The sequence below is a fragment of the Notamacropus eugenii genome, chromosome 5 (genome assembly GCF_028372415.1).
Source record: "Notamacropus eugenii isolate mMacEug1 chromosome 5, mMacEug1.pri_v2, whole genome shotgun sequence".
In the NCBI taxonomy this organism is placed as follows: Eukaryota; Metazoa; Chordata; class Mammalia; order Diprotodontia; family Macropodidae; genus Notamacropus; species Notamacropus eugenii.
This window is the reverse complement of record NC_092876.1, coordinates 77,959,432-78,011,477: the sequence shown is the minus strand read 5'-3', so window position 1 is coordinate 78,011,477 and position 52,046 is coordinate 77,959,432. Positions and strand designations below refer to the sequence as shown.

Here is a 52,046-nt window from a genome sequence, read left to right as displayed (position 1 = left end):
ACAGGCTCCAGGAGCCCAGGGTCACCTCTGTGCCACAAAGAGGCATCGAAGGAGTACTTCAGTGGAGGTCCCAGAGTGCTAGTGATATGTAAATTAGCATGCAAATCAGCACGACTTTAACAGCTGATCAAATCACAGGCTGTCCAAGCCAAGAAGAGACCTCCGAGTGGATTCGGTTCTATCTCCTTATGGGAGAGATGAGGGAGGAGAGGTCTGGGGAGGGATTTGCCCAAGGTCAGCTGGCTGGGGAGAAGCAAAGTCCAGATTAGGAACTGGTAGCCTAGGACACTTTGGTTTATCCTTAACACAGGGGTGTGTGAACTTGATTGTTATTAGATAAATATTTTTAGAATTGACTGTATTTCAGTACAATTGGTTTCCTTTGGAATACCATGTATTACATTTTATGTATTTGAAAATGTGCCTCTGAGAAAGCGTCCTTAGGCAACACAGTCACAAGATGGGACAAGAACTCTTGTTCTGTTAGGAAAGTGAAGCAAGAGAATAAAAGCGGAGAAAAAGCAGATTCCCAACAGTGAACATTCCCAATTTAGACTCCACTCTACACTGGCTCATCCTCGTCAATCTCTCTTAGCACTGCTCGGCAACAAGGCTGCCTGAGGTCTAGGCTTGGAATCAAGAACACCTGGGCTGAAGTCTAGCCTCAGATGGGTGATCCTAGGCAAATTACTTTAATATGTCTGGACCTCAGTTCCTTTATTTGTAAAAACAAGGGGATTAGACTTGATGACCCATTTGATTGTTCCAGCCCCATGCTCGCTCCTCAATATTTCTTTTGCATCTTTTTGTATTTCTGGCCTGCCTTAGTCCTATCTCACTCTTCACGACCCCATTTGGGGATTTCTTGGCCAAGATACTGAAATAGTTTGCCATTTCCTTCTCCAGTTCATTTGACAGATGAGGAAACTGAGATAAATAGAATGACATGACTTGCCCAGGGTCACACTGTTAGTAAGTGTCTGAGACTGGGTTTGAACTCATGAAGATGAATCTTCCTGACTCCAGGCCAGGCAGTTCTATCCACTGCATCGCCTAGCTGCCCACCTGACACAAAGAAGACTCTTCTTAATTATTTATGGACTAGTATCCTTTCCAGCTTTCAGTCTAGGTTCCTCTACCTGGAAGCTTCGGAGAAGTACGGCTTTAATCATGCAGCAGCTTTCTTGGGAGACATGCCTGAGCATCAGAACTTAGTGGGAGAAGATCCCAAGAGCTGGTAGGATGCCTGTCCTGGAGTGGAGGGTCTGAGCAGGAGTTTGCAGAGCCCAGGCCTCTCCCCTTTCAGACCATGGACCTTTGGTTGCCTAACCCCCAGCAGCAGCATCACCCCACCCACCCCTCTCACAGACCAGCCCTGCTGTGACAGTCAATTAGCCCTCATTAGCCAGATCCTCCTCAAGCTAACAAGCTGAGCAAATATTTTCCCTAGGAGCTGCAGGGCCCAAGCAGCTGCAGTTAAGAAGTTGCTTCAGTAACTCGGCCCAGAGTCCTGATCTGGAGCCTAGAGATCTTCAGGTTCTGTTCCTTTCACTGGTCTTTGGGCAGTCAGTCTAAACATATATTAAGCACCTACTGTGTACCAGGCACTGGGATACAAAAAAAGGCGAAAGATAGCCTCTGACCTAGAGGGGCCTAGAATCCAGCTGTCCAGCTGAACAGACTAGGGGTCTGGCAAGGCCAAGGGAGGAGGCTGTGGTCCCAAGGGACACTAGAGGTTGGGGGTAGTCAGGAAGGAGGGGAATCAGTGTGGATTTTTATGTGTAGTAATAATGACAACTGTTGTTCTGTCATTTCAGTCCTGTCTGACTCTTCATGACGCCACATTTGGAGTGTTCTGGGCAGAGATACTGGAGTAGTTTGCTATTTCTTCTCCAGTTCATTTGATAGACGAGGAAACTGAGGCCAAAAGGGTGAAGTGACTTGCCTAGGGTCACCCAGCTCATAAGGGTTTCAGGTTGGATTTGAACTCAGGAAAATGAGTCTTCCTGCCCAGGGCGCTCTCTCCGCTAGGCCACCTAGCTGCCAGTAATAATGATAGCTAGCATTTATACAGCACTTCAAGGTTCGCAAAGTTGTTGTCATATTATCTGACTTGATCTTAACAACATGCTAGTGAGGTAGGTGCTATTATTACTCTATTTTACAGAAGAAGAAATGGAGGCAGAAGAGAGATTTAAATGGCTAAAACATTAAAATTGCTAGCAAGTATGTCTAAAGCAAAATTTGAACTCGGATCTTCCCGATTGTTGAGTTAGTCAGGTGTGGCTTAGGTGGGGTCTTTGGATGATGGTTCATGTTAGCATTTGTGAGGTCATATGGAGTTCCCAGAGACCAACCAGGTCTTAGCAAGGAAGGCTGTGAACCTATCTTATCAAATACTATGTGTGAAGTGCTCAGTTTAGCCTGGACACACAGTAGGTGCTTAATAAATGCTTGTTCCTTCTCCCCCATCTTCTTCAGAATCAATGAGACAAACAGCACCACGTTTGGGATTCCTTGAAAATCTGAGTTTGAATTCTGACTCTGTTTACTTCCTTTTGGATCTTGATTTTCTTCTCTTGTAAAATGATAGGGCAGGAGTAGGATCCAGATGGTGGGGGGAAAGAAAGCATTTTACACCAGCCCACCTACTCAACAAAGCTCTAGAATACAGCACTGGGCTGAATTCCTGTCAGGATAACCAAGAAAAAGTCACAGCGAGTCATTTTTCTAGCCCAGAATGTGTTAGGGAGACACACAGAGAGGTCTGCAATCAGATGCCAGGAAGGAAGATGGCCAGGAGCACAGGGCAAGGCAGCATGGGAAGCACTCCTGCATGCTAGAGAAGAGAAAAGGAGCTAAGATGGGGCACCAGGGCAGACAGAGATCCCAGGGGATCCCTGAGCAAGTGCTAGGGGCAGAAATGGGTGCCATCTGGAACCTCTGTTGTCCACCACCCAGTTCTAGTCACCATTGGGAGATCTCTTGCTATATCCTGAGCAAGGACACTATAGCTCTCACCCCAGGAGCAGATTTAAGGGTCCCAGACCAAAGGGGAGTAGGTAGTTAAGTTGCTTGGAACCTGCAGAACCCTTCAGTAGTCTAATAGTGAGTCCACCAATAGCCTTCAGAACTCTCAATCGAGGATGAGCCAACAGACCCTACCCTGGGTCAGGAACTTGCAGAGTTCAAACCAAGAGGTTGATGAACAGACTTGCCCCTGGATCACACCCCTTTGGGAGCACTGAAAGCTTGTAGGCCCCCCCTGAACTGGGTGTGAAAGCCCCAGAAGGACAGAAGCCCAAGTCATATACCCATACACCCACACCCAATCTCCCAGCCCTCACATGAAGTCTAAAGTCAAGGAGCCAGAGGGAAGAATGAGCAAACAAAACCAGATTTCCATCATAATGAGCTACTATGGTGACAGGGAAGCTCAGACCACAAACTCAGAATTAGACAATTACTCAAAAAAACATCTACAAGCAGAATCTCAAAGAACAATGCAGATTGGACACAAGCCCTGCAAGAACTCCCAGAAGAATTAAAGCAAGAGACCAAAATGGCGGGAGAGGGGATGCAAAAAAATTATTTCAGAAACCAGTAGAGAATAATACAGGAAAATTAAAAGCTAGAAAAGAAATATATAAAAAGGTAATTAATAGCTTGGAAAAAGAGGCATGAGAGCTTGTTGAAGAAAACAACTCCTTAAAAATTAGAACTGGCCAATTAGAAACTAATGACTCCATAAGACCTCCGGAAATGGTCAAATGCATGAGTTGGACTGGAGTATGAGTTCCCTTGGAGTGGGGTCTTCGTACTGAGGTTTCCAGCTAGCCCAACACCTGGTACGTAGTACTTTCTTAATAAATGCGTGATCAATTGAACTTAATGATCCATAAGCTCTGAGTCTATCACTGCCATGGAGGAAAATAGAGGATATTTAACAATAGCATACATTTCTATAGTCTTTGTACAACTCTATGAGGTATGCAATGCTAAAATTATCACTATTATCCCTATTCTGCAGATGAGGAAACTGAGACTTGGAGAGAGAGGCCTGCCCAAGGTCACATAGCTAATAAGTATCAGAGTTCCTGACAGGCTCTCCTGAGATGGTCAACACTGCCCTAATCCAGGTCACATCAGTGGAGCCAAAGTCCTGAAGGAATGTGCCAAGAAGTGGCCTGAGGGGACCCCAGCAGCTCTGGAATGATGGAGCCTATCCACGTGTCCCTCTATCCCTCACCTTCTACATCCAGTCAACTTCTATTGTGATTGGCCATGGCTGGCTCATAGGGCCTGCCTAGGTAGAGGACAGTAACAAGAAGCAGACTCTGAGAGCTAGGGTCAGCTCTTTGGGATCAGTTTGGTCCCAGTAGGGTTCTCGGGGTCCTCACCACCTTCAGGCATCGATGCCAGTCAGTTGCCTCTATGTTCAGGTCTCAATAGCAGTCAGACGTCCCAGGACACTGATGATGATCATGGCCCTGTCAGGGAGGCCTCAGGGACATCTGTTCAACCTTCCAAAAGCCCCCAATGAGCAGGCCCCATCATCCGCCTTGGCACACCCCACCCCACAACTTTCCAGTATACACATGAGCGCCCAGAAGTGTAAGGAGCAAAGGGTTCAGAGGCACAAAAGCTGGGTTCAAAGTTCGGCTCTGCCCACTTAATTAGCTATGTGACCTTGAGCAAGTCAATTTCCTTCTCTGGGCCTGTGTTTTCCTCTTCAGTGAAATGAAGGGGCTAGATTGGATGATAATAACCAGTATTTATAGAGTGCTGGCGCTGCCTGGTCATTATCTCCCAGGGTTCTGTCCGCTACACCATCTGCCTCTGGCTGCCTTCAGGTCTCTCTGGTCTGGGCTCCGGGTTCCCTGGACTTGTTTCTCCTCCAAACTCACAAACTCTTCTGCCTGCACACCCCCTCTCCTTTCAGCTTGAGGGCAAGGACCATTCTTTATTTTTGCTTATGTTTCTGCTGAAGCTCTTAGTACACAGTGTTTAATCAAGCTGGCTGCCTTGACTGACAGTGGTTGGAGCTAGGGCCACTCTCCCCCACATGGCAGGGAGCACCCTGGGATAAGATGACCTCCTGGGGCCAGCACCCACTTCAGAGACAGACATATAGGGATCCTCCATGAATGGCAGGGATAGTCATGGAAGTGCCATCAAGTCAGAAGATAGCAGTTTCTGAACTTCAAGGGACCTCCAAGGTCATTGAGTCCAGCCCTATTTTACAGATGAGGAAACTGAGGCCCAGAGAAGTGACCTGCTCAAGGTGGAACACAGCTGTGGCAGGATTTGAACCCAGGGCTTCCCACTCTCATGGACTTGCCCCCTCATAGTCTCATCAATCCCCCATGGCAGAGCCATGTATTTCTCTCACCCACATACATCAATGGTGGGGTGTGGGAGGATGCTGGCTCAAGTATTGACATCCCTTTGTGCTTGGCTCAAACGTGTCACTTACATATGCCCCACGGTGTCCATTCCCCCCTATCCCCGGGCCAGGATGCAGGGCCAGGCTGATGTCACCCCTCCCATCCCTATCACGCACGCACACCCGCACGCGCGCACGCACACACACACACACACACACACACACACACACACACAAGGAATGCTCTGGCTTCAGGCTAGGGGTGTCCATACCCAGGCTGAGGGCGCCCCCTGCTGCCAGCTACAGGACAGGAGCAGCTGCCCATCCTCCGACCAGCCCCCCAAAACTCCCCTCAGTTGCCTGGACACCAAGGTGTCTCCCTGCCTCGCCCTTCCCAGTCTGGGTGCTGCTCCTCCCCCACACCCAAAGCGGAGACTGCCTGGGCACAGCCCCAGACTGGGAAGAGGGAAGGGATGAGTGTCTGTGGGCACCCCTGGCCACCTGCTACCCCCAAGCTACCAGCCACCTTTCCACCCACACCCTGGGCCCGGACACTTCTCTGGATCAGCTCCTCAACCTGGGTCCCTTCCCAGAAGCCCCAGGCTTCCTTCACATGCCACCTGGACTCTCCATCTCCCCAGGGCACCCCCCAGCCTCCCCAGCCCATGCCAGAAAGCTCCTGTCTTACCTCTGCTCCTGGAATCCTCCTCTCTCAAGACTCTGCTCCAGGGCCACCCCTACCCCTGCCCCAGTGCCTGACACAGCATTCATCAACCACATGTGCCCCATAGGCCCATCTGGGTGTGGAGGCAGGGTTCCCAGGCCACCCCACCCTAACCTGTGCACAGAGACCCCAGCCATGGGATAGGAAACACTGAAAGGTTTGTGGATACTTTTTATTGAACCCTGAACAAAAACAAGCAGAACAGGAAATGCCAACATGTAGGTGCTGGTGCCTACCCCCTGGGCACCCTGGCCTAGAAAGTGGCTCAAGCCTCACTTGGAGGATGGGGAAGGCACAGCCCCCTCCCAGCTCCAGATGCCACTAGGGCCTGACTGTATCCCTTAGCGGACCCTGAAGGGTCTGAGCCCATCATACCTAGGAGGAGGACAATGGGGGCCTTAAACCCCATTGGCACAAGAGGCTCCCTGGGGGAGTGTTCAATAGCCAGGAGGTGGCTGGTCAGATTCACAAAAGGGAGCCAGGAAGAGGGGAGGTGGTGGACCTGCATGGTTCTCTGTCTCACCACCTGGGTGCTCCAGCTGCATGGGCCCTGGGGCCCCTGCAGCCCCAGGTCCAGGAAGGGAGGGGTCTGGCGCAGACATCTGCAAGGAGGCCTGCAGCTGGCTATTCATCTTCACCAGGGCCTCGAGGTGCTGAATGAGGGATAGGGCTTCCCCGGCAGGAAGGAGGGGTGTGGGAGTGGGAGGGCACACGGCACCACCAGTGCTGTGGGGACAGGTGGTAGCAGCGTGGTCAGGATAGGCATGGTAACAGTCGGCAGCTGAGGGGTGGGAGAGCAGGTTGGGGGCTGGCGCCGGGGCCACTGCTGGGGGGCTGCCAAAGTGGAACAAGCCGGCCAGCTGGAGGAGGCCGAGGGCACCTAGCTCCGGAGTCAGGCCTCCGCACTCGGGCTGTAAGGGTGCACTGAGAGGCAGCAGCCCTGGGCCTGTACCATCTGCCAATGGCTGGGCTCGCTGACCCTGAAACCTTCCCCTGGAGTTGAGCTGATCCCAACTGGGTAGGGGATCTGGGGGGGCCAGGCTGCCCAGGGGGCAGGAACCATCAGGTCCTGGGCCCTCAGTTTTCTGTTGGCAGCAGAAGGGGAGGTCATAGGGTCCCCTCCCTCTGTCCAGCTGCTCCTGCTCCACATGCCCAGACACCTCTTCCAAGAGATCAGCTGAAACACTTTCCCAGGATGGGGGACCCTGCAGGCTGGGCCTTGGGGCCCAGGAAGGCCCAGGTTTGGAAAGCTGATCTAGTCTTCTGAACCCTGGTGAGTAGCACTTTGTCTCCACCGTCTCCTTAAAGGTCACTGTCTTGCGTTTCTTCTCCTGCAGGGGGCTGGCCCCATTTAGCCGGGAGTCACCTGGCGGTGCCTTGGGCAGGATCAAACCCAGCACTAGGCTGCAATGAGTGACTTCCAGGCCTGAGGGGACACAAAGGGTGAGGGAGGGAGGAGACCCTGAAATGATGGTCCCCAGGATCACCCCTTGAAAACTCCAGCAGAAAACAGTGACCAAAGAGCAACTGGAAATTCTTGTTAACCAGGTAGTAAGCTCTGTTGTTTCTATATTTTGGGACTGAGTGCTTTTGGACATTTCCAAGTTCAGCACCCTCTGGCAGAGCCCCAGGTGCCTCACCATAGCTATGGCCCTGCCCTGAGGTCAAATATTCAAAAACAGTGATATTGTTCCCAGGATCACAAAATGTCAAGAGATGGAAGGGAGCTATGGAACAGGACTCCCATGGAACAGGACTCCCCTGTACTAGGACATTGCCAAGAGTCATCCAACCTGCTCTAAGCCATCCTCCCCGCAACTGCCAAAAGTGTAGGGTTGACCATGTGGCCTGAAGGGCTTCAGAGACTGCCCATAGATGGCCATAGATGGGATCATACAGCTGGTAGTGGCCTTAGGAGAGCATTGAATCCAACTCCCCCATTTTACAGATAAGGAAATGAGGCACCCAGATGTCAGGTGACTTGCCCAGGGTCACACAGCTAACATGAGACAAGACTGCCTCTGAGGTCAAGCTCAATTCAAATCCAGAGCCTTAGCCATTGGCACAGTCTGGCTGCAGCCTACCTTTCTAAGATGATTACACCTTACCCCTCCTTCCTCCTCCAACTGCCCACCACCCTGCCACCTCCACAACACTGTCTACACTCAAACCAAAACTACCCACTGGTCAATGATCCAGACATCTCCCTCCCTAGTACCTTTGCAGTCTGCCTCCTATGCCTGGCAGACTGCCTCGCTCACCCTCTTAGAAGCCCATTCCCTTCAGAGATCAGCTCCAGGACTGATGCATCCCTTCCCAAACCATTGTGGATTTACTTTGGATCTGGTATGTGAAAGGCAGCCTGACCTGGGGCCTCAGCACCACACAGAGCCCCTCTGACAAGAGCTGACTCTGCCAGCTGCCCCACCCCTATCCCCTTAACCTGGCCTGCCTTGTGCCTTTCTGAGTATTCCCACTGCTTAGCACGTAGTAGGCACTTAATAAATGCTGACTGACCAATTGACCCCAGGTGACTCCCTGTGGTTTTGACTTCCCTTTGCCTCAGAAATCAGAGATCTGCCCTGTGTCTACATCCTGTGAACCCATGGTACCCAAGAGAACATGGGCTCCCCAAGGCAGGGACTTTGTGTCACTGTGACATCTGTTCTCCCCTTGCCTAGCACAGGGTCAGGCCCATAACTGCAGACACAGTCCATGCTCCAGAGTACTGGCTTTCCAGTCAGAGGACCTGGCTTCAAACCGTCTCTACCACACACATGCCATGATATCTGCCTGTGTGACCTTGGACAGCTCCACTTCTCCATTTGTAAAATGAAGAGTTGGGCCTAGGTGGCCTTGGAGGCCCCACCCCCCCAGGTCTGTATCTATGATGGATCCAGTCATAGAGAGAGGCCCTCCAGGAGGAGGGGAACCTGTGTCCTCCAAGGAAATCCTTCACCTCCAAACAGTTCTGTGTACTGCCTCTCTCAAACATCTACCCACTGGTCCCAGGGGCCAAGCAGAACAAAGCTAATCCAGCCCTGTGGACACTCCAAGACAGTTTCTATGCCCTCCCCCATAAATTGTTCCTCTTCTAGAGACTAATCACTCCCAGTTCCTGCAACTCTTCTTTGTAAATCAGGCCCAGCTTGGGGCCCCCTGCCCATCTTCCTCACTCTCCTCTGCCTCCCCCAGCTGCTCACTGTTGTCCATCCTGGAATGTGATGCTAAAAACGGAGCCCAACAGACCAGGGGAAAATATAGGGAGATCATCAATGGCCTCATTCTGACCAGGACACCATTATTAATGCCACTGAAGGCTGAGCTGGCATTTGGGGTGGTCAAACCATACTAATGACTTCTACTGAGCTGGCCAGCTAAGACCCCCAGCTCTTTCTCCCTGGAGCTGTTCTGTCAGGCCTCCCCCACCCTGCCCTTGAGCAGGCACCTTGTTTGACCACACGTTCCATTCAGACCTCTTCACTGGCAGACCATACCTGGGCCTCCCAGAGGGCGCAGCTTGGGGGGCACAGGCTGGAAAGCTGGCAGGGGCACCAGGAACATGTCCAGGTGCTCACTGGCCACCATGCCATAGCGTTGCTTGTTGTTGAGGTACGAGTAGAGCATGTTGTAATTCTGGGCATCCCGGGCCCCACGAGGGCACAGGCGGAGCACGCTGATGTCCTAAGGGAGACAGCAGGAAGCATGAGGAGTAGGAGGAGCAGGGGAAGAAAGGAAGGAGCCTCCCAGCTCATCTCCCCCCTCCTGTCTCTCTCTTCTCCAATTCATCTTTTCACGGGCTGCTTGAGTAATCCTCTTAATGAATAGCACTGAGCCTGTCACCATGCAATTCTAAAACCTTCCATTGTCTACCCAAAAAAGGAGAAACTCCGGATCTTGGCATTCAAGGCCCACCACAATCTGGCTCCAACTCACTTTCCCAGCTTTATCTCACACCGCTGACCTCTGTGTCCCAGCCAAGCTCAAGCGCTCTTCATCCCACGCTCTCACCCTGCCCTCTCTCCCATCTGGGCCCTTCCTGAAGCCAACTCCCATGGCTGGAATGGCCTCGGATCCAAATCTGTGGGCTCAAGTCCTTCCCTCTCTTACTGCTCCAGTCCAGGGACCCCTTATCCCCGAAGCCTGTCCCATCCCCACCGGTGATAAGGAATCTTCCCTGCCCCCTGCCCCCCCCCCCCCCCCCCCCCCCCGGATCTCAGCAGGCTAGGCGACCAGGACTGTTCCTTCCCTCTTATTTCACTGTCCCTTGTATCCCAGGGCCTTCTGTCTTTTCTGCCAGGCCTAGGCACATGGCTAGAATGGGTGTGGAACAGGCTAAGAGGTTAGGCTCAACCAGCCTGCTCTAGGCCAAAGATGCCTGCAGGTGAGGCCAGGGCAGCCTTGGGAACACTCACACACAGACTAGGGTGATGGGCCAGCCTTAGCTTCGCAGTACCTTGGCTTCTGATGGCCAGATGCTGTCCAAGTAATCCCAGACAACTTCAGGGACAACACACCCTGAGGAGCGAATCACCTTGGGCAAAGCCTGCAAGGGGTGGGAGGGTAAATGGATTAGTTAGCTTGGGTGCTGGTGACTACCAGTTTCAGGGGAGTACTGCTGAGAAAAGGCAAGCAAAGAGAATCCTCACGGTTGGGTCCCCAGGCTGCTCATGGAGACCAGGGGGGTACACCCAGACTTCCCCAGGGAGAAGGGAAAAACAATGAGGAAGCAGGGGAGGTGGAAGAAAGAAGTTAGGAAAAAGACAGGGAGGAAATAGGGGGAGAAAAGAAGGGGGAGGGAGAGAAGCCTTGAGGTTACCTGGATAAGCTGGCTGCTGTAGCCATGAACCAGAAAGGCTTTGGTGGCAAATCGCTTGATGGAGAACATTTCCATGGCACCTTCCCACAATAGCTGGCCCTGCAAGGCCTTCGGCTTTGGAGTCTGCCTTGGGCAGGGGGCCAGCTCAGGCCTGGGACAGAGCAAAACAGAATCTGGTGGGCTGATCCCGCTCCCCTCCATTCCCTCCTAGCTAGCTGGCCCCTCTGGCCCTGGAGGAATGCTGATGTGACCCTGTGCCTTCATTGGAGCATCTCCAAACCCCCCTGTTTCCCCAATGCCTAACCTCCCAAGCCCTTCCCAAACCTGTCCTGGGGCTGGGTCCGAGTGCCAGGCCTGCTTTTGGACATCCCTGGTAGTGGGGTGTCTACTCGAGGCAAGGAAGCAGGGCCAGGGAGTCTCTGTGGGGTGCTAGTGACTCTGCTCCGGGAGGCTGGGGTGCTCCTGGGTGCATTGAAGCCTCTGCCCCCTCGAGGGGCCTCCCAGCCTGTAAAGTGCAGACAGAGGGGTTGGGATGTGGGCAGAGGAGCTGAGGTTGCTCTGGAGGAGAAGAGAGAATGCCAAAGCCATTCCCACCTGGGTCTGCAGCTGTACCTACAGTCTCCCCCTCACCTTAATGTGACAACAGTGTGGGGTGAGAGTGGTTTAGAAGGACAACTGTTCTCAGGGTCTGGTGAGGAGCATCACCCTCCCAAGGCCCCAGCAGACTCAAGCAGTGGCTTGCTCCCTAACCCAAGGGTCCCCCCAGCCCCTTTCCCTTTTCTGTCCTCTTCTTCCATCTCCAGTCCTCCTCCCCTCCTCAGCCTCTCTGTCCTTTTTCTCCCACCCCACGATCATCAGGCCCCGGCCCTTCCCTCCTGGCCTGAGACATGTTCACACTTAACTGCCCCCTCCACCAGGCCCTGCTCCCACCCATGCAGACTCGGCAGTCAGGGTCCAGGAAATGGCTCTCATGCTGCTCCGTGGTGTCCCGGCCAGACTGAGATTCGGCTGCCCCAGGCTGGGGGCGCAGGCTTAGGTCCTGGTGGGAGGCCGGCTCCTGGGGAAGGGAGGATGGGGAGGCCAAGAGTGATGCCCAGAGTCCCAGACAAGAGGAGAATCTTTCTGAAACATCATTTCATTCTCTTGCTCAGCCCTCTACCCCTCCACAGCCCTAATCTGCTTCTGTCCTCCGTGTCTACTCAGTACCCTGTTCTAGGACTTAAATAGCACCTTGGACAATGCCTTCATCGGACAGAAAGAAACTGATGACCTGAGACTACATGGGGAGTAGGTAGCAAAGGTGTAACTAGAACCCAGGACTTCTGTCAGTCTTTTGCCAGGGCTGGGAATTGCTCATTGACATTTTTAGTCATTAAATTGATGTCACCCACAGTGGCTAGCATCCCCCCACTGATGCTCTTTTTGGCCCAGCCCCAAGAAGACAGGTATGGGGGGGCCAACAGCAGAATGGAGGGCCTGAAGGGTAGGAGTGGTATGGGAGTGCTGGCTCAAACAGTGACGTCCACTCACGGTCAAGTCCTCCAAGGTCAGGGTCTGGTCCACATCTGGATGGATTTCAATCTCTCCTTTGTGGGTCAGTTTGGTGACCCGACAGCTTGGAGCCTCTCGCTGCTGCTTCTCAATGATCTCCAAGCCCTGGTACAGTAGAGAAGGCCCAGGCTTGATGGGGTCTGTTGATTGGCCCTCACCTACTGCCCCTTTGGTATCAGCTCCATGGCTGCCCTTTTGCTGTCCCTCTCCCCCCTAGGACGGCAGGCCCACAAAAGCCCAGCTCATGCTCCCCTCCTCCAGGAAGACTCCTCTCTCCTCCTCCAGGAAGACTCCTCTCTCCTCTGACCTTCCCCTCTGCCTCTGCTGCTTTCCTCCCTCGGACTGCCTCGGGCCCTCATTCAGTCTACCAGACACCGGCCACTGTTGGTTTCAGCTGTGGGCGTCTCATCACTTCTCTGACTGTCTGCCACATATATCTCCTCCTCTCTTTTTGCAGCATCTTACCCTGTGCCAGGCATGTTAGCTAAGCACTTGCTACAGACTGCTGACTAATGGACTCAGTAGGACCTGATAATTGGGGGGGAGGCAGCAGGGCCTAACGCAAAGAGCCCTATAGCCCCATTTCTTGGGCCACCTAACTGCCTGACTTTGAGGGATCATTTCTCCTAGAACCATTTCACATTCATCATCTATAAAATGGGACCATTGTGTGTGTGTGGGGGGGGTGCTATGGCTGCCAATCCTCCCTGTCCTGCCCCCCAAGCTGCATGGTGGCAGAGGGGTGACCGTGATGGGCTCAAAGCCATTCAGGGGAATCTGTCAGGCTGAAAAGGCTCCGAGGCCAGGGATGGACAGGGCAAAGACAGCTCTCCAGAGCTGGAGTATCTCTAGGAGATGAGATTTCTCAGCCACAGAAACCTGGGAAGACTGTCTTCTCAGAAGACAGTGATGAGGAGTGAGGGATGGCAACCATCTCACATAGGAGGAGCTGCCTGGACCCTGGAGAAGGGATGTGGCTCAGGTAACTGGGCCCTCCCCCAGGGCTTCTGTCCCTTATGTATTATGAGAAGAGGAGCCTGACCCCTGGGCCTGGACATAAGCACAAGCCACTCACAGGCTGGCACATGTTGTTATTAATAGAATACAAGGTGGAAAATAAACAACCTCACAGTGGAGGTCAGAGAGGTTCAGGGGGATCAGGGAAGACTTCATGGAGGAGGGGGACCCTGAGTGAGGCCTTGGAAGCAAAGAATTCTGACATGGATTCTTGAGGAGGGGTGCAAGGAGAGAAGTACATTCTAAGCAAAAGGTACATGGCTAGACAAATGCACACAGTGCAGTTTGAATAGGGTGGACAGAGGGCCTAAGGCTGGAAAGGCTTTGAATGCCACACCAGGAATTTGGACTTTCAGTAGACCATGAAAGGCACTGAGCAGAAGATGGACATGCTCAAAGCTGAGCTAAATTGAAGATTATAGGGGCAGATTGTAGTGTTAAGGTTGGATGTGGGGAGATGAGAGCAGCCAGGTAGCCCAGTGGTCAGAAACATCCGAGTTTAAATCCTGCCTCAGCTGTGATCATGGACAAGTGCCTTCCCCATGCTGGCCTCAGTTTCCTCAACTCTAAAATGAAGGGGCTGACCAGCTGAGAGGAGATGGGGGAGGGGGCTGGACTAGGTGGGGACAGAGGGATGGGGAGAAGGGAATTCGAGACATGTTTTTGGAATGTAGGAAAATTGGCACCTCAATGGGGGGGGGGGTGGAGCAGGGATGGGGAGGAGAGGTAGGAGGACTGAACAATGAGCTCTTGAATCTGGGGGAGTAGGAGGGAAATGGTACCACCAACAAACACAGGGAACTAAGGAATGGGGGTAGGGTTGGGGGGGACGATGACGAATTCCGTATAAAACATATTGAATTTGAAGTGTGGGCAGCAAGGCTCCGATTCAATCTATCCAAAGCAAGAGTGGGTGGGGGGGAGAAGTGGGGGAGGCCTGGCAGGAGATGATTGCATTGCCGGTGGAGTGTAGGCACTCAGTATTCTGCCAGCCCCCCCATGATGGGGAGGAGCTGGACAACACGCCAAGTGATGATCAGCTGAAGGAATTCAATATGTGTAGCCCAGAGAGCAGTGAAGACTTGGGGGGAGGGGCCCCAGAGAGCACCAAGTCTTTAAGCATCTGAAGGGCTGCTGTGTGGCAATGCAATTAGACTTGTCCTGCTTGACCCCGCCCCCCACTCCCCCACCCTCCCCACCCCTCCACCCCCGAGAGCAGGGAGAGAATGAGCGGGAACTGGGGAAGCAGTGAAGTGGATTTCAGCTCGATGTAAGGAACAACTTCCTAACAACTAGGGCTGTCTAAAACTGGAATGGATTATTTTGCAAGGTAATGAGTTCCCTGTTATCAGGGGTGACCAAGAAAGAGTTAAATGACCATTCACTGGGAATGTTGCACAAGGAAGTCCTACTTAGATATAGTCTGGTTCGGTGGCCTCTCAGATCCTTTCCAAGTCAGATTCTAGGATTTTACAAATGAATGAATTATCTTAATCTTGGTGACCTGCTGACAGATCTCCCCAGTAGAAGCCTCTGTATCTATTCAAGCAGGTGCTCTCTGGCTGCCTGTCCTCTCTAGGAAGATCTCAAAGCTCAGTGATAATGACCTTTATTGACAATACAAGGTCTCTCTTAAGAACTTTGGAACTGATTGTGTAACATAGGAGACACTAGCTGTCCAGCATGGATGGAATGCCCTCATCAGAGAAGGGGTTGTGCTCTGTGAGCAGAACAGAATCGAAGTACCTCAAAAGAAAAACAAGATGAACAAATTTAGAGAATCCACCCCAAATATTCACATGGCCTATCTGTACCCAACCTGTGGTAGAGCATTCCGAGCTCATGTTGGTCTGATCAGCCACAGTCAGATCCAATGTACCTTGACTCTATCATGATGATGTCAAGTTGGTCCTCCTCGAGAACAAGGACTACAACTGACCGACCATTAGGTGTCTAGTATTTGCAAGGCCAAACCTAGATGTGAGGACCAGGCCTCTCAGGAGCAAGACCCTGGTTTTGCCCCCTTGGTTCCAGGAATCACTTAGCTGCCCTATTATAACAACCACTGGCATTCCCAAGGCACTTGAGGATTTATAAAGCATCTTCCTCCCAAAGTAGATGTCAGAGTGGAGCTAGATTTGACCCTTTGGCTCCCCCTCCAAACCCCACCCCTGTCCCCAACACAGCATAGGCTCCCTGTGGTTCTCTATCTCAGGATTTCTTTGCTTCTAAGGTCCTTGTGACTGCAGGGCCTCATAACTCTTCCCCCACCCACCAAGTCTGGCTTCCCCCTGACTTGGGCCTTTCTCGGGATCTCAGCCTCCCACCTCTCCATCACTTCATCCCTCCCCTCCATCCCCCATCTCCCTGTCCCCACCTCCAGCTGTGGGCTTGGCTCAGTCACTCACGTGCTTCACCTCTCGGTCCCGCCACTCTGCCAGCTCTTGGGAAGCCAGCTCAGTGGCACTCATTCGCACCAGGCCCTGCGGGGTGATGTCTCCTCGGATCACCTGGAGGAACAGGTCCTGCAAGTACCAATGGCCACAATAGGCCAACCGGCCCCCAGGACTCACAATAAATTTCCAGTGGTGAAGGCTAGGAGACGAGCCATGGCGGGGACTTGTCCAAGGTCACATGCCCAATACTCCCCTCAGAGAGCCTGCGCCCCGGCCAAAATCTCCTCTGTAGCACTCAGAGTGAAGGGTCCCCCGTGACGGCCTTGGATAGGACTTTCTCCACCTGCTCCTCACCGCCCCCCACCTCTGCCAGCCCCAGCTCACCTTGTTCCTGGGATCTCTCAGGTTGAACACCAGGCTTCGGTATTTGGTCTTGTAGCGGTAGTCGGTACACTGCATGAGGTCAAAGATGGCAGCCTCGATGTTGGCAGCAATGCCCCTCACAGCCTCCTCACCCACAGCCAGGTTGGCAGGCTCCTGCAGCCTGGGAAAGGCAGAGGTCACAGGTGGGAAGAGACCAGGGCAGGGCCCCTGCATGGGAGATCGTAGGCCTCTGGCTGCCAACTGCTCATTATTTGGTGGACTGGGCTGGTATTTTATCATAAAGGTCAAGTGCTTGATCGTTTTTTTCAATTTTGATTGTTTAGCCCCTGATCCAAAGACCAGGGCACCCTTCCCGAACTAGACTATAGAGACCACCTAGTCCAAGTCTCTCATTTTATAAATGGGGAGACTGAGACCTAGGGAAGTGAATGCTTTGCCCAAGGTCACGCAGACAGTAAACAGGAGAACTGGGCCTGCTCCCAGACCTTCTGTCCCCTTGAGAGAGGAGCCTGGCTGGCAGGATGGGCCATGTGAGAGTTCTCTTCAAACTCCACATCCTGGGTTTGTCCCCTAAGACCCCACTACCTTTGCCCAGTGTCTCAAACAGCAGATGTTCCCCAATCCTGAATAATCCCAGTCATTTAAAAAATATGGACCAGTTCCAGACCTTTGCAGTAGGACCAGCAGAATATCAAATGTTACTCATAATTTCAAGATGATGTGGATATGTTAACTTTGAAGTTTTAACAATAACTTCAAGACAATTTCGGTATGTCAATGAACTAACCCCAACATGGCACAAATTGGTCTGCTCCCCCCAAAAACCTATGAAAATGAGACCTGAAACCCCTGTCCCCCAAACCCTCTTCCCTCTACAGGCTGTCCTGTGCTTCTAATTATAATCCACAGTCACTGGAGCCATGGTCTCTGCCTCTGCCTCTCCCCTTCCTCTTCCTCACGCTGCCTGCCTCCCTTCGCCAACCCATCCCCTGCATCCCTTCATCATGTCATCTGCTTCTGTATCCCCCTTGCCTCTTGTCTCCGTACCCTATTATTATGTGCCTTATTCATGTGTGCCTGTGGCCCCCTTCCCAACCAGGGAGTCCCCAAAGAACTGGGCATGTCTGCCCACACTTCAACATTTCATAAGTGCCCTGGAAGATCCCTCTTTCCCCCTCTCTAAAGTGAGGAACTGGATAAGATGCTCTCTGAGGTTCCATACGACTCTAACCAGAACATGCAGCCAGGCTAGCAGGGAAACTGAGGTCAGCCTCAGATTGCTGGGGTCTCCCAGGTGGGTCAGAAAGGGGCCTCACCGTTTCAAGAGCACCTCCCTCAGGGACTCAGCCACAGCACTGCGCACCTGCTCCCCCGAGAGCTGCAGGGAAGGGCCTGGTACAGACAGAGGCTTCTCCTTGGGTGGTCGCCTCTTCTGCTCCCGTCCCTTGTGCTCAGCTGAAAGTCCAAGAGAAGGGTTCAGGCCTTGGGCTTGAAGGAGCTCCTGGCCTCAGCATTCAGGTGAAGGAAGGCCAGGAGAACTGCCGTGCCTCCATCAATGAACACCACACATGTGAAGATCTGACCTAGGTTCACCATCTCCCTTCACTGGCTCAGTGGCCTTTTCTGGGAGCCTCAGTTTCTTTCTCAGTAAAATGGGTATGTTTGTATTTGCACTATATCCTGCCCAGAGCTGGGACCAAAGTGCTTTGCAAGGATTAAAGTACTATGCAAGACTGTGTGCTGAAAGGGACCTTGAAAATTAGTCCAATCCCCATATTTTACAGATGAGGCTGGGAGAAGGTAACTGACTTGTCCAAGGTCATATGATTAACGAGTCAAAGTTTGAACCCAGATCTCCTGATTCCAAATGTGGAGCTCTTGCTACTATCTCACCTTGCCTCCTCCAAACAGGAGTTACTATTACTCATTCTTTGGCATCTGGTGCCACCCTGATGGTTGCCCTCACCTCAAAGGCAGGGTCCAAGTGGCTCCTGACACAGAAGGAATGAGAGGCCCACTGACTTTCACTTGGCTTGGGTCTTCCACCTCCATTCCCAGTAGGGGCCAGGCCAGAAGCAACCCCCAGAAGCCCATGGGTTCCATACTCAGAGGCGCAGCCCACTGCTCTTACCCTGTCCTGAGCTCCTCAGTTCTCTGAGAAAGAGGAGCTAGGAGCCTCCTCTCTCCTACCTACTCAGCATCTCTGGGAGGAAGGAGAGGCCTGCTCCTCCAGCCCTTCCTGAGTATGGAATGCCGAGCTTCCCGGTGGACATCGCCTCCAAGGAAGAGGTGGGTGACAGCATTAATAGAGTCTCTCAAGGACAGTCTGAACCAAGCACGGCAGGGAGGCCCACCCCCTCCCCACCACCTAGACTTCGAGAGCCAGAAGGTGCTATCAAGACCAGCCAACCCAAACCATTCATTTTACAGATGGGGAAACCACAGGGCATAGTGGTTACTAGAGGTGCAAGATTCGCAATAAGAGGCTCAGGTTCCACAGCCAGCTCTGCCACTGCTGCCTGTGAGACTAAGGAAATCACTCCCCACCCTGGCGTCAGTCTCCCTCTCTGTAAAATGAAGAGGGCTAGACCAATCTTATTTGATTCTCACAACATCCCTGTGACAGAGGTGCTATAATTATCCCCATTTTACAGATGAGGAAACTGAGGCTGAGGGGGGTTGAACAATTCGCCAGTATGTGTCTGAGGCAGGATTCAAACTCAGGTCTTCCTGACTCCAGACCCACCTAGCAGCCCCGACAGTGTCTTCCCAGCTCTGAACCCTATGGAGCGATGGAAGCCTCAGAACCTGCTTCCTCCCAGTAGCCTCTCCCCCTCCTCCTTTCAGGTGTCCAGGCCTGCTGACTGGAGTGGGGCACACATGCTTACCTGGGTTCAGTGACTTCTCTGCGGGCCTGGGCACAGAGGCTCTGCCCGGCTGCGAGAGCAGCTTCTTCTCCCCTTCCTTGAAGACATCTTTGGTTGCCTTTGGAATCAGCCATCAGAGCAGAGATGAACGGAAAAGGGAGAAGGAGGCAGTGAGCACAGACACTTCCAGGAGAGAATGCAAGGAGGCCAAAGAACGGGCAGAGGCCAGGGGAGGGGGCTCTGCTGCTACCCCACATTCCCAGTCATTCATTCAACAAACATTTATCAAATACCTACTGTGGGCCGGCCCTGGAGAGAGATAGACAATTTAACAATAACATCGTCCACACCCTCTTGGAACTCACAAGCTCTCCAGAAGGTGGGAGCCAAAGTCCATCCACTCACCTTCTTCCACTGATGTCCTCTCTTTTCCCCATCCCCTCACAGAAGCACAGAAGCAAAGAACTAGAAGAGGCGTCCACTCAAGGCTCAGACCCAGCCTCTTTCAGCATACCCTGCATCCTAAAGCCCCATTGCCCCAAGGGAGCTGGGCCACCTTGAGACAATACAACTGAGGAGGAGGGTTTTTCTGGTGCCCAAAGGGAGGCCTCAGCTGGTGAGGTCAGGGTTGCTCATCTCCTTCCTGCAAACTCTCCTACCAACCGCCTTCTTCATTCCTGCTAAAGGTGGAAAAATCAGAGCTGACCCAGTCCACTACAGAGTTTAACTGGGCCCTCACTGCCTCAGCCTGTTCTGCTCTGACTGACCCTACTGCATTCCTGTATGGTCTCTGCTCCAAGCCTTCTCTTCTCCAGCAGCCACACCAACACCTCCCAACTCCTTCCTGGTGTTATGCTTCACTGAATGGATGAAGGCCATGGTCAATTAGGGAAGCTCCTTCTCCTTTCTGCTTTCAGTACCACCCCCAGCTTCCTCTCCTTTGCTCCAGTCTCACAGATGCCCTCTTTCTTGCCCAGGCCAATCCTCCTACTTGTACCCTTGTATCCCATCCTCTCTCATCTCTTCCAGGGGCATGACCCATTGAGTCTTCTCTAGTGACCTAACCTTCAACTTCTCCTTGTCCTAATTCATCCTCTGCTGCCTATGAACCTGGTGGTAAAACCCTGGACTTGTCCTCACCATCCCCAGAAGCTATTGCTCCCTTTACTCACCTCTCTTTCACAGGCCTAACTCCTAAAAAAAGACCTTCTACACTCACTGCATCTACTTTTTTACCTCCTACTCTCTTGTTAGCTCCTTGCAATCTGTCTTCCTTTCCTATGGGGCTGAAGCTGTCATCTCCAAGGCCCTAGTGATCTTTTTGCTGATAAATGCAGCAGTCTTCCCCCAACCATTCCCTTCTTGGCCTTTCAGTAGCACGTGCCCCTGCTCCCCATGCCTTGCTCCCAGGGTCTCATGATACTGCTCTGTCCTGGCTCTCTTCCCCCTGGGGACACTGGTCTTTCTCAGTCTTCTTTATAGGTTCATCCAACATTTCCTGCCCTAACATGTATGTATACCCCCAAGGTTCTGTTCTCTCCTCTCACTCTACCCTCCCTCTGGGGAATTTCATTAGCTCCCACTGACTTAACTGCCATCTCCATGCAAGTGACTCCCAGACCTACACATCCAGGCCTCATCTGAGTTTCAGGCCTCTATCCCCACCTTCCCACTGGATACCTCTACCTGAGTGGGCCATAGGTCCCTCAGACATTCATTCGAAGCAAGCTCGTCATCTTCCCCCAGCTTCCCCTCTGCTCCTGCTCCTCTAGTCACACAGGTTCATAATCTTGGAACTGTCCTTGACTTTTCCCTCTTCTCCAACAATGAGATCCAATCAGTTGCCAGGTCTTCTCCATTCTCTCTCATCCATCCCCGCCTCACTACTCAGCAGACAACCACCCTACTCTGATCAGCTCAGCAGTTAGCAGTTGTCATCCTACACACCAGGCCTGTGCTAGGTGCTGGGGATGCAAAGAAAGGTCACAGACAGCCCTGTTCTCAAGAAGCTCCCAGGCCAACAAGGAGCTGACATGCAGACAAATCATTGCAGACATGAGCCATGGTACTGGAGGGGAGGCCTGGGAAGGCTCCTTGCCGAAGGTACTCCTGCATCCCTGTTCCTCTGCTCCCACCCAGCTTTGCCCCCTCTAGCCCCCAAAGCGCCATCCCTCCAGCACAGATCTGACCACCATACTGACCAATTCTAGAAGCTTCTCAAACTTCCCATCGCCTTTAGGATCAAATACAGACTCCCATGTTCTTTATGTAAAGTCCTTCACAATCTGGCTCCTGCCCACCTCCCTAGGCTGGGCGCACAATAACCCCCCTCAGGCTTTCTAAACATCAGCTAAATTGGCTGACTCGGTGATTCCTGCACATAACACCCCATCTCCCACCCCCAGACTTTGTACCAGCTGTCCCCCCTCCCTGGAAGGCCCTCCTTCCTCCCCTTTGCCCCAGCTCCCTTCAAGGCTCACTTCCACGGTTGCCTCCTCCTTTTCTGATATTACCACTTGTCAAGGCTTCTTTCCTCCTTGCCTCCCCCCACCCCAATCACTCTGAAATGCATTTATTTTGTGCAGAGCCTGCATTTCCTTATCTGTGAACAGGCTGTATCCCTCTAGTACAATGTACGGTCCTTGGGGACAAGGACTCATTCAACGTCTAGTGCCTGGCACACCATGTGCCACTATAAGACTTTGCTTGTTGATTGATAGAACACAGAAAGTCCAAGTAGAAGGCATTGTTGGTGGAGTTGTGAACTGATCCAATCATTCTGGAGAACAATTTGGAACTATGCCCAAAGGGCTATAAAACTGTGCCTACCCTTTGACCCAGCAATAGCACTTCTAGGTCTGTATCCCAAAAAGATCGTAAAAAAGGGGAAAGGACCATGAACAAAAATATTTATAGCAGCTCTTTTTGTGGTGGCCAAGAATTGGAAGTTGAGGGGATGGCCACCAACTGAGAGATGACTGAACAAGTTGTGGTATACAAATATAATGGAATACTATTGTGCTATAAGAAATGATGAGCAGACAGACTTCAGAGAAACCTGGAGAGACTTATGTGAACTGATACTGAGCAAAGTGAGCAGAACCAGGAGAACACTGTACACAGTAACAGTGAGCATGTGCGATGACAGACTGTGATGGACTTAGCCTTTCACAGCGATGCAAGGATCTAAGACAACTCCAAAAGGCTCATGATGGGAAACGCTCCCACATCCAGAGAGAGAACTGTGGAGTCTGAATGCAAACCCAAGCAGACCATTGGCTCTCTTTTTTTGTCTGTTTCTTCTTTCTTGTGGTTTCTCCCATTAGTTCTCATTTTTTACAACACAACTAATGTGGAAATACGTTCACTATGAATGCAGAAGTAGAGCCTACAGTATCAGACTGCATGTCGTCTTGGAGATAGAGGAAGGAAGGGAGGGGGAGAAAATCTAGAACTCAAAATCATATGGAAGTGAATGTTGAAAACCAAGAATAGATTTTGTTTTCCTTAAAAAAAAAAAAAAAAAGCCTGAGTGGACAGGGACCTGAAAGACCATAGAATCCAATGTGCCTGACCAGGAAGCACTCCTCTACAACATTACTGACACCTTCTGGGACGCTATCTTCCACAGAACCCAATTTTACTCCTGGACAGACCCTAATAGTTAGGAAATCTTCCCTTCCACAAAGCCAAAAGGTGTCTCTTAGCCTCTTTACCTCACTACTCCTAGTTCTGCCTTCTGGGCCCAGAAGAACACATCTTTCTTCCAGAGGAGGACCCTTCAGACACTTAAAAGTTCTGTGGTTCTATCCCTTCGGAGTCTTCTCTCCTCACATGTAGAGTCCCTACTCTGTGAATGACTGTGCTAAGGACTTCATAAATATTATCTCATTTGAGCTTCACAAACTACCCCCTGGGAGGTGGGTGTTATTATTATCCCCATTTTACTGATGAAGACAGAGGTGAAGTGACTTGGCCAAGATCACACGGATACTAAGTACCTAAGACTGGATTTGAACCTGACTCCAGGTTCCGGACTCTATCTACCTCTCCAGCTATTCCCAGGTCTTTCCACACACATGGTCTGCACCTTGGCTACCTTCTTCTGGATGTCCTCTCATTTGTCATTATCTGTCTTAACACGTGGAGTTCAGTGCTTAACATCATACTCTAGACATTGTGGGTCCCAGGCAGAGCACAGGAAAACTCAGCCCTGTGAAGCGTTCACTTTGAATCAGAAAACCTTCCAAGTTACCATATCATTTAGGTGGCAAGCATGGACCAGACAGTTGTTGTTCAGTTGCTTTTTTCAGTTCTGTCTCATTCTTCATGACTATCTGGGGTTTACATGGCTGAGATACTACAGTGCTTTGCCATTTCCTTCTCCACATCATTTTACAGATGAAGAAACTGAGGCAAATGGGGTTAGGTGACTTGCCCAGGGTCACACAGCTCGTCAGTGTGTGAGTCCAGGTTTGAACTCAGGAAGAGGAGTCTTCCTCACTCTGGGCCCAGCATTCTATCCACTAAATTAAAGACAAAAATGAGAGTGTCTTTTCCCTAAAGGAATTTCTGCTCTATGTATATAGAGGCAGACTGAAGACTGATGTCAGGAAACACTTCTGATGATCTCCCAAGGTGGCTCCTTGAGAGGAAGGTGGGCGTGCTCTCTCATGCAGGTCTTCAAGCTTGCCAAGGTACCAGCTGACCATGGGGGGTGGACACAGACTCCGTGCTAAGTCGGAGCTGCCTAGGTGGCAACACACTTTCACCACAAGCACCTGTGGGATGGGCACTTCCTCTGGCTATTTTGGGCCGACATTCCCCGGCGGGCTCCCTCTCTTTGCCTCAGTCAGTCATTTGTGTGAGCTGCTGCAGCTGAGCACCTCCTCCCCACACCGCCATCTACCAGAGTTTAGCTCAGTTGTTTCCTGGATGGTCCACAGGACACTCATAAAAAAACACCGTAAGCCTACCCAAGCCATCAGGCCCCGGGAAGCTGGCATTCACCTCCCAACAGCAGAGATGTCCCAAGTCTCATCATTTTCACCTTACAGACAAGCAAACATCCCATTATTGGACCTGTAATTCCATCAGCCCAGAGAGCACCGTGGGAGGCCCCTTCCGTATCAACATAGATTAACCTGGCTGAGGCACTGAGATGTTAAGGGACAGATTTGAACCCAGAATTCCCAACTCCAAGGCCAGCTGGCTCTTTCCCCCCAGGCTGTGCTGCCTCTAGAGAGGTCTAGTGACTTGCCCAGGGTCATGCAGCTACTGAGAGCCAGGGTCTCCCAGCTCTTCTCAGAGCTCTACTCCCCAGCTGCTGCTGTCGCCTTTCCTGTAGTCATCTGATGATTCCTTTCTGTGAAATCCGCCCCAAAATATGACCTCTTCTCCCACTCAGAAACTCATTCTAATTTTGTTCTATTGTTATTTTTATAATTTATTTTAAAGGTCCCATTGTCAAAAACAAAATTTAAGGGGGAAGGTGAATGGAAGAGGTAAATTTTTGTCCACTGAAAAAATAAATTAAAATTTAAAAAAAGATCTCATTGTGGTTAGCTTTGCTCCGTGAATGAGGGAATGAATGAGCCCAAGCAAAAGTATTCAAGCAATCAAATCAATCAACCAGTACTTATTCACGTGCCTTGAACTATGGAGACCTTATCTGGCCCTTGGTCAAAAGCAACACTATTTTGAGCTGGGTGAGGATTGTGCAAGGATTCCTGCCTCCCCAGTTCTCCTCCAGGGGTCTTGGACCCCTGATGCCTCACTGTCTACTTCCCATGACGTGGCAAGCCCAAGCATCCCTGGGGGCAGCTCCAACGGCAGGCTTTGGCTACTCCAAATTCGCTGCTGATCCAGGCCAGTAGACAGACTTGAAATTGGCTTGCTGATCAGTCAGGCATGGCCCTGTAGGTCAGTAAGAGGAGCTGGACCCAAAATCTCCTTCCCAGATCCCCGATGGAGAAAAGCACTGGCCTGCTGGGCATCATGGATACAAGCAAACTCACCTCTGGCTCTGGATTTGTCCACAACCAATATCTTGCAGCTACCTCTAAGGAATGAACCTTGAACCCTACCACCTGACCCAGAACTGAAACTTCCAGGGACCAAATGGGCCAAGGCAAGAATCTGAGGACCTTGGGCTCAATTAACTCCTATCTTCCCAAATTAATTCAATAAACATTTATTGCTGTCTTTATGTAAGGCAGGTTATTAACAGGGGTGGGGGGGGGGCATAGGGCTTTAAGGGAACAAAATGGGGGAGAGGGAGCTTCCTCTTTACTCCCCTCCCACAGGATTCTGTCACTGCAGTCCCCTTCTCCTGGAGACCACTTTCCCCCCATCCCCATAGGGGTGACCCCCTTTCTTCCCTCTGCTGTTTGCTACCATCTCCCCCAATTGTTTATGCCTCAGGTGAAGAAGTTCTTGTTATAGTTCTGGTGTAAAGCACTAATCCCAGACAGAGTCAGTTCCACAAAGCCTCAGGGATATTTCCCAAAAAAGCAAAGGCTCCAGGAACCAGGGAACAAGTAAGACACTATCTGTACAGCTAGTTGAACATAGTAAGTGCTTCTCCCTCCTCCCTACAGCCTGCCCCCCCACACACACACACACAGTCTGGCCTTCCCCAAGAATGAGCTGCCTGGAGCAGCCTTAACCCCCCCAGACCTCTGCCTGGCCACCTGGCTGTTTGGGGACAGACACTGCCAGTAGATACAGGAGACAGTCTCCTCCTTTAACTTCAGTGAGATTCAATGAAGAACACTGGACTTGGGGCAGGAAACCTCAAGGGCAATCCCTGTTCTGCCAGGTTATCAGCTGTGAGGCCTTGGACAAGTCACTTTCCCTGGGATGGTGATATCTGGGATGACCACCTCCCAGGGCTGCTGTGAGCTGCTGCTATTAAATGTGCCAGGTTTTTTTTTTTTTTGGGGGGGGGGTCCTTTCCTCAGTTTCCTCAGGAGGGGAAACCACCTCTGAAGTGTCTGTTTTTCCCATTTACTGAGCTCAATCCTGCCTGCCCCTAGCAAAGCAATCCCCTAACTCACCTGGGCAGACCTCCTCCCTTCATGGTTCCAGATCTGAGAGGCTGAAGTTAGCTTCCAGCCTCCTCCCTCTGCCAGCCTGGCTCCACCCCTGGGGAATGCTTTCCTCCACTTCCCCATGGGGTCTGGAGCCAAGAGCCACATGGCCAGCTGGAGGCCAGCTCATTCACACTCTAGGAAGGCCATGACTGAGCCTAAGAAAAAGAGCCTTGGCTAGTGCTAATGTCGCCCATTTTCTTCAGTACAGCAGAAATACCATCTTTTCCTAAAGCTTGTCCTGAGCCCCCACTGGGAACACTTTATCAGAACTCATATTGGTCGGTTGTGTTTGGCTCATTTCCCTAATGGACTGAGAGCTCTGTAAAGGCAGGCTGCACGCCTTTTCTAGGTTTTATGTATTCCCTAGCTCAGGGCTATGCAGTAGTTACTTGATAAATGTGGGAAGGGGAGAAAGAAGGAAGAGAAGGGGAGAGAGAAAAAGGAAAAGGGAGAAAGGGGGAAAGAGGGAAAAGGGAAGAAGACAGAGTACAGCAGTCGGGTAAGCTGCTGTGACTGCTCCCTGCCAAGCACTGGGAGGATACCAAGCCTTGGGGGCACAGGGTCAAAGAGGTGTTACCAGCCATCAGATGCCAGGCAGTTCATTCTGACCTTTTTAAGACAAGGGATAGGGTGATGAGTTGAGACTCAGAAGAACTATCCCTGCGTTGAAGCATTACATGAGAGACACCCTCCCTGGCATTTCAAGGACGTGGGCGGGACTGAGGCCTGGCGAGCTTGAGGGCTATAGTTGGCCCAGTTGGCTCAAAGGGAAAGTCCATCAATGTGTGCTGAGGAGGCTGCTCAGATGGTCCAGGGCATGGTGCTTCCCTGAGACAGACAAAGAGGGAGGATGAGGAGGAAGAAGGACATATGAGTCACATCTTTGATTCAATGAATAGTAAGACTTCCTTATGGCCTCCATGCAGTTTTACAGATGGACAACAGGCCATGGGCCTTTCTCTGCCCAACAGATGACCTTCCCCCAAGCTAGGAGCAGCTGAATGTTTTGCCAATGAACCAACCGTACTTAGCACAGGGGTCAGTGTGGTCCAGTAGCAAGAGCAGTGGGTCTGGAGTCAGAAAATCTGGCCTAAAAGCCTGACATATGGTCTGTGTGACCTTGAGCAAGACCCTTCTCCTCTCTATGCCTCAGTTAACCTTTAAGGTCCTTCTGTCTCTGAATGCCATGATCCCACATGGCTGGACAGTAAAAAACAAAAACAAGACAGAAAGAACCCAGTGAAATGCACAAACTCTCCAGTCATGTTTGGGTGGGATGAGAAGGCTCCTGAGGGTCTGTGACTTTAATTCTTCTAAGCTCTTTATCCCACTAAATGGCTTCTGGAGCCTCCTCCCTTCATCCATCCCCCTCCCTTCACCCATCCCCCTCTCTTCATCCATTCCCCTCCCTCCCTCAACTCTGCATGCCTAAATCCCTCCTCACTGTATCCCCCTCCTCCAACACAAGAGGAAACAGACATGAGGATATGACAGATGCCCAAAGCAATATTTGTGAGGATAACAAAGAACCCAGGAGAGCTGTTCTGGAGAAAAGGGCAGACAGTTTCTGACGAGTAAAAATGCCAGCCAGTTACTACAAATCAAGTATTAGGGGGATGTCGACCCTGGCGAAATCACAAAGCAGCATTTGTCAGCCAGAAGCCAGGCCCGGGCAAGGGAAGGCAGGAGCTTGGGTTCAGAGCAACGCTGGCAGCAGCCCCCCCTCACCCCAAGATGACATTGGAGGGGTCAGACAAGGAGCCAACTAGATCCCAAGTCTTATGCTCCCTCTCAAAGGACAAAGCAGCCTAGATTTAGTGCTGGAAGGGCCTGCAGAGGTCACCTAGTCCAGCTTCCTCATTTGTACAGATGATAAAACTGAGGCCCAGAGGAGCACGTGATTTGTCCAAGGTCATAGAGAGAGGAAGCAGCAGAAGTTGGATTTGAACCCAGGTCCTTTGATTCCAAAACAAATGCTCTTTCCAAACCTTGGAGATGATCTTGTGGAGCTCTCTCCAAATGACAGGATACTGAGCACATGGAGGTCCGGAGAAGTTAAGACTGTGCCCCAAGCCACAAAGCTGGTAGACTGCAAAGCTGAGATTTGAGCCCAGGTGTTGCTAATGCTACCCACTCCATGACGTTCCTGAGGGGAAAGGGGTGGGGAGCATCCTGCCTATCACAGGAGCCTGGGCCCCAAGGTGGAGGGGCTCACAGGGACAAGCAGGCCGGGCCTGTTGGCACAGTTAGTTTGAAAAGGGATTTTGAAACCTGTTGCTCTATATTAATTACAACCCTGATCACATTCATTAGCCAGAGAAGCAATTATGTTAGCAATATTCATTAGCCAAGAAAGCAATTAATAAGGCAAATGTCTTCAGCTATTGATAAAGAAAAAAAGAAAGATATATACACAAAGCCCACAGTGACTATAACCAGCAGCAGTCTGTTCTAGCATAAACAGATGAGCAAACAGATGGGAAAGGGCTTGTTCTCACTAGGTTGTGGGGAGGCACGTGCTTCAGGAACTTTAAAACTCGACAAAAAACAGGAATTCTTCATATTTCCTGGCATTCAAGGCCCTACATAATCTAGTGCCCACCTGCCTTTCCAGTCTTGTATGGTCTTATGCATTTCTATGATCTAGAGCTAAACAGAACAAGGCCCTGCTGATTCCCCCCTCCCCCTGTTCTCCATCCCTTGGCCTCAGTCCCCTTTGCTCAGGCCATTCCTTAAAAGGCTAGCTCAGATGACACCTCTTACTGGATGCCTTTCTAGATCCCCTCCAGGTAGTCTAGCCTTCCCTCCCAGACCTCAAATGACCCTAAGGCCTTCTCATGTGATGTTCTGTAGTATGTATCACATAACATTACATATGTGATATCATGCATTCCAGTTATTCATTGCTGTGTACTTCTTAACTCCTTATTAGACTGTGAGCACTCTGGAAATAAGGACTGTGGCTCATCTGAATTTTGCTTCTCCCGCTGAATCTAGCACTGTGCTCTGTACACAATAGGCATTTACTAAACGTTTCTTGAACGGGACTGAATTCTGAGTAGAAGGAAGAAAGGACTTGACATTAGATCACAGTAGGATCCAGCCAAAAGACACAAAGTATGGTGGATCATATCGGAAGTGCTTCTGTGTGAGCCCTAACACTGTAAGGGACAAGCCCCAGCCATGCACACTGAAGCAGGGCTGCCTTACCCCTCTTTCCTGTGGCGGACCCTCGGCCCAACAGGAGGGAAGCTGGGATCCCTGGGAAGGTGCCTCTGAGCTGGCTTCTGAGAGGTCCTCCAATTCTTCCAACTGTGGTGGCTCTGTGGGTTCCCATGCTTGGCTGACAGCCCCCAGGAGTCTGACTGATGACCCAGACCCTAACTGAGAGAAGAAAAAGGTATGTGGGGAAGAGACACTTCCAATGATTGGCCCCCTCTTCAGGAGAGAGGGGCCTTGGGTCACACCAACCCAAACCTCAGTCCCCTATCTTCTCCCCTTTCCTAGATTACTACCAAAAATCAAACACACACGCGCATGCGCGCGCACACACACACACACACGAACCTGGGGAGGGCAGAGCCACTAAACCCAAATACTTAGAGGTCTTCCCTAAGCTGTCAGGTAGTCTCATTCACTCTTCTCCATCCACCCAAAACAAGCTAGGGCACAGGGGAGAAAGAGCCAGCACCAGGATCCCTCACTGGCTGTGCAACCCCAGGCACCTGCCTTAACCTACTGAGCCTTGGGCATTGAAGGCCAGAGCCCTTGGTCCTGAGAAAGTCCCTGTAATTGTCTCTTCTGCTGATTCCTCTGTCCCCCATCAGGCTGGGAGTCCCTTCAGAAGAGATTTCTCTGTTCTCTCCTGTGGGTGTGAGGTGTTGCATCACTGAGCTATAGTGTCTGTCCCTCTGCTAAATCTTGCAGCTAGCCCTGGAGCTGGGCTTCTCTGGGGCCTGAGCCAGATCTTGGACAGCCCTGCCCCACCTACAGGACCCATGCTGGGTCAGTCCTGTGAGGGAGAAACCCTTTCAAATGTCTAACTTCAGTCTTTTCTGATGAGCACAAATCAGACTTGTGTGACAGAACCACCAGGGGTCAGAGTTGGAAGGGACCTCGGAGGCCACCTAATTCAATCCCTACATTTTACAGATGGTAAAACTAAGACCCAACAATGTAAAGGGACTTGGCTAGGATCACGCAGTCAGTAAATAGCAGAGCTGGCATCCGGGCCCTGGTCCTCTGGTAAAACGCTGGATTTGGAGCCAGGAGCCACGGGTTCAGATCCCAGTCCTACCACCAAAAAAGCTGGGTAACTAGCTAGCCCCCTTCTCTCTGGAATGTAGTGTCCTCATCTGTAAAGTACAGAGACGATTGTGTACAGTCTTCCTTCAGCTCCGTAGCCTGTGACTCCAAGTCGGGGGGAGGGGGGAAGGGGGGTTTCCTGCTGTACTACATCTCTCACAGTCCCTGACAGCTTTCTGAAGGGCCTCCGAGAGAATTTTCAGACTGTCTGAGCTACGTCTATATGGAGTATTTGGGGAAATCTAGGGCAAGCAGAGCTGGTATTTTTCAAGTAACGTCCCCCAGAATAAAACACCCACTTCTGTCTCTGGTACTTCTGCTCTGCCTCCACACTACCCCATGTGAGCTGCAAGGTGCTATGACACCCAAGCCCAGCCTGAGGAAGGTGGGGGATAAAGAGCCAGCCCCCAGAGCAGGGCTAGCTTTCAGCAGGCTGCAGGGTACAAAGAAAACCCACAAAGCAGCCGGAGTGTCTGCTCCCTGCCTCTCCCCTCTCTCCTCCCCAGGAATGGCCAAGGGTTCTTACCTCTGGTTTCCCAACCTAAGGCCTGGCAATGACCCCACAAAAATCTTCCCATCAGCTTTGGGGGGAGGGATGAAGAGTAATTACTGTAAGTGCTGGGAGGATAGAGGGGATGGTGGGATGAGAGAAGAGCAGGAGGAAAGAGTGAGCAGCTGGAGAGAGAGAGGAAGCGCTTAGGAAAGCAGTCATTCTTAGGTTAGATAGGATGGAGAAAAGAGAAAAGCAGAGGTCCGGCAGAGGGGAGGGGAAGAGAAAAGGATCAGGAGTCCCAAAGGTGCCAGGTGCCAGAGAGGGGATGAGACCCAGGAAGATCCAGAAGGCCTCAGGGGGACAGCCAGCATGCAGCCAAACAAGCCCCGATGGTTCTGTGCCCTCAGAGTGCAAACAGTGCTCCAAGGATGGAACAAAGTGGGAAAACAACAAAAATGGGAAACCTACGTAACACACAAGTTTCACGCCATTTGGCAGGCGAGGCACTGTCCGCTCTTCCTCCTTGGAGAGATAGAGAACAGAGAGATTACAATTCTGTCTGATGGCGTGTTGTGGACACTGGAGAGCAGACTGGCCAGTACGGCAGCCCCAGAACCGCTCCCTCTCCTGTGGGCAGAGTCCAGGACCAGTCCTGGAGCCTGCTGGGAGCAGGAGGACAGCTGTCAGCTTCCCCGGGGTCAGTCCAGGGGAAAGACAAGAAGCTATCACAGTGTCTCAGGGTTCCAGTATAAGAGCAGGTGTGCACAGGGAGGCAGCGATGGTGTGATGGGAAGGGACATGGAAACCAGCGTTCAGCTCCTAGCTCCAGGCCTAACAGGCTGAGTGAACAAAGACAAGTTATTTCATATCTTTTAGACCCGGTTTTCTCATCTGTAAAATGGAGACAATAATGCTCACACTATCTCTCCTACAGGGTGGTTGTGAAGAAATCACTTCATAAGCTTAAAATCACCACAAATATGGGAATTGGTTTTGCTACTTTGGAATAAGCAGTCATCAGGTTAAAATAGCTGGAAAGAACTCTATTCACAGACAAGCGAACAGAGGCCCAAGTTGGTGAAGTAAAGGGAAAGAATCTCCCCAAAGTCATATGGATTTGGATGTGAGCCAGGGCTCTTACCACAATGCTTCTGGTACGGGGGAATCAGTATTTTCCCTTACTCCACTTCACATTTGGGAGTCTGGGAGCTTTGGTTGTGCTGTTTAAATCTCAGAAGATCATAAACCTCCTTATCTTTACCTCTATTTCTTTTTCTTCTAAATGATCAAATCTATTCTTTGACTGTTCAAGAAACTTCATCCCCATCCACAGCTGTGAAGATCATCTCCTCCCCTTCTCCTCTTTTAGATTGAGGTCGTATATCCGCTGGGAGCTTAATGTGGCACGTGATGCGAGATGCTGGTCTAAACCTAATTTCTGCCATACTGCTGCCCAGTTTTTACAGCGGTTTTTGTTGAACAGGGAGTCCTTAATCCAGTACAAATCCCTATTTTTCACAGAGGCATAAGGATAAAATACATATATATATTATATAAACATATATAGTAGATACCTGAATAAATCTACATTAACTCTGACTGAAATTGGAAGTGGGCGTGACAGAAATTCAGGTAACGAATCTCATATGTAACGTTACCAAAACTACTTGTATGTGAAAAATGAAACAGAAGACATCTTCAAGAACATGCACTGCCAAACGAAGAGGTGGGCAAGTCATTTATTAACAGTGAGGGATGATAGATGGACAGCCCAAGGGCTGCCCTGGAAGCTAGGAAATATTCAGAGAACCAGAGGACAGTATCCATCTATTGGACAAACCTTCCTCCATGGAGAATTGGTAGGAAGCCAGGGATGAGCATCCAGCAGGATAAGAAGGCATGTGATCTGCCCTGGTGGCAGGGGGACCTCCAAGGAGATCACAGACCCACTGAGGAGTCAAAGTCTGTCCCAGCTTAGATGAATCTGCTATTATCTCATTACTGGTTTTAGAGACAACTACCATCCCCAGTCACAGGAACCCCATCAGTCTCACTAAACAATCTACCTTCCTTCCCAGTGTAAGCAGCTTAGCTTTCGCCATGCTGTCACTGTTTAATCTGTCTGACAGATTTTTGCTTCTATATACAGACTCAGATTTTTTTTTCTGAGCTCGATTTTACATTCAATCAATCAATTGATGGGTATTTATCCTGTACCTCCAATATGCCCAATATGTTGCTGGGCTGGGGAGGATGCAAATGACAGCTGGCCCACACCAGAGGTCCTTCATGGTTTGCCTCAGAGCTGTTCTCACCACAGCTTTGGGAAGCAGCACAAGCAGCATATGTCTATTCACAGAGAAGGAAGCTGAAGTCATTCACCCAAGGTCACCTGGGCATCAAAGCAGGGGCTCAAAGGAAGTGTTCCTTCTGCTACAAGAAGAACACGATGTGAACCCGCTCCAGTCTTGCCGAGGCTAGGCTCAAACACAGGAAACAATCAGAGAACACCACAAGAAAGCATTTGGTACCCTATTTAGCTAAGAGGGCAGAGGCGTATGTAACATTCAATTAGAAAGATTTCCATCAAACATGATTAAAATTAAAAAGAATACTTGGTGTTTGAAGGAAGCCTGGATCTAGGCCAGAGTCTTCAGGCCTCACTAGCCCACAATTAGCTCCCCAGGCACCCTCTCCTCTGCTCGGAACTGGCACAAAGAGCCTCTCCTTTGGGTCCTAGGGTCTGGAAGGGGCTAGAAAGGACACCAGAAATATCTACTACATCTCTCTCATTTTACATCAGAGGAAAGCGAGGCACAGAGACACAAAGTGACTGAGCCAAGATCATGTAAGTAGTACATGGCAGAGGAGGGATTCTCAGTTCAATCCAGGACTATCTCCCTTACCACCTCCTACCTCCCCCAGGTCCCTGCTCATTTCTTCCATCTCTCCTCTTTGTCCTAGACAAAGGGACCCTGGGCCAGATCCACTTTTCCTTTCCTTTCTTAGGGTCAAATGCTAGAGTTTCTTATTAGCCACTACATACAATTCATCTAAAGGATGGTGGGCCTGGTGGTACAATGGGCTCAGTTCTAATCCAGACCTCCGTTCTACTGAGCCCAGATTCATGCTCAGTCAATTAGCGGACTCAGATCCCTGGAAGGCTCGCAATGTTCCAATCCCAGGGCTTCAGGTATAACAAGGATCTAACTGCCTGTGTCCCCATCATGTGACAAAGAAGACACACCAAGAGGCAGAACAATTAGACTTGGTGAACCTCACCCCCAGTTCATCCTCAAATTTCCAGAACAGCTCTATTCTTTACAGCACATGGTTTCTAGAAAATTCATGTCTAGAGAACATTTCCCATAATCCCAGATAAATTTCTACTGGTATGATTCTACCCATAATCCAGTCTGCCTCTGTGAGCGCAGAATAGAAGCCAGATTTTCTATTTCCAAGGGAGGGGGGACATGATGAAGGTTGGGAGACAGGGCCAAACTTGGCCAGCCTCGGCCTCCCTCCTCCCCTAGGCCTGCTCAACCGAAAGTGTTCCCTGGCTCAGTAATCAAAGAATTTCTGGTCAGGAAGGAGCCATATTTGTCCTCCTGCCCTTCAAAGAGCCTTTCTTCACCCCAAAGTGTTATAAGCGCATTACAACGTCTCCCGTTTTCCAAAAACTACTGGATGAGAAATCTATTCATTTAGCTGAGACATTCAAGCACTCTGATAAGAGGCAGCTGGGGGGGATAAGGGGGCACCAAGACCTAGGTTTAGAGTCAGAGGCCTGGGGCGTCCCAGCTCCATAGACCCTGTACCCATGGCTGGTTACTGTGCATCCTTCTAACTGAGATTCAGCTGAATGTCCGTGTCAGCACCCTATCCCATTATGCAAAGGCATGCTGGGTCCAGTCCTTGGCACTGGAGGTCACACAAAATTCTAAAGAGTCAGTCTCTGCCCTCTGGGAGGGGAAGGCAGGGACCCAGCACAGACTGGTATCAAATAATGATACACTCCCATATATGAAACAGACCTTGGAGACAGACAAATGGTACTCTGAGGAAAGGGAGAGGGAAGGAGTGAAGAGAAGGCAGGGGCAGGGAAGAAGAAGTAAAGGGGAGGAGAGTGACAAATGAGAGGGGGAGGTAGTTAGAGAAGTCTGTGAGAAGGAACACAGATTGGATTGTAAAGGTAGGTTTAACAACAGCCAAATTACTGACATTTCTATAGTCACTGACAAAATGGTTTCCAACAACAGGCCTGTGAGGTAAGGGAGGGCAGACACAGCTCCCATTTTATAGGAGAGAAAAATGAGGCTCAGAAAGGGTTGGGGGGCTCGACAGGGTACCCCCTGCCCCTACTCATGCCACTGCAGTGTCTGTCCTCCAGGGCCCTCGGGTCTCTGCTTTCCTCTGCTCTGATCTACAGCTCTGAATACAAACACAGTGCCCACTGCCAGAGGCCCCTGGGCTTTTAGAATGTTCATTTCAAAACTCTCCAGAAAAAGTCTATTCTAACAGCAAATCACCCAAAAATCGTTTCTATCTGGTTTAATATATTATGATTCCCCACAACCACATCAATACACATCCATATCCACACACATATACACATTTTTATGTGCATGTGCACATACACATACACCAACACACTCAATTGGTCATCACTCCATTTGACATCACAAGACTTTACAACATCTATGATGTCATAAGTATGGGCAGATCCTCAGGCAGATCAGGGTGTTGCAAAGTGTCCCAGGATCAAATCTCAATGCCCCGCTTTACTCTTGGCGCAACCTTGGGAAAATCACTTTATGTCTCTAGGGACCAATTTCCTCATTTAGAAACTATAAGGGCAGGGAGGAGATTAAATAAACTCTCAGGTCCCTGTCGGGTCCTAATCCTATGGCCCCATAGGCCCCATGGATCCCCTTTCCACATCCTGCTTGACGGTTCCATGAGTTGTAGCCAAAACCATAATTTACCTGATGGTCAAACTGGGGGGCCCTCTATGCCCTGTGCTGGCCTCTGTCCCCCAAACCTCTGAGGCCATGTGAGGCCCAAAGATAGCAAGAATCTATTAAGGGCTCACTCTGCTGGTCTTTCAGTCGTCCTTCTTGACCTCTCTGGGCACCCTGTTCTCCAGGGCTGAGCTGGGCCCAGCTCCTATAGCCTCAGGTCAATTGTTCAATATTCAGGGTGAGCACTTACTTAGAAATTAGCAAGTGCCCCCAGCAGGCCTTGATTTGGTTTGGTTGTCCAGATTTAAGTGAAGAAGACGCTGATTAAATTTAAAAGTGTGCTGTTCACACTCTTTTTTTTTTTTTCAGAGAACTGGTTAACCATTTCCCAGTGTCCCCTGACCCTGCACTACTCCCTCCCAGCCTCTTAGTTGGGGCTTCCTTCTCTCCCTCATTTGCTGGGTCTTCCTCTGGTCATATCCACTGGGGAGGTGGGGGTGCTCTCCAGCACTCTGTACCAGGACCTCTTCTCTTCTCTACACTCCTTCTCATCAGCTCCCAGGCCTTAAATGATCATCTCCAGGGAGATGACTCACAGAGCTATATACCAGTGCCAGTAGCTCCCCTGAGCTCCAGTCCTGAATCACCAACTCTCTATCTGACCTTTCCAACTGGATGTTCCCTAGACATCTCAAACTTAACACGTCCAAGACAGATGATCTTTCCCCCAAAGTCCAACCCTCTCCTGTCCTTTCCTTTTTCCATCAAGGGCATCACCATTCTTCTGGATTCCCAGGTTCCTAAACCTAATGTTTGTCTTCACTCTTCTCTCTCCCTCATCCCATCCAGTAATTTTCCAAATCTTGTCATTTCTCTCTCCTCATCACCTGTATCTGTCTCCTCTCCCCTCACAGAAACAGGCCCTCTTCACCTCTCTCCCATGGATCTCCTATTGGATCTTCCTGCCTTGGGTCTCTGCCCCCTCCAATCCATCCTCCACACAATCACCAAAGTGATTTTCCTTAAGTACAGATCTGACCGTGTCATTCCCCTAATCAATAAACTGATGACTCCCATGGCCTCCAGGATCAAGTCTAAATGCTCCAGGTAGCCTCATGTTCCAGCCTTCTTATGAGCTGCTGCCTGCCTCTGCCTGCTTCTGCTCCCATCTCTGGGCCTTTGCACTAACCATCCCTCAAATCCAGAATGTGCTCCATTGTCCCTTCCCTTCTTTCAAGATCCAGCTCAAGCTCCGTCTTCTACAAGAAGCTGGTCCTCTCAACTGCGAGTCTGGGCTTTCTTCCCAACCCATCTTGTATTGGTTCTGCATATCCTCTACAGACATCTCTGTACAGACCATCTCTCCCCACTGCAGAACATCAGCTCCTTAAAAGAAGAGACTTACAGTTTTGTCTTTGTATCCCCTGTGCCTAGTCCAGTGTCTGGCATGCAGTTGGTGATTAATAAATGCCTGCTGTCGTTGATCTGGTCTGAGCCATCGCTGACCCAGAATCCCCTCTACAACCCAGCTGTCACGTTTTCTCTGGGGCACCTTTTTGTCTCTGTCCTCTCCATTCCCGTCTCCCCTCTGTGACTTCCTGACAAAGGCCAGGGTTCTCTGCCTTTTTATTGTCTACTGTCTTGTGGAATGCTCCATTCTCCCTGAGAAACCTTGCTTGGGTGATAAGTTCCTTGAGCCCCAAGCAGGGAGGCCAGCTTGAATATAAAGACCACCTAGCCTCGCTTAGGCCACAGGCTGTCTCCTCCTGCCTCCAGTCTCGCAGGCATTGAGATGGTCAGCCCTGCCCCCAAGAGCCCCCTGTGCTGCTGACTGCTGCTCCATGGCTTGGCTTGACAGCTGCCTTCTCCTCTTCCTCCATCCAAGGCTGCCTCCTCCTTCTGCCCTTCCTCATTTGTTCTCTCCCTTTTCTTCAGGTCCCCCTGGCCTGTGGTTCTCAGATGATAGACTGTGTGCCTGTCATTACGTCTATATTGGAAACCTTTCTAACCCAGCAGGACATTCTAAAGCTCACATGACCCTTGGGGCCCCCAGCTTGTGGGAGCCTGGGGTCACTTCTACGTGGTGATGCAGCACTGGGGGTCAGTGACTAGCACCAAGAGAGATGTCATTGTGTGCTGAGGCATAATGGAAGGAGAGGCCAGGAACAAGGAAAATCCCAACAGATGAGTATGACAAGTGACACACATACAGCATTGTAGCATTTAGAGACTTTACAGAGGAGGAAACTGAGGCCCAGAGAGATTAAGTGATTTGACCAAAATCCTACAGGGAGTACAACGAAACCAAGATTCAAATCAAGATTCTGACTCCAAATTTCATATTGTGGAGGGGACACGGAGGTGGACGGAGTCTCAACAGCCCCAACAGCTAAAGAAGATAATCCTCCAAGAGAGAACCAAGAAGTGACTACATTTTGCTTCCCTCTGAGTCAATTTATCTTCTTTCAGAATTCACTGAAGGAGCCTGTGGGAGGAGAAAATTTTGTAATGAGCTGTTACAAGCCAAATTTCTCCACTTTTCAGGCAGTTTCCTCATCATCCCATCAAGTGTGTTACTGCATCTGTTATTGCTGCTAAAATGTGAGGACAAACAAGCAGGGCTCCTCTGGAATGCGTAAGTCTTCCCTTCCCACCTCAAGCCTGACACTGTCGTGTCCCCCCCTCCCCCTGTCCCCGAGCTCAGTTCCATCACCTAGCAAAGGACAAAGGGTGTGTGGTGCCTTCCCTGAAGCAAGCCCCTGAGGACTGTCTTGCCAAAGCCCCCCAAGTTAGGCCACTTCTTCCCTGCCATCCGTGCTGCCCGCCATCACTCCTTTGTGACAGCAAACAGCTTTACTCTGCAGAGACAATAAGCATCTTGCCATCGATAAGAAGACCTCTCACAGATAAATCAGCTTAGAAAGATGTATGAACGTTGCTCGTTCTACACCAAAAATGTATCAGCCTCTGACTGATAAAAAACTGACTGGAAAAAAACCAGTAGATGGACTAATATCATCCCAGTTCCCTGCCCTTCCTGCTGATGGAATCTGAGAGTGCTCACAGACTCACCAAACCTTAGCACTTGGTGACATAAACTACTAAAGCACACAATGCTGAGAATTAAAACACAGAGCATTAGAACTTGAAAATGTTCTGTGAAGAGGCAGCAGAAAAGCGAGCACAGAAAGGACTTGCCTTCCAGTCCTATCTCTGACACACCCAGGCCCCATGACTCTGGGCAAGTCACAACCCGGACAGGTAGTTACATGGTAGTGATGGAGGGGTCTTCCCCACTCCAAGTTCCCTAGACCCATGAAACTACAGGTCCAGTCCACAAGAAGGAAACAGAACATTGGAATATCAGAGCTAGAAAGGACCTGAGAACACAGAATATCAGAGGTGAGAGGGCAATAGAACATGGAATCTCAGAACTAGAACACAGAATGTCAGAGATAGGAGAGCATTAGAACAAGGAATGTCAAAACTAGAACACAGAATGTCAGAGATGGGAGGGCATTAGAATACCAAATGTCAGACCTGGAACACTGAATCTTAGAGATAGGAGAGCATGGAATGTCACAGATGGAACATAGAATGTCAGAGATGAGAGGGCATTAGAAGATGGAGTGTCAGAGGTGGGAGAATGTCAGAATACCAAATGTCACCTCTGGATGGGACCTGACAACACCAAATGTCAGAGTTAACAAGAATGAGAGAGACCAACTAGCCTCATCCTATCATTTTACAAAGAAAGACTGTAATCTCACCGGGGAGTATGACTAACTGAGAGCACAGAGCAAATTAGAAGGACTGGAGCCACTCTTTTCTGTTCCCCCAGGCTTCCTCCCTTGTGCTCGAAGCAGGATGAGACAGAGGGCAGCATCTGCCAGCTCTCAACGTACAGGGCAAGGATACCAGACCAGGGAGGGCAGACCCAGGAAAGGGAGAACAATGGAGAGGAGACTCTGGTTTGTTCTTATCAGAAACCTTACTGGCAAACGGTCTCCCTGTGTCGGCTCTCTCCCGTTGCAGCCAATCCAGATTACTGCTGCCCAAATAATGTTTCTCCTATTGCGTGTTCATCATAATCTGCCCCCGTTTTAACACCTTCCCTGATCTCCTTAGCCTGGCACTCATGGCCCTCCGTCAATGACTCTCCTCTCTCCTTGCCATCCCAGCCCTAGACAATCTCCTATCTCATTAATCCCTGACTCCTCCATAGTCAGCTTCCTCATTAGCCAGACACCGCTGGGTCTGTGCCTTCGCCTGCTCAGGTTATTGCTTCAAGCTAGAATTCCTTCCCCTTCTCCCTTCTCTCCTTGTAGCCTGACTTCCTTAAAGCATTACCTAACTGATCCTGGGAGAGACCCAGGACTGGACCTGTCACTATCCCAGGGCCCTGGCCCCATCTCTGCCTTGGCTTGCAGGACTTTTATCATTCAGGATTCTTTGACCTCTAACCCACAACTTGAGGCCCTCAAGCTTCCTCCTCTTAAAAAAACCAGCTACCTTAGATACCCAGCTAACATTGCTTTTCTCTCACTATAGGAAGAGGATGCCCAAAGCCTGGCCTCTACTCTCTCTTTCACTTCTGTTTCTATCTCAGATCATTCCAGACCAGAGAAGGGGCTCACAATCCTTTGAAAGTCAGTTGTTTCCTTGGTGTGGGGGGGTAGCAGTGCAGGTCACAGTCCCTTTCTGACGTGGGTTATCATACCCCATGCCTGGAACTTGCTCCTCCTGCCTCTTAGAATTCCAGCCTTCCTGTAAGACGCAGCTCAAGAGGCACCTTCAATGGGGGGGGGCGGGTCCTTCCTGGTATGCCCAACTGCTCATGCTTGCCCTGCTTAGACACCTTCCTCCTACTCTATATTATCTTGTACTTGGTTATGGACATGCTGTCTCTCCCACCAAAATGTCATTTCCTTGAAGGCAGAGACTGTTTTTGTCTTTCTTTGTATCTTCAACCCTTGGCACAGTCCCTGGTACAAAGGAAGCATCTACTAAAGTTTATAGATTGAGCTGAGCACGGCTGTGGCTGAAAAATTGAGCTGACTGATGAGTCTTCAGAAGGCAGTCAATGGCTGGACCACAGCCTCAACACTTTCCATAGTTTGCTGGGGCTGCCATGACATTTGCTCTGCTTGGCATGACCTCCAAGAAGCCAAGGTGTCACCTCCATTCCCGGTGAGGTATTCAAGGACAGTGTTTATGGGAGAGGGCTTGACTGAGAATGAGATCATATATCCATGTCAGTACTAAAGAACTGTTTCTATGGTACCATAAGTTCTACTCAGTACCTTTTCCACAATTCTGTGAAGCAAGCAGGGCAAAGATTAATATTCCCATTTTAAAGATACAAAAACTGGGGTTCAAAGGCGTTAAGCCCAAAAGTCACAGAAGGGTAAGCATCAGAGGTGAAATTTGAACGCAGGCCCAATAATAACACCTACCTCCCAGGGGTTTACAAGGATCAAAGGAGATAATTGTAAAGCATTTAGAAGAGTCCCTGGTACATAATAAGCACTATACATAGTGCCTATATATATATAGCATGCAGCCTTGGGGAGGGGGAGGGATGGGGAAAATTTTAGAACTCAAAATATTATAAAAAAGTGAATGTTGAAAACTACAAGTAAATTTATTGATCTAAAAAAAAGGCAGATTCCTCACTATCTACTCCAGATGTTCTTAATATGAACTTTCAAAAAATATTTTGGTAAGTATATGTCAATATGATTAATTTCCTTTTTTCTATTTTATTTTCTGCATTTAGAGAAGAGGCCCATAGGCTTCACTAGACTACCAAAGAGGTTCAGGACATTCACACACTCCATCAGCTCACACCTCCCTGACTACCATAAACACCTCTGTTTATTATCTACCTCTGTGCCCAGTATAGGACCATGCTGTTCCCTGGGCTGGAATGCTTTCCTCACTATACCCAGACAAACCTCGAAGACTAGCGAGTACTAAGTAAATACTAGCTGATTGATTGATAACTTAAGTTCCACATCATCCATGAAGCCTTTCCTGAGCACAGTGTGGGGGAAACAGCACTAGAGTCCCTCTGGAGCCTCTGCTTGCAGCTCACATTGGGAATAGGGGGCAACTTTTGTCACTGAGAACAACTGCAAAGAAAATCAGAACCATTAGCTGGGGAAGGGTTGAACAAGTCATGGTGCATTTACATAATGGACTATTGCTGTACCATAAGAATTGGTGACTATGAGGAATTCTGAGAAGCTTGGGAAAATTTGTATAAACTGATGCAGAGAACAGCAAGCAACTCCAGAAGAGCAACATACATAGCAAGTAAATAAAAACAATCTGAAAATGTAACTGAATTTGAAATGAAGGCAATGACCAATACTGAATCAAGGGGTCAGGCAGCTGTGGATGCTGGATGTAGCACACGTAGATAGACACAGTAGCCATATTAGTTGGTTTAGCTTAATAGCTTTTTGTTCCAAAAGAGGAATTTTTTTTTGGGGGGGGGGAGTGTTAGGAAGGAAGAATATAGATAAAAAATGAGTGTGTTACGAACACATCCAGATCTTTTTAAAGAGAGAAAAAAGGAACAGATTTGGAGAGCAAGAAAGACCTTTAAAACCCTTCTCTGACCCTCACTAGCTATGTGACCTTGGATAAGTAAAGCCTTATTTTTATCTATAAAATGAAGATTTTTAAAAACTTATACTTCCAACCTCAAAGGGGTAATAGTAAGGAAAGTTCTGTAAGCCTTTAAAGCACTATGGAAATGGGAGTTGTTAGGAACAGTTTGGTTTCCCTAACCCTAATTCCAACTCTAACCCCGAAACACTATAATATGTCATCTTAGGTTAGCTTGTAGATTCTCTAATTGTTTCATATACTCCTGTCAACTCCCCCATCTTTCCTCTGGTTGCCCTCTAATTGGTCAGTTCCTAAAACAATGGTATCCCCAACTAAACACAGTGTTAAGGATGTGGTCTGAGCAAAGAATACACGGTGACCATTTCCTGTCCTGGAAGCCATCCCTCACTTAATCTGGCCAAAGGTTACACTTTTTTTCCAAGTTATGCTTTTGATATTGAGGTCCACTAAAGTTCCCTAGACCTAAATCTTTCTCATCTGGCCACATTTCCCCAATTTTGTGCTTATGAAATTGATTTTTTGAATCCACACCTAAGACTTTACGTTTATCCCTATTACATTTTATCTTATTCAATCCAGCTTGCCAAGATCCTTATGGATATAGACTTTGTCACTCAATATCTTAGGTGTCCTTTTCAATTCTGTGTTACATGCACATTTGATAAGTATGCCATCTATGGCTTCATCTAAGTCATTGATAAAAATGGTGAGTGGCACAGAGCTAAGCCCAGGACTCCTCTCAAACTGACATGGAACCAGACTCTTTGGGTCTGGCCCTTCAAGCAGTTCTGAAGCCAGGCAACTGTGCTATCAACTAGTCTACAGTGTTATCTCTTTTCCACAAGGACAGCATGAGAGAGTCTGAAAAAAGTGCTTTAAGGTCAACTAAACTCTAGAACATTCTGGGTAATGGAGTAGTCTAGCATGATTTACTCTTGATGGAACTGTGCTCTTAATGATCATTCCAAATGTTCCCTTTAATCACGTTTAATCACAAGCTCACCTCCCCACAGCTGGGAAATGCCACTCACTTTCCTTATGGTGAAAAGTGGGGCATTTGTGCCTCTCCAGTCCTGTAGTAACTGTTCTGTTCTCCAGTCTTTTCAAGGTCAGCAACACTGACTCAGTCATCATGCCTGGCAGTTCTCTCAGTATGTTGGCAAAGGGAGCTTGGTGCTTTTTATCTCCTAACCTAGGGGAGGGGAACTTCCAGCCTCGAGGCCACAAATGGCCCTCTAGGTCCTCAAGTGCAACCCTTTGATGAAATCTGAACTTCAGTCAAAGGGCCACACTTGAGGACATAGAGGGCCACATGCGACCTTGAGGCTACAGGTTCCCCACCCCTGACAGTCTGTTCCTTCTTCTCCAAGGCAGTGATAAGTCTTCTTGGCAGAGAAAACAGAAGCAAGAATTTAGTGGTCCTTTCTTCTCCCTACTGCCCATTATTGCCATCCCATCCATCCTGAGCAGGGAGCTTTTCTCTTTTGGGATACCCCTGTTTTGCCTAGCATAGGGGAAAAGACCTTTTTGTGGGCTGTCCTCAGCTTTTATCACCAGTCTCAGTTCATTCCCGGTATGAAATTGCCTAACACCTTGGTATTCACCTTTAGTCACCTGCTCCTTTTTCCATCTAGCAGACATCTTTTTAAAAGACTTTTTAAAAATCTAACTTGCCCAGTGAGCTCCTTGCACACCCACGTTTTGGTCCCTTTGGCCATTTTCCTCTTTAAAATCATTTGTTTGTAGCTTCAGAATGTCATTCTTGAGTACTTCCCAGCCTCCTGGGCTGCCTTCCCCATAAAAGGACAAGTCGTGGGCTCTGTTCCTTCCTCTGAAGTCTCTGAAAGCTGTTCTCCCCAATTCAAGCCCATCCTCAGTTCTCCTTTCCTCCCTCATGTCTCTTCATAGTGCCTATCATTTTAACTTCAGCAACCAATCTTTCTTGTGGATCAGCAATATGCATAATGCTCAGAATCAGAATCCAATTTTCAGCTTCTCTTGGCATTTCCTGCATCTTTGAAAGGATGAAATTATCAAGACAACAAGCCAGGAATGTACTAACTTCTCTGTTGTGGCCAGAGAGAGTCCTTCAAGCAGAAACCAAGAAATCTGAAGTCTCCCGTTACCACCATACTCCCTTGCTTCCCTACCTTCCACATTTGTCTGTCAAATTTATCTATTTCCTCCTCCTAATATCTTCCCATGACACAATCACTTCTTTTTCTCCCTCCATTGATTTTCCCTCAAATGTTTTCTTTTCTCTCCCCTCCCCACCAAATGAAGATCTACCTTTACATAGAAGACATAAATAGATGGGACTACTCTTCATATGTATGACCAGGGCACATAATCTCTACCTACTAAGTTAAAAATCAGTCACAGGCTCAGAGACTCTTCAGGTTAGAAACTCTTGAGTCTAAGGTGATCTAAAAAGGGTTCAGATAACGTCATGGAGGACAGAACCACAATTCAATTCAAAACATTTATATTCAATACATGAAATACCTCTTATGTACCAGAAGGATCCTTTGCTCTGTGCTGGCAATATTAAGATGACTTTTCTTTCTATCTTTCATAGATCCTGATGTCAAAAAACTTATGATCACATGGGTGAATGTGACATGTACATATATGATGATGTTAGGAAAAATACAAGAAGTGAAAGATTCTTCTCATCTGATGAGGCAGAGAAGACTTCATAGAGGAGGTGTCACAGGAGGGGGCCTTGAAGAGAGCATCTTCAATGGGCAAAGATGGGAATGGGGAGAACATTCCAGGCATGGGAGGAGGGGATGGGGATGAGAACACATACCTGGAAATGGAAGAGGAGAACAAGGAATGGTAAAGATGGTCAAGAGTTCTATTTCATGGCAGCAGAGCAATGTCAGTCTGAAGCCAGATTGTGAAAAGCTTGAATGCCAGAAAGATGAGTTGATCCTGTATTCAGTGGGCAAAGGGGAGTCAATGAAGGTTTTATTTGGAGGGGAGGTGACATGACTAGAATGGCACTAAGAAGATTATTCAGGTAATTCGTGGATGGATGGAAGACAGAGGAGCTTGGAAGCAAGATCAGTGAGGAGACTGTAATAAGGGAAACCAGAGATGTGTGGCAAGCACTCCTTTGCCTTTGAGGTCCTAGGAAACAGGCAGACCTTCCCACAATGCCTTTTGTGGTTTCTAAGCCAGAATCGTGGGCTGGTTAAACCACTGGTCTGACTGAGGATGCTGTCTTTGATTTCCCTGTGCTTATGGCCTTGCTGAAGGTCTCCAGGCCAAATTTTCTGTTTCAAAGCAGAAACCAGTGGAAATTCTGCCCCTCTGGGTGCTAGCTAGCCTGGGGGTGTTTTCCCTCACTCATGCCGAAGATAACACCGCAAAGGCTAAAGGGAAAGAGATGGGGAGGGAATCGAAAAGGGAAGAAGAGATGGGAAACTGAGGCAGGTGCACACACAAGAAAGGGGCATCAGCCATGTTGGCAAATGCCAAAAGAGAGCCCAACAATTACACACGTCAGAACAATCGGTTTTTCCTAAATAGAGAAGCTGGGCTCTCAGCAGCCGTGTGAACCCACTCAGCATGGTGCTGCCTGTGCCTCCCTCCTACCCTAACACCTTTTCCCAGAAAACAACAAACCAAACCAAACCAAACACAACTTGCGAAATACAGGGACATGGCTGATTCCATTAGGATGAGTTTTCCCCACATACACCAAGATTAAGCGTGGAAATGACTGGCCCCCCCAAGCTGGAGAGGGGCCTTTCTCCACCTACACTGGCCTGTGACTCCCCCTTTTCTTCACATCTGTCAGGTTCAGAGTATACCCCTTACCCCTGATTGATCAGAGTCCTTCCTCAGACTTTTTCTATTGGAGCACAGTCTTTTGCCCCTACACATCATGTGGGCCTTTGGCCCTAGGCCCTGGAGTGTATGATGGATATGGATCTGTACAACAGTGTTTGGGGGTCAATCTGTAGTGAAGGGTAGAGAGACCAGCAAGGAAGGAGAGCCACCTACACAAGACCTGGCCGAGCCAGGAGGCCCTGCCTGGCCCCTTGTGCCCACTGCCCCCAGACTGTCATGCTCCCACTAGTCCGTCCTGCCCCACAGTCCCTTCTGGAACCTGGCTTTAGCTCCACGCAGGAACAGCAAGGCTCAGTTGCCATGGGAACGGATTGTTTGGGGGAAGCCATCCTGTTTTTCTGTTGTCAAGGACAGAGCTGGCTGCTAGCAGATTTCAGCTGATGCTGAAGCTCCTGTCTGGCTGGAGCAGGCACCATCCTTGTTCCCAGGCCAGTAAGGACCAATAAAAACAAGTCACATCTCTCATCCCTGAGGCACTTTAAGGGGCACAAGGCACACTCCTCACAACTGTTCAGGGAGGTGGGCAGTGCAAAGATTATTGGTACTCATTTTACAGAAGGGAAAACTGAGATCTAGAGCAGCAAAGTCACTCAAGTGATAGTGCTGAAGTTGGGATTGGAACTCAAAGCCTAGGGCTCTCTCCACTCTGCACTCACGGTGACAGAGGGCATACTCTAGCTCAGTTATAAGATGGGGAAGGGGGGCAGAGCCCTGAGGCCAGCTGTCATTCATTCTGATCAAGGCTCAATTCACAGAATGACCAGGAGTGGTAGCCCTGACTGAGATATGCCTTATACCTCTCGAAACATACTTTGTTGTTCTGGTGAGGCTCTGAGTGAGGAAATCACTTGCCCAGGTCTCAGAATTAATACGGACCAAATCAGGATCTGAACCCAGTTCCCTCCTAACTACAAGTCCACAGTGTTTTACGGAGCAAGAGGCCAAGCTCGAAGCCCAGACGGACAGAACACCCCCCTCCTCCCTCCTCTGTGTACAACCACAGAGGTAGCTTGGCATCCTGAGGCGTAGTTCAGCAACAGAGAGCAGTAATCTTCAGGCCCCTGGGCAGGCCCTATCCCTCAGCTAAGGCTGTCCTCTGAGCTGTCCATCCTCAGGCCCCAAGTCAACTCTTTGACCGCCTCCATGCTCAGGCCTGTTTCTCACCCCACACTTACTTGCTTACTCGAGTAGTATGGACTGTGACTAGCCACCATCCTTTCTCTGGTAGAGACCCCAAAACAGCTGGGGCTCCTGGTTAAACTTGCTAGATACTCAAGCTCTGGCTTTCCACAGCTTCCTTGGAAGGCTTCCATATGCCTCCCCGCATAACTCATTCCCACCCTAGACCAACTGATAGCTCCAGAGGAAGCAGGGGCTGGGACTCAGTAGTTTGGGGCAGGGGTGGGGGGGTGGGGTGGCTGTGGCTATCAAGGTGTGTGCTGAGGAGGGGAAGGGGCACCCAGGGTATCCTGTCTGCCAAACCATTCTGGCACATCAACAACAGCAAAGCTTCCCAACCAGGGAAGGTAGACGTGGAAGGAAGACTTAAGCAGGAGATGATATTCAAGGTCAAATCTAACCTTAGTTTTACTGAGGGGATACGTGACTTAGCCAGGGTCACCCAGACAGCAAAGCAGAAGGGCCAGGGTTTGAACCCAAGACCTGGGAGGGCCCTCTGGTCTCAGAGGGGTGGAGATGGCCTGCCTTGCCCCAATATGGGGAGGGAGCAGCAGCAGGCAGGGGAAGGACACCTCTGAGGCTGCCATCTGACTCAGCAGAGTATTTGGGAAGGATCCTGGTCAAGGATCTCTCTTTCCAGAAGAAAGAAAAAGCCTGAGAATGAGAAGAAAGTGAAAATAGAGGTGCAGCCCAAAAGAGGCCTGGATCCTGTCATGGAGGGACCACTGGATTTGAAGTGAGTTTGAGTCCTGAGTCTGCTATTTTGCAACCATAAAATGCTCTATAACTGTTTGGGGAGAACATCATTCCACCCAGCATCGAGCAGTAGGCCACAGGCCCCAGCCTTAGAAGTCAGCTTCATCACCCAGCTGTCAGACCCCTGGCAGGTGACTGCCCCTCGGAGCCCACTCCCTCATCTGTCATCTGAGCACAAGCACCCCCACAATATCTACCTCCCAGGGTTTGGGGGAGACAAGTGCTTTAACAGTCTTAAAACACAACAGAAACATGAGCTACAATGATTGTCATCCTCCTCCTCACCTAGGCTGGGGCTCCATCATTTGTAAGGGCTCACAAACATTGAGAGCAAACATACCTCTCTGCTCCTGCCTCCTCTGGCTGGTTCCTGACCTCCCACATTCTCCAGTCTGGATCCTCCATTCCTGACCCATTCCCGGGCCTTCCTCAGCTTCTCTCTAGCTCTGGAGCTATTCCGACGATGTCTAGAGGGTCTCTTAGATGTCTCAGCTGCCTCAGGGTCCAAGCTGGCTCCACTGGCCACAGGTCCCTTTGAGGAAGACTTGGCTAATGGCAAATCCTGGCCAGCCTGGCCAAGGGGCTGGTTCGTGGAGGAGAACCCTTGAGGCCTAGCAAGCGATCCTAGAATGGCTTGCCTGTTGGCATCAGAGGCACCCGTAACACCTTTGCCAACAGCAGATTCCAGCTCCTCGGTAACATCTGAGAGGTCAGCACCATCATCCCCAGTGACGGCCTTTGGCACCGTAGCAAAATCAAGACTTTCTTCTTCTGTAGAGACTTCCCCTGATGATCTAGAGGATGAAGTAAAAGTCAGGGGATTCCAGGGGGCAGCTGGTGGGCACCGGTCAGGACTTTTCCAGGAAGTCTTAGAGATTGGTATTACACTGGGTATGGCTGGCCTCCCAGGAGGAACCAGGGCCTCTGAAGCTGAAGTAGCAGCCACTACACCTTTCCGACACCCAGATCCCCCACTGCCAGCCCCTTTGGGCAAGAGAGGCTCAGAGGGGCCACTTGAAGAAAAGGAGGCAGGATAGGTGGGGAGGGCTCTCTGCGGGCAGGTCCATTGCTGGGCCTTCCCTCTTAGCTTAGGCTCTTTTTTAACAGTTAGGGAGCTCCCAGCAACACTTCCCATTCCTTCACAAGTCTCCCGACTGCTCTTCAGAGAGGGGCTTCCTGGAGGCTTAGGGTCTGTCCCAGCTGCACTCTGGGCAGGGCCCCGATAGTCTTGGCCTCTTTCATTTCTCCTCCACGATACTTCTTCCCTGGGGTTCCTCCTCTTCCTCACCTCTCTGAAGTTGGTCGACAGCCTGCTTTTCTTGTTTCTTCTCTCCAGGGCTAAGCTAGGGGAAGGAGAGGAGACGTCAGGCTGTTGTCTCTTCACCTTTTCTCCTTCCTTTGCCACCTCACAAGCATTCAGAGAACTATCCACACAGCTGTCCTGCCCCAGGGCCAAGCGAGAGAAGATGCCCTGTTCACACACCTCCGAGAGGCACTCAGGAAAGGCCACTGGGGTGAGCCATCTCATTTCAGGGGAGTTCTCCAAATGGCTGATGGGGGATCTTTGGTCAGTTCCTGGAGGACTCCTCTCCCCAGGCAGCTCTTCTCCAGGGATCTCCTGGAGGTCAGGGCAGCTCTCAGCTTCCACCAATCTCTCTCCCTTTCTTGTGGGCCCCATGCTTTGGGCCATGTGGCTAAGCTTCTTAGCCCAGTTTTCTGCTAAGATATCGTGTAAAGCCACATGAAGCTTTTCTAAGAACTTTGCTTTTTTCTCCATTGGCGCAAGAGGAGGCTGTTTGTGAAGATCCGGTAGCAGCAGTGAATCCTTGCCCTCCTCCTGAGCCTGTTGGTCTGGGCCCAGAACACAGGCCTCAGAACCTGTACCTCCACCTGCCATCTGTGACTCCTGAAGGGCTTTCTTGGCTGGGTCACTGTCATCCTGAGACTCCATTCTGGGGGGCGTGCTCCTGCTGGCTTCAGACTCCAGGCTCCACTGAGAGGAGGTTGTGCTCTGTTCCCAAGTCCAACTCAACATAGAGCCGCCCCGCTCTGTCTCCTCCACAAAGGGGCCACCGTCAGGGGAATAGAGCAGGACATCCTTGGGACAGAAGGCATCTTCTTCCCCATCTCTCGACATGCCTATCGGCCAGCCAGGCAGGATGCAGGGAGATCATGAAGATGCAGGGAGAGCTGCCAAGGGAGAGAGAGAGAGATGTTATCAACTTAATGGCACCAAACCAGTCCTAGAAAGAACTTTCCTGGAAAAACCTAGACCTCTGGGGTCCTTCAGTACACAGTTATGGATACGGGATCCCGAGAGATAGAGCTAGAAGAGACCTCAGAGAACAAGGAGTCCAACTCCCTTATTTTACAGAGAAGGAAAACGAGGCACAAAGGGATGAAGTGACTTGCTTATGGTCTGTTCTCTTGACTCCCAAATCCTGAACTATTCATGAACTGTATACTGCAGGCATGTTGCCTCTCTGATTCTGGAAGCAGACTTTTTATACTGCTACATCTAGACATGACATTATCTGCCTCCATTCTGAACCAAAATTCGAGCAGTAATATTTCTCTCTTTCCTCCAACAATCCTGGTCCGGGCATGCTCAACACTAACCAGGGACGTCCCTCTGCCCTCCCTCTGCCCTAAAAGGACCCAGAACTGACCCCTCCTGACGCACTATCTACCCTAGAAAACCAACCGTGGGCAGCCCAGTATGAACCTCTCTCCACTAGAGGGCCCGGTGGACCAGCAAGACCCAGGTTCCTTACCTGGTGGACCACAAGCTAACCACCCCAGTCACATCATCAGATAACTGATGGTCACATCTCACTGCCGCCTGACCAGTTACAGCCTCTCTTTGCTAAGTGATCAGTCGGCCATACCTCTTTCAGTAACTGACCAGTCAGTCCCATCTTCCCGCTGCTGACCAGCCACACCCTCCCCCTGCTGACCAGTCCCACCTTCTCCCCGAACATCAGGGGCATCCTCTGTGCCTAAGTAACTGACCAGCCACACCCCCTCTCTGCTGATCCGTCCCACCTTCTCTCCTCTAAGTAACTGACCAGCCACACCCTCTCTGCAGGAGGGGGACCCCCGGGGCTGACCGCACCCAAGCACCAGAATCCCCAAATCGCTCTTAAACCCCTGCAGTGCCCCTTACTTGCGGAGCGGTCCCTCCCCGCACCTCTCCTTCGGCCAGCGCCCAACGGACTCTCTGCGGCCCCGCCCCCTCCCCCTCCCCTCGTGCCATCCAGGAACCGCCCCGCCCTTCCCGTGCTGTGCAGCCCCCTCCCCAGAACCGAGGGGAGTCAGGGAGCACGTGACCCAGAGCCCCAGGCAGGCGGGGAGAGGGGGACAGTGTGGGGCTGAGCGGAGACAGCAGGGTATGAGGGAGTTTATAGGGTTAAGGGCTAAGGATATGATAGAGGGGAACAGTATTGGGAAAAATCTCTTTTGAGTGGGGGGCGACAAGTAGGAGAGGGACAAACTGTGCAGTGGGGGGGAAGGCAAAACGGGGAGGAGTCACCTGTAAGGTGGGGGTGGGTACAGGAAGAGAGGAGGCACCTGGGCGGGGGGAGAGAGAAGAGAGGACGGTCCTCTGTGAAGGG

The 52,046-nt window shown here is 50.2% G+C and overlaps 1 protein-coding gene across 4 annotated transcripts; it reads right to left on the bottom strand.

Annotated features, from left to right (window-relative positions):
• Positions 1–6,268: 6,268 nt before the first annotated feature.
• Positions 6,269–51,672, bottom strand: SPOCD1 (SPOC domain containing 1). 4 transcript variants are annotated; one of them, XM_072609883.1, is made up of 15 exons: positions 51,599–51,672; positions 48,773–50,622; positions 31,505–31,558; positions 29,449–29,622; positions 19,166–19,262; positions 17,594–17,732; positions 16,278–16,437; positions 15,906–16,022; positions 12,460–12,585; positions 11,860–11,986; positions 11,254–11,434; positions 10,930–11,080; positions 10,567–10,656; positions 9,608–9,794; positions 6,269–7,536 (listed from the first exon to the last, which is right to left on the bottom strand). In XM_072609883.1, the coding sequence occupies exons 2-15, from the start codon at positions 50,567–50,569 to the stop codon at positions 6,548–6,550; spliced, it is 4,389 nt and encodes a 1,462-aa protein (XP_072465984.1). In that variant the 5' UTR covers positions 50,570–50,622; positions 51,599–51,672; the 3' UTR covers positions 6,269–6,547. The 4 variants fall into 4 exon arrangements, with proteins under 4 accessions (XP_072465984.1, XP_072465985.1, XP_072465986.1 ...); XM_072609884.1 differs by having other exon boundaries at positions 51,623–51,643; XM_072609885.1 differs by lacking the exon at positions 31,505–31,558.
• Positions 51,673–52,046: the final 374 nt, after the last annotated feature.

Excerpts from the sequence above, each read along its gene's own strand:
- SPOCD1 (XM_072609883.1), bottom strand. The coding sequence starts at position 50,569 with ATGTCGAGAGATGGGGAAGAAGATGCCTTCTGTCCCAAGGATGTCCTG. Across the intron at positions 11,081-11,253 it reads CGGACCCAGCCCCAGGACAG|GCCTGAGCTGGCCCCCTGCC; the intron begins GTTTGGGAAGGG and ends GCTCTGTCCCAG. Across the intron at positions 9,795-10,566 it reads TCTGGCCATCAGAAGCCAAG|GACATCAGCGTGCTCCGCCT; the intron begins GTACTGCGAAGC and ends TGTCTCCCTTAG.